Raw genomic sequence first — 72,089 nt, 5'->3', positions numbered from 1 at the left:
ATCTTGGTATCTCAACATTCTGTTGTGTAAAACCCATTGTTGTTGCTCTTGGAATTTCCATTTCCAGAGGTCTGTAACCCATCGGGGGATGCATATCCATTGTAACTCTTGGAATTTCAGAAACTGGGGGTATGTACCCTTCTGGAATAAAGCTATACGGCATGCCCCAAGGTCGGTTGGGTGGCATGGTATACTGAGGAATAGGAGTAGAAACAATCTCGGAAACCACAGTCCTTTGTGGTTCTTCTGGCGGAGGTCGACTTTGTGCAACCACCAGGGCTTCTACCATGCTGTTGAGTCTTTCAACAGATTCTTTGAGAGTAGTGACCTCTTCTTTGAGTTCTCCATTCTCTTGCTCTAAGTCGTCCATTCTTTTCTTGCGACTTAAACGAGTTTTGTATGAATGAGACAGCTTGAATGCCTTCCTTCACCTCCTTCTCCTCCTCTCTTTCTGGAATAAGGAAAGTGACGATTAGGACCGCGATAATTCTCGTGTCAGTGCTTCCGACTAAAGTGATGCATGATATGCAATTAAAGAAATGTTTTTCAAGGAAACACCATAATTACGTTATGAAACATCAAACTTTTTATTCATTAAGGGAAACACCGTTTTTTATAAACTTTGAAAAGGGAAATACAGAGAAACAGAGAGAAAGGACTCTAAAACTTTGACGAAGAGCCAACTTCACGTTCTAAAATTTTCTTCTGTTTCTTGAGCTGAGCATTTTCTGACGTTTGTGTCACTTATCGTTCGAGTACTTCAAGTAACCCATCCTTACTTCTTAGGATGTTCTGAATCTCAACATTTTCCGTGTTGACGATCCGATATTTGTTTCTCCAAGCATTCCTTTCTTGACACACCTTGGTTAATGCCGCTTGTAGTTTCTCAACATCGGTGGAGAAAGGGAAGATTGGTTCCCTTAGGGGAATAGGTTCTTGCCGCTAGTATGACATCCTTCGCTTGAATGCCCAGACGCGTACCCATTGAAGGTAAGGGTCCAAGGAGATGCAAAGATGGTTTCCTAACAATCTTCTCTCTTTTCTGTGAACAAGACTCCAGGCTTGAACAATTTCTTTCTTCAGCAGGTTACCATGATCGTCGATGTTCTTGAAGAATAGACCCTCCAATTGAATGCTACTTGGTATGTTTTTCATGGGATAGCCGTATTGACGACGGGCTAAAGCTGGATTATAACTGATTCCTCCCTTAGTTCCAATAAGGGGTACGTTGGGATAACTTCTGCAACTGTAGATGATCTTGGTTTCGTCGTTGTCGTGACTACACCAATCAATGTCCGAGTGTGGACCTCCGATTTTTTTAATTCCGGGCCATACCTCTGATCTGTAGAGATACGTGAACTGACTCTTTTTTGTCGCTTAATGCTTTCGCATTTTTGAAAATTCACAGAGTCGCCACCGACCTTTTATTTTATCCAATTAAGGAAAGGTTTATAAAAGAAACAGAAAAAAGACCTTTAAGAAATTCTGGGTAAGGGGGTAGGTTATACAAAGGGAAGGTGTTAGCACCCTTTGTATCCATGGTTATCCATGGGCTCTTAAGTTTGCTTAGCTCACTTGTTTTTCGATCACTTTTCAATTGCTCTGAAATTGCTCATATATGGTTTCAAATACCTTTGTAATTTGAATTTTGTAATGATCCGTGTGTGGATGTATACAAAATGCTTGTTTATCTTTCGAAAGATGTTTTGAAAAGAACGTTAACTTTGTAATAACCCGTGTTTGGATGTATACAAAGTATTGTCTTTTTTGAAAGTTTTGAAAAATCAACAGTGTATGAGAATTTTGTTTGTTTTGATTTGAGCAAGCAAACTAGGAGGTCTACCCTGGGTTGTAAGGTCTTTATCCTATTTCCTTTAAAAATCTATCCTTTCACCGGATATAAAAGCAAGGTTCGATTTTGTACTCAAAACAGTGGAATTTTGACTTTGATTTTGAAAGGAATGAGAAGGGATTACCTGAAGAGGTGCAAGTGTGATTGTGATTGGATTCAGATATTTATCTTTGAAGTTAGTGATCTAACGGTTCAATTTTATCTTTGACATACACGCAGTTTATATGTGCTGGAAATTAAAATGCGGAAATGTAAAGTGCGGAAAGTAAATCTACGCTATTACATCGATTGTGCAGGAAACGTAAACTAGCCTATTTACATGAATTTGACATCCTATACATTTATCTAGGAATTTAAATTGCAAAAAATAAAAGGCATGTTTTTTTTGGATTTTCTATGGTTTGATTTTAATTAATTAATGCATGATTAATTAAATTAAAATGAAGAAAAAGATGAAAATAGATTTAAACCTAGAAATTAAGTTTAAAATATGTACAAAAATATGTGTCAATTAATTTTAAAACAAAACTAATTTTTTTTGGAATTTTTGAAATTGATTTGAAGTTGATTTAAGTTAATTAAAACATGATTATGCAAATAATTATACAAATAATTAAAACTTAAAGATAAAATGATTCAAAATATGTACAAAATTAGTTTATAATATATAAACAATATTTAACACAAAGAACAATTTTTTTATGATTTTTTTTTGATTGGTTAGAATAATTAAAAGCAAATATATAAATATATACTAATTAATTATGCAAAATATTGAAATTATGAAGAAAAATAAAATATTTTTATTTCAGAAAATAATATATTATTTTAGAAGTCTAAAAATATTTTTTGTGTATTTTTTGGATTTTTAAAACTATTTTTAATTAATTTAACAAAGAAATTAAAATAAAAATAAGAAATAAAAGGATACTGATCAGATGTGGAAATTAAATGAGGGAGTATGATGCGCATGCGTGTTCTGAGGCGTTGGATGAGCTGTTAAGCAAGATCAGATGGTCCAGACTTTGAGGCCCATGGTACACGTTACACCTGCAAAACACTTGATTAGGGATAAATTTAAAAAAACACGCGCGCGCTTCTGAACCAATGGGAGGAAGACACGTCTTCGTCTTCAACCTTCAGACAAGGCCTTTGACAGCGCTGTTGTAAAAAAGCGCTATAGTAAGTGAACCCTAAATCTGCAAAATAACGAATAGGGGTAAACAAGCATAAAAATCAGGCGCGATGGCACCATTGGATTCGTCTTGTTCCACTGAATGTAACCATGTCCTTAATTTTGCTTAATTTTGGCCCTAATGAAAAACCCTAATTTTGAACTAAGCAAACCCTAAAATGGTATATGATACAAACAACCATTAAAGTCCAATTGAAGCTCCAGAAACGACCAGAGCTTCAAACCAAACACAATTATGCATCTACATCTTGTTAAATGTGCGTGAATTATGAGATATAAGTTGGTTTTAGTTTGAACAAACCGTGGCTTTATATAGCTCGATTCAGTGAAGTTTATGACTTGGAAATGATTGGAATTGTTTCAGTGTAGCTCAGAGATGATGTTTGAATGTTTATTTTATATTGAAATGGACTGAAACTTAAAATTCGAATTTCAAGTTTCTTTGAAAATTACAAGTGGTTACAAGTATGCTATATGCTTATGGATGCTTCTGAACTCGTCTCTCTCTTGTTACTGAACTAAGATAGCTTATTTATAAGCTATGTGTGCTTACAATTGAAGCTAATATGTGCCTTAGTTGCCTTTGTTGAAACTTTGGTTTTTTAATATTAAAAACCTTTGAAAAATTGACCAAGTCTTGCTCTCCTTCAATGCACCTGCCTTGCTCTTCAATTCTCTGCAGAAGATGAAGATTCCTTAGGGGTGAGTCATGCTTGGAAGTTAAGCTACCATTATCCATGCATTTTCCTTTTAATTTTAATCTTAAAGTAAGATAAAATCATGCAAAAATGGATAAAAAAAGGTATGGGCTTAGTCTTGGTCGTGGGAGGCCCATAATATCATGGAAATGATGTTTGAATGCTGAAAACTTGGCCCCATTTGGAAAAAATGCCATTTTGAACAATGTTGATTTCATGTATTTTCCCAAAATTTAGCCAACTTCAACAAGGTGTAAATCCTTCAATTTTTGTCATATGAAGGAGATCTTGCACTTTTTGGAAACCTCAAAGAGTCCTCTAACCAATGCCTTTGGTCTCATGTCAAAATAATTTTTGAAGCTCCTTGTGTGTCCTTTTGAAAAAAGTGTCTTTTTGTTGACTTTGAAAATGACCTGTAATGTCTTTGATCATATTTTTCAAATGGTGAATCCAATGACCATGGGATCAATGGCATTTGAAAGATAATTGAATTTCCTTCAAAACAAGCTTTGGTTTGAATTTTTTGGATGAAGGATGAGAGAGTTATGATCAGTCAAAGTTGAGTTGACTTTTCAGGCAAAAACCCTAATTTTGAATCTTAGGGTTTTGTTGATTTTTGATCTTTCCTTGATGAATTATGATCATCCAATGATCAAATGATGAATCCTTTGACAAAATATGGACTTTGACAAAAAATTTCGTTTTTGACTGTCTGTTGACTTTTTTGGTCAAACGGGTCGTCTGTTGACTGTTTGAGCTGCTGACGGTGCGTCTGAGTGAATTGAAGTTTGAAAATTTGTATGATGGTACTTTGAGATATATGGATGTGTATGAAATCCATTTGAGCTCTCAAAAACTTGTTGCTCCTGTAAAAACAAGAAAAAACCCTGATTAGGGACTGTTTGTGTAGGAGACAGTTAAGCGTACCTGATTTTTGTGCAGTGTTGAGTCTCTGCTAATCGCGTGATATTCAGAGGACTTCTAGAACAAAAATCTTGGAATTTTGAATTGTGAAAGATTGATTTGATTGATGGTACAAAACACTGAGAATTGTACTGCCAGCAGTTTGGCTGTCAACTGACTGTTCAGGTATTGATGTAGCAGTTAGAGTGAAAAATCAACAGTCAAAGTTAATTTTCTTTTTTGTTGTTTTTTGTTTTTGTTTTATGTGAAAAATGAAAGTTTATTTACATGACTTGTTAGAAAAATACAGACATAATAAATAACTAATATTTACGGTATGCGGGCAAAATTACCGATAATAACCCTGAAAATCATTTAATGCACAGAAATAGGAATATTTGACTGGCAGAAAACACACAAAATATTATCTTAGTAATTAAGCAATATTATGACAAATAGTACAACATTTAATACTGACAGTACAAATATCACATACTATATTGAACAGTACGACGAATAAACGGTACATTTAAGAAATAAGAAATACGGCAAATTTTAAAAATGACGATTAATGACCCATGCTATGAACAATAACATGTAGATGATTGGGAGTGCAACCATTGCAGGTCCACACTCTTCAGGACTATGCAGGCAGAAGAAAGTCATGATCACCGTAGCAATGGTGATGACTGTAAGAAACAGTGTCTCTATCCACTTTGCCATTCTTGTCAGGGAAGAAGAGAAAATAGATATGAGATAGGAATTTGAAAGATGAGTTGGAATTTGATGTGAGATTTTATGGAAGAAAATGAGAGGTATTTATAGAATGGAAAGAAGGAAAGAGACGTTGGGGAATGATGTGATTCCGTACAAAAGGAAAATTTGAGTGGAAGTAAGATTTGAAAGAAAGTGTATGATAGTGTTGGAAAAAAGAGAGATTTGATTTTTGAAAAAGAGATTTGAAAAGATTTTTGCAAATAATGGAATATAGTACAAAAATTAGTGGGAAACAAAAGATAATAATAATCTACTTGTTACCAGTACAGTCTGAGTTTCCTGATTCTGCGCCTGCAAAAAGATTTAACTCTGTACCAATTGTGTCAGTACCATTTATCTGTAAATAAATAAATAGCATGTGTGAAGTAATAAACAGTATTTGGTGTTTGCGTAAGAATAAATTCAACTGCAAGCCAAATTACTGTATAAGAAAAATTCTAAAAACTAAGTATTTCATATGTCAGGATATTTGTTGAAATAAAAATCCATGATTATATGAGACCCTTAATTTTCAGATTGGAGTTTTCTTGAAAAATATGTGGGCAAATTTTGGGGTATAACACCGAGTGAGTGAGGGACATGATTTTCTGTGACCAGCAAAGACCATCCCTCAGGTTCCAGAAAGTGCTAGACTTGGGCAGGTGCGAGACGAACCATTCGTATAACAATGGTACGTAGCATGTGATTAATCCTCCTTGATGCAGGTTTCTTGAATGCACAGAATGGTAAGCATCCGCAAGCAAGGTTGGAACTGGATTTCCAATTAAGAAGATCTTAATTGCGTTGATGTCAACGAAATTGTCAATGTTAGGAAACAAAAACAATCCGTAGATGAGCAATGCCCAGATGTCCTTAAAAGCACTCATATCTTGGATTCTGACAAAGTACCGAGCTTGATCCAATAGAAACTTGGAGGGAAATCCTTGAATTCCTCCTTTACTTACCATATGAGTTCTGACGTCGACTATGTTCAAGGGAGTAGTTGCAGCAATGATGACATCGTCAGGATTCTTTTCCAAACCGGAGTACGGATCTTGCAGGTACATGGGTACTCCAATCAGACGAGAATATTCCTCCAACTTAGGCATGAGTTGATAATCTGGAAAGGTGAAACAGTGATACGTTGGATCGTAAAACTGTACCAAAGTGGGAAGGATCCCATCCACAATGTTGGTATTGAGAAGAGGCAGAATTTTTCCATACTTCTCCTTGAAAGTCTGGGGGTTGACCACCAGTTTTCCGAGCTTTTCCAATTCCTCGACCTTAGGAATTTTGAAGGTGTATTTCCTAGCTCTCTTTCTTCCGTAATCCATGCTATAGATCCTTAAGTCCTTTCTCCGTTTCTCTCTTTATCTCTCTATGAAGTTCCAAACGTGGGGTAGAAGAGTGTAGTTGTCATGGAGTCACGTCTCTAACCTCACCCCAGGGTAAACTATGGATTTTGATTTTTGTACCTGTAGAACGGGTTTTAGGGGTTTCATAGTTTTTGCTCAACCTTAAAGATACGTTGACTGGTATCTTCCATAGAGTTTTCTCCTTTGTGTTAGGAGAGAGAATTGAATTGAAAGACAGATGAACTGACTATTTTTGGTATTTTGATTAGCTCGCTGAGATTCCTTATGAATCTCATGCCTACATATCCCTAATGGAAGTCAGAGCTTTTTGTAGTTCGAGGAACTAATCAGGGAAATGAATTGATTTTTTGGGTGCCTTGTTTGAAGCTCAAGGTTGAAGCTTGAATTAAATCTCTGTCTACAGGAAAGAGACATGAAGTCATCTTTACAGAGAGGTATTTCTACTATTCCACCACAAACATTTGAAGTGACAGAAAAGCTGGGTTCGTTTTATAAGAGAGGGACCTTACTTGTGTGTGTGCAAGTATGCCAGTCGCGGTCTCTTGAATAGAAAAAAGATTCTTAACCAGTTTAGGGAAAGGGAACAAGTCTGGGTGTGTGTGCCTCAGAGCATGCCTTTCAGAATCCTAAATGGGAGAATGTTTGAAATTGAAATGAAAATGTTTGTAATTTTGAAGTGGTGAAATAGGAGAAATATCTCTCTATAGAGATAAATCATGTCTATCTACTGTATGAAAGATTTGAATTTTGACTGGCTTGTATGAGGCCCAAGCTTGAGGCTTAAAAGAGTTTTTATTGACTCTGGGAGATGACTCCACTGGGAATTGACTTTGACTGAAGGAATTTGTGTTCTGTATGAAGTCCAGAATTGTGGCTGACTCTAGTTGGAGAGTGTTTTTTTTATTTGAAAGAAAGGTTTATTTTAGTGTTTTGTACAAAGCCCATAATTGTGGTTGACTCTATCTAGGGAGACATTGTTTTCTGCCTTGTATGAAGCCCAAGGTTGTGGCTGACTGCTGAGGAAACAGAGTTTGGAGACTATTGATGACTCTATTTTATGCCTTGTACAAAGCCCAAGGTTGTGGCTGACTTAGTGGGGAAAAGATCCATTGTGGAGACTCTATTATCTGCCTTGTACAAAGCCCAAGGTTGAGGCTAACTATGAGTGGGGGAAGATCTACCAGTTTGGGATCTTTTGACTCAAAGGAGAATATCTGCCTTGTACAAAATCCAAGGTTGAGGCTAACTCTACTGAGGGTTACTCTGTTGTTCATGGATTGAAGGATGACCCTACTGAGGAATTTTCTTTGATTAAGCAGGGATTGATGGATGAAAGACACAGGTTTGAAGGTTGACCTTACTGGGGTTTTTGTTTGAATGATTGAGACTGACCCAGGGTTGATTTTACCGGGGAGTTTTGAAGGTTTGAATGAAGGATGATTTGGAAGCTAACCCTTTCTAGGGAATTTTATAAAATGAATGATTGATTTTGGAGGCTAACCCTTTCCAGGGAATTTTGTGATTTGAAGGAGTGGTTTGGAAGCTAACCCTTTCCAGGGAATTTTGTGATTTGAAGGAATGGTTTGGAAGCTAACCCTTTCCAAGGAATTTTGGATTTTAAAGGATGATTTTGACTTCTTGTTTAAAGCCCAAGATTAAGGCTGACTCTGACTGAGGAAATTCCAGATGTGGAATCTAGACTCTACTAAGGAGAAGACTTACTGGAGATTGAAGATATGGGTGAAAGAGACTGTCCATGTCTCTCATTCCAAAAGGTGAACTCAATACTGAATTGAGACATTCTTGGCTTATTTGAAGTCTGGTTCTAAGAATAGAAGAATCTTACCAGGGTAGGCTAAAAGGTGACTAAAGACCTGTTCCTATGTTTATAAGAAACCTGATGGGTCCTTGTATACAAGCTCAAGAGAAAGCTGTGAATATGCTTTTAAAAATCCCATGGGTCCTTGTATTGTAAGCCCAAGAGGAGGCTAATCGAGGGTCATCGAGGGTCCTTGTTATAGCACAAGAGAAAGCTATGTTGGTTTTGAACTTATTTTGGCTCTAAGCAAATGGGTAAGAGGTTTCACCGGGAATAATTCCTCCTGGGTGGATGTGCCCTATTTTTGTTCTAAGGCTTTTTTCAAGATGTTTCACCGGGAATAATTCATCTTGAGGTTTGAACTAAAGAATTCTAATTGGGAAAGAGCCTTCATTGGGAAGACATTCTCAATCCTAGGCCATAGTCCTATAATATATATACAGTTTAGTTGTCCTAAGGTTTTTCTCAGACGGAGTTCTAAACAGTTTATATTTGATAGTAATTTAAATGAAAGCTGTAAAGCCTAACCTGGATGAATAGGAGGCCTTTGAAAGATGTATGTACAAAAGGAATTGGGTCTTAGACTCAGGGAGAGGCCCAGGTGAAATGGATTTGAAGTTGTTGTTGTTTTGAAAACAGATTGAAAGTTTGATTGAAAACAGTTGATTTGTTTTATGGAAATAGTTTTGAAATGTTTTTGTTTTGAAAACAGAAGAAGTGAAGATGGACACTAGGTCACATAGGTATATGAAGAGTTTCACCGGGAATAATGCCCTTCAATACCGAGAAGAAAGTTTTGAAAACATATGAGAAGTTTTCTGTTTAAAGATGATTTGAAAAATGAACTATGAAAAAGAAAAGGTGTTGGGTCTTACACTCTATTAGAGGCCCATGTGAAATTGTTTAGTGTTTATGAAAAACAGTTGAAGATGTTTTGCTGGATGATGCAAGGTTTTGTTGTTTGAAAACCTTGATCGTCTGTTTAATTTGGAGATTAAAACAGTTTTAAATTTAAACATAAATTCAACTTAATTAGGGTAAAGACAAAGTCTATACCTAATTACGACCTAAATGATTAGGGTTTTTATCACAAAATATTTACAAAGTGATTAGATTTGAAAGTCAAAAGAAAAACTATATGTTAAAGTATCACGACATACTTAAAAACATGTGATTTTAAACCTAATTAAAATATATTAAAATAATATATTTTTTTGTGATTTTTTGGATATTTTGAAAATAGACATAATAAGTGAGAAGTGTGTGAAAAAAAATAAGTGAAAATTATTTAATTTGATGTTTGAAATAATTGGTTAAAGTTGTAAAAAAAATGAAATAAACAAGTGGTAAAAATTTGGTTTTGGCCTCACCATGGTTCGAACCCACGCCATCATGACCAACACATAAAACCTGGCCAACTGAGCTACGCGCTCAGTTTGTTTAACATACGCAACGAATTGGTTATATTTTAAAAAGACCCAAGAAATTCAAATTCCGCGCCACCATCTTCATCTTCAACATTGAGCTCATAAATTTTTGAATCTCTAACTCTCTCGTTTCTCAACCAAATCCAAAGATGTAAACATGGATTTTGCTCGTTTTTGAACGAGGATCATGATCATGTTCTTTAATTTCATTTATTTTCAACGTAACTTAAAATTCACACGTATGAACACTAAGAACCCTAAAACTGAAATTTAACATGAAATGATGTATGCGTATGATAGGATGCAATTGATTGAGGGTTAATGATCCTCAAAGGTGCAGAAACCAACTGGTAACTTCATTTTTAGTTTATCATGCGTGAATTATGGAGTTTGAAGTTCATGAAGCTTACCTCAAAAATGAAGATCGGGCTCTGATCAAAGTGTGTTACAGAGCTACTGCAGCGATCCAAATAGCTTCAGTGATCCCCCAGGAAGGTGTTAAGATGCTTAGCTTGGGTTAGAACTCCCCAGAACTTCTTGCTCGACCTCAACTGATGTGGCTCCAAGTGAGAGGTGAAGATGATGATCCTCCATGTACAGAAGTGTTCCAGGTGTTTGAATCACTTCTAAATAACCCCTTTGATGTGTTTGAATACTTACTTTCAAAGGAAAAGCTCTGGTTTGAAGAATCCGAGTCTTCTTGCCAAAGAACCTTTGAAAAACCTAAGTATGGAGAGAAGGAGAAAGCAAGATTTTATGTTGCTTTGGTGTGTCTGATACTGAGGTATGCTCTTCTATTTATAGGCAAAATATTTAGAGCAATTGGAGAGAGTGAGCTTGCTTAGTGAGGTTAACTTGGTTTCTTAGTGTGGAAGAAATTTCAAAAATATCACCCATGCAATGATGACAATTTCGAGCTAGCTCCCTATCCATTGATCTCTTGTGATCTTGGGGAACATTTCTGATGCAGAGGAGAGTTCCAATTGGTTGGGAGAAGATTCCTTTGATGAATCACCACTTGGCCATAAATTCACAAATGTAATCATTACATAATCACATGTTTTGGTTTTTTGGAATATTCTTCAAATATTTATCCAATGATGCAATTTGATCCTATCCTATCCCTTATGGTATTTGTGGAGTTTAGAGGTATCAATTGGTTAAGGAATTTGCATAAAACTTGCAAAATCAAAGTAGGTGATGCCTTGGACTTTCACTTTATGCACCTTACTTTAATCAATCACAATTCCTAGCACATGATGAATTTGGAGAAGGTTGAGTACAATTTGGAAAGCCCTTGGTATGTACTTTGATTCATTAGTTTGGTCCTTGTCCAAAATCTTTAAGGAAATTAGTGAAAAAGACCCATAAAGTTTGAAGAAAACTATGGTTTCTTCACTAACTTCATGGATGCAGCAACTTTGAAGCTCCATATCTCTTTAATGGTTGATTTTTGGCCAAACAATAATATGTGACAAAGTTGTTCATTGGACCAAAATCTACAACTTTGATGCTGGAAGTTTTTTTTCAGTTTGTACTTGAAATTTTGAGATATTCCCTTCCAAAGTTTTGAAAAAAAGACCTTTAAACAATTAGAAAAATTTCGAAGTATGAAAAGTCAATCTTTGACTTTTTTATTCTTGAATAATTTTCTTGATTTTTCTTTGTCAAATGACTTCAATAACCATATATTTATGATTTCAATCTTCAAAAGTCCATGGTTGACTAAAAACCCAAAAAGTCAAAGGTGGCTTGTATAGTTGACTTTTTTTAAATGAATTGTAATTCCTGGAGATTTCAGATGAATCAAGCTATCCTCCTCAAATTAATGATATGAATGGAACATATTGAGGTAATAGAAGTTCTTGAGCCATGTTTTGAGTTGTGGAACCATGTCCTGATTAAAAGTCAACTGTCCAGGTGAATTAGGTCAAAAACCCTAATTGTAGGCCAGATGAAATTGATGACTGTGGCCTCTGGATTGAAGTACAATTCCCATTGGATATTGACATAGGGATCATTTTAATATGATTAAACATTTTGAGTGATGCCCTGGAGCTTTTTAGGGTTTCCCAGATGTGGGCCCTGATTTTAGTCCTTGATGGGCTCAAAACCCTAGTTTGGTGACCTGAGCAAACCTGAGTCTTGATGACTGGTTACTGATCATCATAGGTGGGTGAATTAATCATTTTGAGTCCTATGATTGTATTAGAGGTCATTTTCTTATTGATTGATCCTTTGACTGAGCTTCTTTGTTCTTGAACACCCTCGACTGAGTACTAGGTAAACAAGTAACTGCTCTGGGTATTTGTCTTGAGTTGACGAAGTGTCTGGAGATGCGACATCTCAGGGGGGTCAAAATTAGAGTATGACACTACCGAAAAACAGTATTTATCACATGCCCAAAACTAGGCCATCAGTATCAACAAAGTGGTAACCGATTACACTAGATTCAGTTTCCAAAAACACCCAAACTTTAGTCCCTCTCACAAAACTACTCATCTCTTCGAGTTCTGACTCTCACTCGCGATTCTTAACCATTAAACAACATCTACCATATTCTACAATCACTTATATTATCCCAACAACAAAATTTACACCAATTCATCACTTTATCACCATTCGAAACATCGACGTCGTACACAATGGTAACTCAGCACTGAAAACTTCACGATCATGCAGTGCTGAAAACATTGCAACTATTTGAGCTTCACCTTCTAAGATTTATCCTACTTACTTAACAGATATCGTCCGACATAAGAATCCACATCGACTCATCAAAGCAATTCCTAATCTCAATTGGCTTAACTCCAAACAGTTCACCCCAAGGATAACGTTAGGTCCATCCAACATCTTGCTCTAACGACAATTCGCAATTATCCCCGAAGAAACATCAGGACTCAAACACAATTGGCACATCATTAGCCATAACATCGCCCTCCTCTCCTAGAGATGCGAACAACAAAAGTACCTGATTATTCCCTCTCAAGGATACTTCGACCTGGCCATCAGACATAAATCTTGAATCCATACTTTCTCCGAAATCATAAATCCACGCAGTCTCACCAACATTTGCACTTCTGCAATTCACGGTACGCCGAACCAACCGTTCAGACTTGAACCACCTCAGAGAAGCATGAGCTTCTCCCCCACTTGTTTCAATCACACTCATGCAAACTAATGATTAGAGCAACACGAAAGCACCGACAGTGTTTCCCACACTTGTCGCGTACTAAGAAACTGTAACACCCCATATTTTCCATTATTTAATTTAATTAGAATTTAAATTATTTATTTGGATTATTTGGTATTTTAATTGGATTAAATTGGAGAAATTGAGAAATAATGTTATTGGGCCAGTGTTGTGTTTAGTAAAGGGGAGGTGTTGATTGTTGGGCCTTTACTAAAAGTTTGGTTCTATTTTTCATAAAATAAGAAAAGAAGGAAAATTGGGAAATAGAAAGCAAAAGAGAAAAGGAGGAGAAGAGTAAGAACGTGAAAGAGCTGAAGAAGAGAGGAAGAGGAAGAATCAAGAACTTTTGTTAAGGTAAGGGGGGACTCCTCCGATTATCATCTATTATTGGTTTATGAATGATAAGATTGAATTTGTATGTTGTTTGTTTCAATTGGGATGTAGGTTAGGTTTAGGGATTTGGATGGTAGAGTTAAATGACATGAAATTGATGAATTGGAATGATTATGGATCATGTTGATGTTAAAGAACCCCTAAATGTATTAGAAGTGTGTTAATATATGTGAATTGATTCTGTTTTGGTGATTATAATCGAACTAGTGTGATTTGGATTGAGTTGGAGGAAGTGAGATGTTGTCAGTATCTTGTTTTGCTGTTGCAGAGGCTGTGTAATCGGTTACGATAGCTGATTACACTATGTGTTATTTTCATAATATTGAGTTTTTGAGCTGGTAACCAGTTACGGTAACCGATTACCAGTGTGTTTCAATAATAGCGAATAAAGTTATGTCAAGCGTAACCGGTTACGCTATTTTCTATAACCAGTTATGCTGAAGGATTTTTATAAAATAATTGATTTTTTGTGGGTGTAATCGGTTACGCCATTTTGGTAACCGGTTACACTGTAGCTTTTTGAAAAAAAATGTTTCTTTCTAAAACTCATAAATTTCAAACCGTGTACCCGTTTTATGCGCCATTTTGAGCATTGTGAAGCTAATGAAATATTTTATGTGATTAAATGGTGTGGCGGGCGTTGGCTCGATTTTATTTTAAATCTTTTTTTTATGGATATGAGATATACATTGATGTATGATATGATAATTGTAATAGATGTATAGATGTTGTGATGATATAATGGTGATTTTTAATGGTATATTTGTGTAAAAATATATGATGTGATTATTTAATGGTGCTGAACATAAACATACTAAATTCAGTGGTGTGGTGTTGAGATGATTTTGTTCATTGTGATCGGTGATGATGGTAAGTATGTCATATGTTATGCATGCATTCATAATCATTTTGGTGGCTGAATCCTGGTGACATTTGGATCAGTGGATGGTATAATTCTCATTGTGTGGAATTAGTGCTAGCAGAGCTGTATAATTTCCAGTGTTATTTCAAGATGATGTGGTCGATTGTATTTGGTGTTGTTGATGAATATTTTTCTGAAAATCTAAATATATTGCAGTTGGGTGAATAATGTGCTTATGATGTTTTATTGTTTATAAACTCATAACATTAGTTAATTGTGAACATGTCTCACCCTTACTGTTGACATTTTTCAGATTGAGGAGTAGCGACTATTGAGCTTGGTGAGGATAGCATATAGGATAGTCTGTTAGTTGCGTCAGTGTCATGCCCTGATTTGTAGCACTAGGAACGCTAGTTAGAGCTGATTATTATACTCTTATTTCCGTTGGTTTTTCGATTACATTTTGATTGATTTATGCATCGGTGAAGATTATGCTGTTACATTTTAAATTAATTCCGCTGTGTTGAACATGATTTATTAAAATTGGTATTTCAATCTTCGTGAAGCATGACAATTGATTTGATGATTGGTTTATTTTGAATTGTGACATCCTTAATTCATGTTTACTTTGAACGTTATAATAATTGTCGCGGGGATTTAGAAGGGTGTTGTAACACCCCATATTTTCCTTAATTAATTTAAAATGGAATTAAATTATTTATTGGAATTAATTGGCGTTTGATGGGATTTAATTGAAGAATTATGGAAAAATGTATTATTGGGCTTGGTGTTATGATTAGTAAGAGAAGGGTGCTAAGTGATAGGTCCATACTAAGTGAATTTTATTCTTTCATAAAATAGAGAAGTGGAGATAAGAAGAAAAATAGAAGCAAAAGAGGAGAAAGGAGAATACGTGAAAGAGCAGCAGAAGAGGAAGAAGGCCAACCAAGAATTCTTAACTAAGGTAAGGGGGGACTCTCTGATTAACATCTCTTATCGTATTTCAGGTGATAATACTGATTAGGCATATTATTTAGATCAATTGGATTGTATGTTTAGGTTTTGGGGTTTTGGGAGATTTAGGTTGTTTTTGTTAAATCAATGAAATTGATGAATTAATGATTGGTTTTAGTGTTAGATGAACTCTAAAATGTGTTATAATTGTAGTATGTTATGTTAATTGATGATATTTTGGTGTGGGAACTGTTGTGGTGCGATTAGATTGAGATTGGGAGAGGAAAGATGTCAAAAATCGCAGAAAAATTCGGTATAAACGCAGCGTGCGTCGACCTATGGAACTCATGCGTCGACCTATAGGTTTCCAAAAGGCCAACATGAGTCGACTCATGGATCGACTTGAGAAAACCCGGGGGGGACAGAAAATTCTATGCGTCGACCTGTAAAATTTGTGAGTCGACTCACAGCTTACAAATTTTTACAAATTTTTCCGAAGGCCATAACTTTCAAACCGTATGTCCGTTTTTAGTGCCGTTTCGAGCATGATGAACCTTAACAGATAACCTATGTGCTTAAATGATGAAATGAGGTGTAACTTCAATTATTTTGGAACATGATTTTATTGCTTGATGAATGATGTATTGTACATATATGTGATGAGATGTGTTAATACATGTTATGTTTAAAGTAATAATCATGTGATGATCTGTGAGTTGTATGATGATGATAATTAAATGATATTCGAATGATGCTAATATATATATTTAAACATGCTTGATGATGATGATGGTAAGAGATGAGACGATGATGTTCATCGGATCGACGATGTTATAAGTATGTTGTATATGTTTGCATTCATTTATAATCGTATGTATGAGGGCTGAATCCGAATGATGTTGTGGATTCAGCGAAGGGCATAATTCCCATTGTATGGAATTTGTGCTGGCTGGGTCGTATCTTGAAGATGTTGGATCGGTCGGTGGGTTATTCCCATTGATGATGTTTGGTACCACATGCATAGTGTCAGTTCATTCATATGCATGATTTCATAACATGATTGAATATGTTTCAGTGTTATGAATTGATGATGTGTTAGTTGTATATTTTTGGAATTGTCTGAATATAATACAATTGGGTGATTAATATAACTATGATGCGTTATTATTTATGATGCAATAATATTTGTTAATTGCGATGAGACTCACCCTTACATGTTGTCATTTTCAGATTGAGGATAACGATTTTTACGACTTGGTGAGGATTAACTCATGAGTCAGTGCGTTTAGTTTAGCGTCAGGTATCATGCTCGGATATTGTAACACTGGGGAACGCGTTGTTTTGAGTTTATGTTCATGACTCTATTTGTTTTATTTTGATGTTTTGAGGGATATAGTTTCAAAGATGTTGAACTATTCCGTATAACTGATTTTTCCGATGTGTTAACATGAGTAATTATGAATTGTGTTGAATTTCCTCAGTGAATGCATGACATAAACGTATGATGTTTGTTTTTAAGTTTGAATTGTGGCACCCTTGTTTTCATGTACTCTGAATAATTTATTTAATTTCCGCGGGGATTAGAAGGGTGTTATAGGTGTTACAATAGTGGTATCAGAGCATAGTCGATCGTTGTTGTCGTAGCCGGCCAAAAATCGTATTTGAGCGTTCGCACGCTCGGAATACAGACAGAGTCGGCACCAAATTTTTTTTATTCCAAAAGGAAAGGGAAAATATCGATAAAACCCACGAAAGACAGATAATACGGTCATCGCAACCATGAACGGGTTCGGGAGTCGGTTATGCAATGGGAAGGTATTAGACAAAGATTGTTGAGCATGAAGTTTTGAGAAGGAGGGTTGAGGAAGAACCTCGGGATACGGGCCATATGCTTCCACTGGAGCAACCACTGGATGATACTGCCTTTGGGCTATGGTAGGATTATGAGAAACTATAGAAGTATGCACTTCTGGTGCAATGATTGATGGAGAGATTTTATCTCTTCTCAATAAGGCTTCCAGAATTCCCATAATCTGAGTCATTTGCTTCTTCAACTAGCTAATTTCCACTCTCAGTAACTCTTGGTCTTGTTGAAGTTCTTCCACGGTCTTCGGATACATGCTTCTAGTTCAACGTGTCGAGGAATCAGCTTGACGGTGAACAGAAAACTCTGAAGATGAAGATGGACGATATAAGTCAACAACTTGAATGTATGAATATGGATGCATGAAATTTTTGTTTATTTTTTATGCAAAAATGAATGCCATGTCATGTCATGTATGGTTTACATGTAATAGATTTCAAATCATATGGAACAGAAAGATTCTGATTTCTTGATACAAAGTGGCACACAATAGGATAGTTATAAGGTTCTCAGAGTTACGAACTACTTTTCAAAACTTAATCATCTAGCAAATAACTTACCATCCAACCTCGTTTTCAAATGAAGCCTATTTTGAGTGTGGTTTTCGCACTTACCCACAGTAATAGTTACGTTACGCAAGTTGAGCGTGAAACCACCATTTCCTAAAAGTCATGATTTAGGGTTTTTCTAAAGGTCCCTGGAGTTAACGATCCAAATTGAAAACATTATCGCTCAAGTAAATAACTTACTCAATCGAAGACGTCTTCTCAAAGGACCTACTCTAGGCGGGGTATTGGAACCTCCCACTTGACTCTATGTCAAGCAAGTTTAATACTAAACCACCATCTTATCTTATGTGTTTCTCAAGCTCGGATGTAGAGCATTGTCCATAAAGTGCAAATAATAGAAAGATTCTAACCATGATGATGAGAAATCAAGCAATAATATAATAAAGGCAATAAAGAAGCAAGTAAATAAAGCTAACAATAATACAAGGAAAACTAAACTAGGATTGAATCTCTTAGGTAGTCCCCAGCAGAGTCGCGGCGGCCAAAAATCGTATTCGAGCATTCGCACGCTCAGAATACAAATAGAGTCGCCACCAAATTTTATTTATTCTAAAAGGAAAGGGGAAGTATCGATAAAACCCACGAAAGACAGTTAAGACGGTCGTCGCAACCATGAATGGGTTCGGAAGTCGGTTATGCAAGAGGAAGGTATTAGCATCCCTCACATCCATCGTACTCGATAGGAACCATTTAGTTAGTCTTGTGATCAATGTTAGTGTGATATTTACTTGCGTTCTTTATTAAGTTAGGAGAAATAAAGGAACAAATTATGGGTTTTTTTATTATTGTGCTCGCCAAGACATTTGTATCTTGTGCCTACGTATTCCCTCGTGCAATGGGAAAGTTAGAGTAATCGTAGTTCGAGGGAAGAACCATGAATGTTTATCGGTTGGTTTTAGCGAGAGGTACTCGATCGCATTCAAACAATACTATGCGCACATGGATAAGAGATTGTTTGCATCACTACAAGAATGGATAACTAAATCAAGACTAAAACAAGATTTTGGCCATCATCACATTCGAGTGGAAAACATTTGATCTTCACATGTGGAAGTATATTTGAATTTGAAATTGACTAAGTGTCTTGTTTATAAAAAAATTTAAAATGAAAAGGCAAGATGGAAAAAAAGTTTGAATGAATTTGAAGTTGTTTTTGTAAGAGAACAAAAGCATTCAAACAAAGGCTTAACGACCATCGCCTAAATGCTTTAAAGAGCAACTTGCACAAGTACGTGCAAACCCCTCTTGGGTGATGAAAGAGATTCGCACTTGGGCGATGAAAAGAAAGATTTGGTGAATCGAAATTGTTTCGTAAAAGGGCGAGATGAATTGAGTTTAAGAGATCTTTAATTGGATTCAAGCATTTAAACAAAAGCCTAACGGCCATCATTCCAAATACTTGAAAGAGAATTTGCTAAATCGAGTTTTACGGAGTCTTTAACGGAGTATACGCACTCAAACAATGGCTTAACGACCTAAATGCTTAAAAATCGACTTGTACAAGTACGTACAAACCCTTCTTCATTATCCATTATAGACAAAAATTGATTCAGTTATTAAAAGCGTTTTGTAGAGAAAGGTGATACGAATCGAGTTTTAAGGATCTTTAATGAAATCCAAGCATTCAAACAAAGGTTTAACGACCATCTCCTAAATGTTTTAGAATAACTTGTACAAGTACGCACAAATCCTTCTAATTCTTCCATTACGGACAAACTCGATGCAAAAAAGTACTTTTGAAAGTGTTCTAAAAAATAAACAATTTTTTGTGATTTTTATAAAGAAATTAAACTTTTAACTTAAAAAAAGAGAAATAAACATTTATCATTTTTTTATAAAAAAAGAAAAGAGATATTAATTTATAGAATAAAAAAAGGTAAAAAAGAAACATATTGGGCCAGTGGGTGGTGTAAAATCGGATAGGAGTTTGTTGGCCCAAGGACATTGACACACAAAAAAGGGTAAATAATAAAAATAATAAACAATGGGCTGGACTGGGTCGAAACCGGACCCGAAACCCCCATTTTCGCAAATAGAAAACGGGTTAGAAAACCCTAAAAGGAAGGAAGCTAATCGCCTCGTTGTTCTTCTTCGTTCATCGCAAAAGAGAAAAAGCCATGGAAAACATTCACCTCCTCTTCTGCGTTTCACATTAAATAAAAAAAATACAGAAAAGAAAATCTCTTTGCCCTCATTCCTCGCGATCTCAAATCAAGTCATGGACACCTGCGGTTCTCTCACGATTCATGCCATCACCAACAAAATAATCAACACAAACAAGCACAATACCCTTAACCCAATAAATCCTAAAATAAATCCCCAATCCACTAAATCAGAGACAGTTACATAGGTTACATAATATGCAAAAACATGAAAAATAAGCGTAAATCAAAACGGAAAGACGAAAGGATTAGTGAACTCAGGTATGTTTTACGGTTTTTCTTATGTTCCACTCCCTTTGCTTCTGTGCGTTCCTTTCTTCTATTTGTGAGTTGTGTTGCTGAGTCTGATGTATGTTGTGTTGAGATTTGTTATAAGGTGTGAGGTATGTTTTGGTGAGTATGGTTTTGAGAAGGTTTTAGGTTGTGTGAATGAAGGTTTAGTTTGTGTTGTGTAGCGAAGTGATGATGAATTTTTAGGGGCGAGTCAGGGTTACGTGGTTGAAGGTGATTGAATGAGTATGGAGGTTGCAGTGTCACGGTTTTGAGTGTGTTTTAGGGAGTATTGATGGTGAGGTCGGTGAGTTTGGAGAGGTTGAGTGATTCTGTGAGTTTGTTGCTGTGAGGCTTAAGGGTGCATTCTGGGCAAAGGTTTAATAGAGTTTTGTTAGAGTTTCTTTGAATTTTTGTGGCTGCCCAATTTCTCTGATTTGTTATTGTTTTCTCCCTCTCCCTTTTTTTGTTGTGAATGAATTTCTTTTATAGATGGAATTGTGGGTTTTGGGGGGAAGTTTGGGATGGATCTTGAACAAATATGATGTGCTGATGTTTACTTTCTTGCTGCAGGATTTGTTATGGCCAATTCAGTGCAAACATTGGCTTGTTCATGCAAGTATGAGATAGCAGTGTATCAGAAGCATACTTTGGACCATTGTGGACTATTTTTTTCGTTTTTATGCAGATTAGACACAACAAGGTTGGTGGTGACATAAAAATGTGAACTAGTGGTCCCAACCAAATTCTCTTCCATCTTTTTCTCTATCTTGACACAAAAGACAAAAAAAAAATACTACTAATAATCCTAAGGGAAATGATAACTAGATCCTTCGGGGCAATGGTTAAGACTTTAAAAATAGTAAATTTATCTCGGTAATCTGCATATTTAATGCATCGAATAGTTCTCGAAATTGGAATGCTTAACCATTATCCTGAGGGCACTGGTTAGCAAGACCTTAATCCTAATAATAATAATAAAAGAAAAAAATTATTAATATTAAAAGGAATTGACTAAAAAAATAAATAATAATACTAATACTATTTTTTTGATATTTTTGAATTATAATGCAAGTAAATGAAAAAAGACATGGACTGGGTATTTTTTTTTTTAGAATTTTCATGAAAATAAGAAAAGAAAGATGAATGTACATGGAATACGAATGTGACACACTCAAATAAATAAAATGCGTAGGGCAAAAATTGGGGTATGACAGTTGTGACCAGAGTCTTATTGTTATTATTCCCTTGTATACGACTAGTGTGAGTTATCATTGTCGATACTTTTGTTCTAATGGAAATTGTTTTGTGAAATAGCAAAACAATGGTTGGAAGAGGTGGAAGAAACGATGAGGCGATTGTTGAGGCCTTGGGAATGGTTGTTGGTGTGCTGGGAGGGAATCCCAATGGGAATGGAAATGGTGCTAACAGACAGCAGGGAGATTTTCCGAGGAACAATCCTCCATTGTTCGAAGGCAAGCACGATCCTGAAGGTGCTCAGAAGTGGCTGAAGGAAATCGAAAGAATTTTTTGAGTGATAGATTGTGCTGAGAATTTGAAGGTGAGGTATGGTACTCACATGTTATCTAAGGAAGCTGATGACTGGTGGATTGCTACTAGAGCTGAATTGGATGCTGATGGTGTAGCAATCACCTGGGTTGTGTTCAAGAGAGAATTTCTAAGGAGGTACTTTCCTGAAGATGTTCGGGGAAGAAATGAGATTGAGTTCCTGGAGCTGAAGCAGGGTAGTATGATTGTTCCTGAGTATGCTTCCAAGTTTGTGGAACTGACTAAGTACTATACTCATTACAACAATGATGAGGCTAGTGAATTCTCGAAGTGTATCAAATTTGAGAAAGGCCTTCGTGATGAAATCAAGCAAGGTATCAGATATTAGAGGATTTGTCGATTTGTTGATTTGGTGGATTGTAATAGGATCTTTTAGGAGGATAACATCAAGGTGAAGTCAGCTCACTTACGCGAGTTGGTTGACAAAAGAGATAAGAAGCCTATGGATCGAGGTAAGCCATATGGAAAAGATAATCCGAAGGCGGGTGATTGGAAAAGGCCTAGTGGGGGAGACTTTAGTGCTCCTGTTAGGTTCTTTAACTGCGGTGAAGCTGGACATCGTAGGAACAAGTGCAAGAGCGAAGAGAAGAAGTGCTTCAAGTGTGGTAAGTGTTGCACCCCAAAATTTGCCCACATATTTATTCCTAATTGACTCTCATATAACATTCATGTGCATACTTCATCTAGGCCATTCATCCAATACATCCATTCATATCATGGTTACTATTCAGAAATTGATATAAAAAAGGGCTTTGTGGAAAATATTTCTTGGTTTAGAAGACAAGATCTGAAGTCTGATTGTGTGGCATCATCCACATTGAAATTCTCCTGAGATTAGGGCTCCATTACCTTCAATTCAAAGCTTTGAGTGAAGAATACAAGTTCCAAGTTCATATGGTCTTCCCAAATCAGGGTTTTTGACCAAAGTCAACACAGTTGACTTTCTGGTCAACATTTTAATCAAAAGCTGATTTTATGACGTGAAGTGACATGGGTTCTATGTTGAGCTTTTCAATTGATTCCATTGGTTGGTGATTGATTGAAATTGAATTGGCAGTTAATTGATCAGAAAATTCATCTAGGGCTGGAAAAAGTCAAAATGTTGTCTTTTGAAGATTTCAGTCAAAATCAGGTCGATTCTCATTATTGATTTTGGGGAGAAATTGGACCAAAGAAAGTCGATGGAAATTTTATAATAAGTTTCAACCAAAAATTTCCATTTTTGGAAGTTAGTTGAAAAAGAATGTCTAAATGAGGAAAGTGCATGAAACCTTGAAAATTTTGGAGAATTTAAGATTGGTTGTGAACCTGACTTCAAGCTTATTTTACACATGGATCAAGGCATTATTTTAGAATGATTGCAAGATAAAATCTTTTAAAATCATGGCACTCTACAAGTTCGTAGTTGGAAATTTCTCAAATAAAGGTTTGTATCAAAAGTTATGGAAGTGAGAAGTTTGAAGTTTCAATGTCGATTGAAACTAAAAGTCTGGCAGATTTTCTTGAAACGCTTCAAATATATCAAACACCTCTCATTTATCCAAAATCATCCCACCATTACAAATTCCTACCCAACAGAGAAACCACCATTCCCTTTTTTTAAGTTAAGAAAGCTACTTAAAAACTCTATTCTGTTAGCCTTGAAGCAGTGTCTCGTCAGTTGGCTCTAAGCTCCCAGCCTTGCCGTATGTTGACCTCCCTTGATCACGTCTTGCAACTCTTCGCTTCAAGTCCGAAACCAAGGCACCATATGCATCCAGGATGTCCTAACCATCACATTTGTATCATTCAAATCAGAAACCTACAAAGCAAACATTCATATCAGTCCAACATACACCTTCCAAATCTACATCTAAGCATTCATTCAAAAATCATGTTACAAGTTCAAATTGGCAATAGAAAAAACAATCAAGGCCTAACATTCACCAACAGATCCTACTGTTACTAACAGTCCAATTTCCTAACATCTAACAAGAAAACTAAAATCCTATAGCAAACCAAAGAGAAAATTGACCTGCGTCAACTTCAATCCAATTCCAGTTCAACTCATTATGACAATGTGAATACGGCGATTCGGCATCGCATTCCTACAAATAGTATAACCTGCATTAAACACAAAGAAACAATTTGCAATTAAAACGCAGAAAATCAAATAAAGAGGAGAAAATTGAAACTCAGCTTGAATTCAATTGCCATTTCATTAGTGATTTCTCATCAACTGACCTCAGTATAACTACACCTTAAACTTCTAACACAATTTCAAACCATCAAACCAACCATCCTAACAAACTTTCCAACAGCATAACTAACAACTAACCTTCAAACAGAATCATAACTGTCCAAACTACCATTGCAACTAACCTAACCATTTTATAACAACCTATCCAACTGTCAATAACCAACTCTAACCTCTAACAAATCCTAACTGAATTGATACAGAAACAAAAATGAGAAATAACCAACCTGCGAATTTGTTCTATAAATCAGAACTTGGCTTCATTTCTTCAGGTTCCTCTCTTCACTTCATCACCATCTTCATTTCATCACCATCTTCACTTCATCACCATCTTCTCTTCACTCCTATAAAAGAAAACCTCCACCATTTCTCACTCTCCTCTCTATTCATTCTTCAACATCACATTCATCTTGCTCCCTTCTTCAACCTTCTCTTCCACTTCATCTCTTCTTCATTCTCAACTCTCCTCCTTCAATCCATAACCTTCATCCTCCAATCATCACATAAACAACAACAGAAAACCACATAAATCAAGAAGAAGGAGAAGAAGAAACGTGAATCGGATAAGGGAAATAAAGTATTGAAGTTAACACTTACTTCAATTTCTCATCACCGAATCATCATCAACAACCTGCAGTTCGTTCTCCATCGTCAAAAATCTTCAACGCACATCAACCATCATCACTGCGAAACTGCAAATTCAAGCCTACTCTTCGCTTCTTCAATCTGTAACAAGTTCATTCAACTTGCATCATCACTGCTAGAATTCAGAATATCGCAGATAACGGAAGAATCGAAGAGAATCAAAAACGAAAAAAAGAAGAAGCACGCGAAGGAGGATTTGAATCGAAGAAGACAGGTTGAAGAACACGAAGACATACCTATGCGAAGGCTTTTGGTTTTCTCGAAATCCCAATGTTGAAGGTATCCTTGAGTCGGAACTCCGAGGCATCGTGTCCTGAGACTTCTCCCTCATCATGTAATTTGAAGAATGAGGGATTCTAGGGTTCTTCCGCTGGTTAGATTGAAACCGATATGGATCGAGGGAGAGTCGCGAGTGAAAAACAAAATCGGAGAGACTGAGAGCGAAGGAGAGAGATCGAAGGAGTCTCACTCTTGGTTCACAGCGGGGATTAATCGGAGATGTACGAAGGGAGAAATCGAGAGAGATGAGCGAACAGAGGGAGATGAGGGACGAAGTCGTTACGTTCTCACGGCGGTGATTCGAGATCGAGATTGAGATCGGAGAAGAGGAGATTTTCGCTGCGTCTGAGTTTGAAAGGGGAAGGAAGCTGATACGTCTCAATTGGTAACCCTAATCCCCTTTTGCTATCTTTTTTATTAATTAAGGAGATTAATTGAAATTAGCTGATTTTAATTGAGATTAGTTGGGGTTAATGCAAATATTTGGATTTAGTTGATAAAATCTGAGTTTTGGATCAAATGTCATTATGCACCACTGAATTCAATCTGACCCCCCCCTGAGCCCATATTTTTCTTGTTAGAGTTTAGGATTTTTGACATAGTTTTGGTTCTAAAATTCTTTTAGATAATAAAAAACATGTAAAATCATAATTTTCTCATTAGATTTTTAAGTAATAACAATAGTTAAAATCATAATTTTTGTTTGATTTTTAGGTATTAAAAATGACATAGAAAACAATAAAATTGATAGTTTTAGGATTAATAGATTTTTTTTAACATAGTTAAGCTTGAATTAGATTTCCCTTATTAATAAAAAACTCATAAAAATAGTAGTATTTTTTAGACTAATTTTGTACTAATTTTTTGAATGGCTTCTTGTATTTCTTTTGTACCATTTCCATATTATTTTCGTATAAATGTTGTGTGATTTTGTTGCTTGTTTTTAGCCATATTTTTGGCTCATGTTGTTAATACCATTTGTATGCTCCTCTTAGAATATATCCCATTAGTATGTTAACATTAGATGTAGATTTAGACTTGTAAATGACAATTAGATTAGAGGATATGTTAGTTCCCCTTTCTCATTTCTTTTTCTTTTCAATCTTTAAAAAACTTAATAAATACTGATAAGGATCATACCGTTATTTTTTTTCTTTTCGTAGTAGGAAAGAAATGATTGGGGCGTAGGCCCCGATGTATGTTCTCTCCTACTTAGCGGAAGAGAAATGATTGAGGCGTAGGCCTCGGTGTATTTCTTAACCGCTATTTAGAGAAACGATTGTGGCGTAGGCCTCGATGTGCATTCTCTAAATATTCAAAAAAAACTCTGTATTTCTTAACCGCTATTTAGAGAAACAATTGTGGCGTAGGCCTCGATGTGCATTCTCTAAATATTCAAAAAAACTCTGTATTTCTTAACTGCTATTTAGAGAAACGATTGTGGCGTAGGCCTCGATGTGCATTCTCTAAATATTCAAAAAGACACTTTTTTTGGTATGATCCAAGTCACAAATAAATCCCCTTAAAAAACACCCAACCAAAAAAACATTCAAAATGCTTAATAAAGGCTCAGACTTAAAACAAAGTAAGGAAGTGATGCGAAGCCTTGTAGAGGGTTTTGTCATCATGGAATTACACATAAAAGACACAAAACCCAAATTCATTTTCTTTTGCCTTGTTAGGCACCTAAGAACAAGTTAAGTCCTTTCCAAAAGTAGGCGTATAAGTCTCCAAAGGTCGAGCATCGTGGATTGTGACCTTAACCTCTATTCAACTAAAAAACACAAAACAAATGGAAATTATTGAGCTGAACTACGGCGCTCTGATTCCTGAAAAAGGATACGTAGGCATTGGGTTGCGGGGCCTAAGCGAGCACGCTTGTAGATAATTCCTTCTTTTTCCCGTATTTCTTTTGCATTCATTCGCATTTAGGTTTAGACATAGATACACCCTTTAGATAGAAACAAACATAGGTGGATACCATCGAGTACGACGGACGTGAGGGGTGCTATCACCTTCCCCTTGCGTAACCGACTCCCGTGCCTAGATTCTCTGGTCGAAAGACCTTGTTCTTATTCTGAGATAGGTTATCTGGTATTCTTTCCCTCGATGGGATAAATATATTAGTGGCGACTCTGATTCCATTTTTCGCGGTAGCGACAGTAAGACGGTTATTTTTCTTGAAGCTGTTGGTGTTGAGGATTTGACGATAACTGCTAGACAGGTGGACGAGGCGGTTAAGGGCGGGGTTGCTATGTTCATGTTATTTGCATCAATGAAAGTGAAAGGAGAGGTGGTGAGTAGTGAATTACCGGTAGTATGTGAATTTTCGGAAGTTTTTCCTGAAGATGTGAGAGAGTTGCCACAAAGAGGGAAGTGGAATTTACTATTGATTTGATTCCTGGAACTAGTCCTGTGTCAATGGCACCGTATCGTATGTCGGCATCTAAGTTGGCTGAATTGAAGAGTCAATTAGAAGAGTTGCTTGAGAAGGAATTTGTTCGTCCTAGTGTTTCACCGTGGGTTGCTTTGGTGTTGTTGGTAAAGAAGAAAGAGGGTTCTATGAGATCGTGTGTGGATTATAGACAGCTGAACAAGGTTACTATCAAGAATCGGAATCCGTTGCCGAGGATTGATGATTTGATGGATCAACTGGTTGGAGCATGTGTATTCAACAAGATTGATCAAAGGTATGGGTATCATCAAATTCGTGTAAAAACAGACGATATTCAGAAGACTGTATTCAGAACAAGGTATGGTCATTATGAGTATACAGTGATGCCATTTGGAGGGACTAATGCACCTGGTGTTTTCATGGAGTATATGAATAGGATCTTTCATCCTTATCTTGATAAGTTTGTGGTGATATTTATCGACGATATTCTGATATATTCCAAGAGCGAAGAAGAGCATGCGGAACATCTCAGAGTTGTATTGGAATTGTTAAAAGAGAAAAAAATTTATGCGAAATTGTCGAAGTGCGAATTCAAGTTAAGTGAAACAAGTTTTCTGGGTCATGTAATTTCCAAGAATGATATTGTTGTTGATTTTATGAAGGTGGAAGCGGTATCTCAGTGGGAAGCTCCGAAGTCTGTTTCTGAGAATCATAGTTTTCTTGGTCTTGCGGGTTATAGAAGGATTTTCAAAGTTAGCATTTCCGTTAGCTAAGTTGACTAGAAAGGGTCAAGCATTCATTTGGGATTCGAAATGTCAAGAAGGATTCCAAGAGTTGAAGAGAAGGTTGACTAGTGCTCCTATTCTGATTTTTCCGAATCCAGTTGAATCCTTTGTAATATATTGTCATGCTTCATTGATGGGATTAGGTGGTGTATTGATGCAGAATTAACAGGTAGTGGCCTATGCGTCGAGAAAACTTAAGATTCATGAAAGGAATTTTCCGAGTCAAGATTTGGAGTTGGCAGTAGTGGTTTTTGTGTTGAAATTATGGAGACATTATTTGTATGGTTCGAGGTTTGAAGTGTTCATTGATCACAAGAGAGAGTCTGAAGTATCTCTTTGATCTGAAAGAGCTTAACATGAGATACAGGAGATGGTTAGAATTCCTTAAAAATTATGATTTTGGGTTGAATTACCATTCGGGTAAGGCAAACGTTGTTGCTGATGCAATGAGTAGGAAGTCCTTACATATGTTTATATTGATGGTGCGAGAGTTGGATTTAATTGAACAATTCAGAGATTTGATTTTAGTATGTGAAGGTACTCCTAATAGTGTTAAATTGGGTATGCTGAAGCTAACAAGTGGTATTCTTGGTGAGATTAGAGCGGGTCAGAGAACTGATGTTGAGTTGGTTGATAGGTTGACGAGAATGGTATAATGAGGTTTGGTGATCGGGTTTGTGTTCCTGATATTACTGAGCTTAAGAAGAGTATTCTTGAAGAATGACACCGTAGTGGATTGAGTATTCATCATGGTGCTACCAAGATGTATCATGACTTCAAAAAGCTGTTTTGGTGGCCTGGAATGAATAAGGAAATTGCTGAGTTTGTTTATTCTTGTTTGACTTGCCAGAAGTCGAAGATTGAACATCAGAAGTCGTATGGAGTTATGCAACTGTTTTTTATTTCAAATGTAAGTGGGACAACATATCTATGGATTTTGTTTCTGGTTTGCCGAGGACAGTTAAGAATTGTGAAGTATTTGGGTGATTATAGACAGATTGAAAAAGTCTACTCATTTTATACCGATGAGAATGGATTATCCGACGGAGAAGTTAGCTCAGTTGTATATTGAAAAGAAAGCGAGTCTACATGGTATTCCTTTGAGTATTGTGTCTGATAGAGATCCAAGACTTACATATAGATTCTGGGAAGGTTTGGAGAAGGCTTTGAGTACTAAGTTAAGATTGAGTTCTGCTTATCAATCACAGACTGATGGTCAGACAAAGAGGACGATTCAGTCGTTGGAAGTTTTGTTGCGTGCTTGTGTGTTAGAGAAAGGTGGTGCTTGGGATAGTTACTTACCTTTGATTGAGTTTACCTACAACAATAGTTATCATTCAAACATTGGTATGTGTAATACGGTGAACTGACTTTATCGAAATGTCGCGGTTAAGCAAGAGTCGCCACCGACTTTAATTTTATCCAAATATCAGAAAGGCTAAAAGAACAGGAACAAACCTTTTTAAAGAAAACAGGGTTCGGGGGGTAATTTATGCAAAGGGAAGGTGTAAGGCACCCTTTGCATCCATGGTTTTCCATGGGCTCTTAATTGCTTTGCTCTTTAGTTTTGAAGCCAAAAGTTCAGAAATGTAGAAGAAGAGAAACAAGGACTTTAGCTCGTAAATGAGCGTAGCCTTATTGAAGTTTTTAAGATGAAGTGTAATAAAAATATTTTTAAACCAGAGCAAAGCAATTAGGGGCAAATTACCTGGTTAGATGAAAAATGTTCTTTAGCCTTTCAGGGTGAAAGGGTCTATCCATGCCATAAGAGGGCAGGAAGCCTTTCGTTTGGATGTTAACGGGTCATCGAGTTACAAGACTGTCCCTAGCCATAGAGGAGGCAAGTAGTCTAAGGGAAGGATCAGAATAGCCTTTCGTTTAGGCAACCAGAGGATACCTCAACCCTTCGTAGGCAACTTCCGAGGGACGAGATCATATTTAGTGTATCGAAGGCAGCATCATTAGGGACTTATGATCTTTGCATTAGTCGAGGCAACATGGCTGAGGTATCCTCGTATTCGAGGGACATGGCTATTCTGCAAAAAACACAAGGCAACAGGCAATAGGCAACAGTCAACAAGAGAGGTTACCAAAAACGTGCGCGTGGGTTCAACAATCATGTGATTAATTCAGCGATTTTATCTTATAGTTAGTGATGCTAATTCAGTTCAAGGCTTGCACTCCCTAAGATTACTAACCACACAATTAATATGGGGAAGGGGAAAAAGAAACCAGCAGGGGAAAGGGAAAAAGAAACCAGTGGATCTGACTCAAGTAATAATTAAAGCAGAATAAATAAACAAGGTTAAGATTTAGGGTTACCGACTATTGAGCTTTGGCGGTTGGCTAACCCTAAAAAATTGGGAAGAGAGAAAACAAAAATAAAGGGGTGAGTGCATTATCAATTCGTTGACAGATAAAGCTAACTCTAATTTAATAAAAAATGGCAAAAGAAAATTAAAAATGAAATATATAATGAATACTTAAAATAAATATGAAGTAGGACTTAGCTTTTTGATTTGATCTGATATGGTTCGTAGTCGGAGGTAGCCTCGAGGTTAACCCTGAAAGGTCGGCAAAGCAAAGGCAGACAGAAAAAGAAGTGAGTGTAGGCGGAGTTCATTACATTTGAAGGCAAACCCTAAATTTAAATAACATAACAAATATTTAAATAAGGATTAAATCGGAACTTAGCTTCATAATAGGCGAGGCGCATAGTCGGAGGAAACCCTGTTGCTAACCCTGAAAAATGCACAAAGAAATATTTTTTCAGTGTAGGGAATGATCGTAGCAAACCCTGATTAGAGCACAAGTTAGCCATGGTTAATAGAATAAAAAAACGAATTAATTGTTGGTTTTCAACCCAATTAATTAAATCGGCGGAAATAAAAGTTCGATTAAACAGCCTAACCCTAATTATGTAATTTAATCAACCAAGTAAAAATACTTGTAATTAATTAAGCAATTTAAACAATTTAAATTAAATTAATCATTTGAATCAAATAAGAATAAATATTCTTTATTTTTTATGTTTTAGTGAAAAAAAGAAAGTTAATAACAATTTTTATTTAAAAGGAGTTTTGAAAATAAAAGGTATAAGCAATATATAAATAAATAAACAAAATAAGTTATAAAATAAAAAAAATTGGAAAGAGGAACGTAGCTGATCCTGTGTGGCATGATCTTGAAGGACCATGGTGGACTGGCACTTTTGAAGCCTCTTGATCTGGAGATTCAGCCATCCTATGGCGAGGGGCTGAGGACTCATCGTACACAAGTGTAGGGATGGAGCACCGGATGTTGTAGCAAGTCAATATAAACAAAATGATAAAAATGCCTGCGGAGGCCAGGGATCGAATTGATGCCCTTGTACATAAGGACTCACGCGCATTGCTTCCACCACTAGGCTATTGATAGTTCGCTGTTGGTTAAACGCATGAATAACATAATATAAAAAATAAGGACCATCATATTTTGAACCGAGCCAATAGCCAAATGCCACATAATCATCTTCTTCATCTTTTGAACCCAGATGAATTAGCTATGAATTAGCCATGGTCTTGCTACGGTTCAGAGTGTGGCCAAACACCTGCATATATCATACTCACGAAAACGCAGAATAAATTCAAGATAAGAACATGGTTGTACTCGGAATGGTCGTATGAACACGTTGGGGCCATCAATTGGAGTCAATTTTGCCTCTATCGAAAAGCCCTAACCTTAGAGCTTCGAAACCTAGACATGGTGAAATCGTTAAACCGCAAGAGAAATCAAATTGAATCATCCAGAAAGTTTGATAACAACATTCTAAACACGATTATGCAACCAAATATCATTCATGGTGCATAAATAACGTGGATCGATTCAAGTTATAAATTAGCAAACCGTGAACGTATGGGGAGTGATTCTGAATGCCTTGAATGCGGATAATGATTGGAATAGCCTCAGGAATCCTTCAGGAACGTGCTAGGATCTTTAGAATGCCTTGAATCAACCTCAAAACCCCAAACCGATTTCAATACTTTCTTAGTATTTCTAAGCCTTGAGCGTGTTCTATGGTCTGCCAATCCTTCTGAATTTCGTCCCCCTGCCTCAGAATATGTTTGTGTACTATAGAGAGTGTTTTTAGGTTAACAATTTTGGATGGGATCTCCTTGAATCAATGATTTGCAATCTTTGGAAATTTGATTGAGAATTTTATTAAAACTTGCTAAAATTGGTCTAACTCCAATCTCCTCTTATCAAACTCTTTTTTCACGAAATTATATCAAATACCAGACATTAATGTGATTGAAAAAGATTGGAAAATAGACCAAAACAAATATTTTATATTTCCCTTTCAAATATTTGATTAAATTGATCTTTTTAATGAATAAAAATTCATATAAAATCAAATAATCTTCAATAATTCGTGGAATTGGATATGGGCCCCATTGGCAACTTGTGGAACAAGATTGGATCAAAGAATATTGGGCTCCTTCGCAACAAAAATCATTTTGAACCCTTTTTCTTCACATTTTCCCTCTCAAATTTGTTCAACTTTGACAAGGCATATCTCCCTCAATTTTTGAGGTATGGAAGAGTTCTAGGACTTTTTAGAAACCTTGAAGAGTCCTATAACCAGTGTTTTTGGTCTCATGTCAAAATGATTTTCCATGCTCCTTGTGTGTTCTTTTGAAAAAAATGACTTCTGGTTGACTTTTGAAAACGACCTATGATGTCTTGGTCCATATCTCTCAAATGAAGCATTTTTAGACTTGGTTTGTGAGACACAAAATTGTAGAGAATCAAATTTCCTTCAAAATGAGCTATGGATGGGAAATTTCTGATGTTCCATGTGGGAGTTATGACTGGTCAAAGTTTAGTTGACTTTCTCCTATAAAAACCCTAATTTAGAAACTTCTTGAATTGTTGATTTTTGATCTTTCCTTGATGAACCATGATAAATTCTTGATCCAATGGTGAATGATACTTCAATATGAGGATGTTAACAAAAAATCAGGAGTTTTAACTGTACTTTGACCACAATTGACTTCTAGGTCAACCTAGTCGACTGTTTACTTTCTGAGCAATTGAATGATCAATCTTTTGAATTGAGACCTGAAACTTGTCATGGAGATAATGTGGGGTATCATAAACCATATTGGATGTCTTGAAGCCTTTGGTTCATTGATTTTCCTTCAGAGCAACAAAACCCTAAATCTTTGAGCCTTGTTCAGGAGAGGGTGTCTTTGAGCTTTGTACCTTGATTTGAATTTGAATAGGAGAAAAAGTATGGGAAAATTTTGGGGTATAACAGTATGGCTCTATTTAAGGGTTTGTATGGTAGGAGGTGTAGGACACCATTATGCCGATATGAATCTGGTGAGAGTGCGGTGATTGGACCATAAATTGTTCTACAAACTACAAAAAAGATTAAAATGATTCAGGAGAAGATGAAAGCTTCTCAGAGTCGCCAGAAGAGTTACCATGATAATATGAGGAGAACACTTGAGTTTCAAAAGGGAGATCATGTGTTCTTGAGAGTGACTCCTATGACTAGTGTTGGTCGAGCGCTGAAGTCAAAGAAGTTGATGTCATGTTTCATTGGTATGTTTCAGATTACAGAAAGAGTATGGGAAGTAGCTTACCGCATTGCTTTACCACCGATGCTTGCGAATTTGCACGATGTGTTTCATATGTCTCAATTGGGGAAATACATTGCGGATCCTTATCATGTGATCCAAGTGGATGATGTACAGGTAAAAGACAACTTGACTGTTGAAACATTGCCTGTGAGGATTGGAGATCAAAAGTTGAAGCAATTGCGTGGTAAAGAGATAACATTGGTCAGAGTAGTTTGGGGAGGACCAGCAGATGGTAATGTTACCTGGGAGTTGGAGAGTCAGATGAAGGACTTTTATCCTGAACTCTTCACTTGAGGTACGTTTTCGAGGACGAAAACTCTTTTAGTGGGGGAGAGTTGTAACACCCCATATTTTCCATTATTTAATTTAATTAGAATTTAAATTAATTATTTGGATTATTTGGTATTTTAATTGGATTAAATTAGAGAAATTGAGAAATAATGTTATTAGGCCAGTGTTGTGTTTAGTAAAGGGGAGGTGTTGATTGTTAGGCCTTTACTAAAAGTTTGGTTCTATTTTGCATAAAATAAGAAAAGAGGAAAATTATGAAAAAGATGAAGGAGAGAGGAAGAAGAAGAATCAAGAACTTTTGCTAAGGTAAGGGGGCACTCTTCCGATTATCATATATTATTGGTTTATGAATGATAAGATCGAATTTGTATGTTGTTTGTTTCAATTGGGATGGATGTTAGGTTTAAGGATTAGGATGGTAGAGTTAAATTATATGAAATTGATGAATTGGAATCATTATGGATCATGTTGATGTTAAAGAACCCTTAAATGTATTAGAAGTGTGTTAATATATGTGAATTGATTCCGTTTTGGTGATTATAATCGAACTAGTGTGATTTGGATTGAGTTGGATGATGTGATATGTTGTCAGTATGTTGTTTTGTTGTTGCAGAGGGTGTGTAATTGGTTACGGTAACCGATTACACTGTGTGTTGTTTTCAAAATATTGAGTTTTCGAGCTGGTAGTCGGTTACGGTAACTGATTACCGGTGTGTTTCAATAATAGCGAATAGCCTTACGTCAAGTGTAACCAGTTACGTTATTTCCTGTAACGAGTTACACTGAATGATTTTTAGAAAATAATTGATTTTTCGTGGTCGTAATCGGTTACGCCATTTTGGTAACCGGTTTCACTGTAGTTTTTTGAAAAAATAAAAAATAAATATTTTCTAAAACACATAACTTTCAAACCGTGTACCCGTTTTAAGCGCCGTTTTGAGTGTTATGAAGCTAGTGAAATATTTTATGTTATTAAATGGTGTGAAGGGTGTTGGCTCGATTTTATTTTAAATCTCGTTTTTTTTTATGGTGATTAGATATACATTGATGTATGATATGATAATTGTAATAGATGTGGAGATGTTGTGATGATATAATGGTGATTTTTAATGGTATATTTGTGTATATATGTATGATGTGATTATTGAATGGTGTTGAACATGTACATACTAAATTTGGTGATGTGGTGTTGAGATGATTTTGTTCATAGTGATCGGTGATGATGGTAAGTATGTCATATGTTATGCATGCATTCATAATCATTTTGGTGGCTGAATCCTGGTGACGTTTGGATCAGTTGATGGTATAATTCTCATTGTTTGGAATTAGTGCTGGCAGGGCCGTGTCTCGCTAATGTTTAGATCGGTCAGATGGGTTAATCCCATGATGAGTTGGTACCACATGCACAGTTCCAGTGCATTGCATATGTGTTGTTATAACATGATTGGAAGATTTCCAGTGTTATTTCATGATGATGTGGTCGATTGTATTTGGTGTTGTTGATGAACATTTTTCTGAAAATCTAAATATATTGTAGTTGGGTGAATAATGTGCTTATGATGTTTTATTGTTTATTAACTCATAACATTTGTTAATTGTGAACATGTCTGTAATACGGTGAACTGACTTTTTATCGATCGAAATGTCGCGGTTAAGCATGAGTCGCCACCGACTTTTATTTTATCCAAACTAAATCGGAAAGGCTAAAAGAAACAGAAAAAAACCTTTTAAAGAAATCTGAGTTCGGGGGGTAATTTATGCAAAGGGAAGGTGTAAGGCACCCTTTGCATCCATGGTTTTCCATGGGCTCTTAATTGCTTTGCTTGCTCGTTTGTTTTTTAGAAAAAAAAGTAGATGAAAGAAAAAAGTGGACTTTAGCTCGTAAATGAGCGTAGCCAGTTTTCGAAGAATTGTGAGAAAGAATATTAAAGATGAGCATTGCAAGGCAATTAGGGGCAATTACCTTAAACTCAGATGATAGGTCTCTTTTTAGCCTTTCAGAATGAAAGGGTCAATCCTTGCCATAAGAGGGCAGGGAGCCTTTCGTTTGGAGGTTGAAGGGTCGTCGAAGCATCCTTTGCCATAAGACTGTCCCATGCCATAGAAGGGCAGGTAGTCTAAGGCAAGGATCAGAATAAGCCATTTTTCGTTAGGCAACCAGAAGATACCTCAGCCTTTTTCCGTAGGCAACTTCCGAGGGTCGAGGTCATATTGTGTATCGAAGGCAGCATCATTTAGGGTCGTATGACCTTTAACTATCGAGGCAGCATGGCTGAGGTATCCTCAAATTCGAGGGACATAGCTTATTCTGCAAAAACACAAAGGCAACAGGCAACAGGCAACAAGGCAACAGAGAGGTTACCCAAAAGCGTGCGTGTGTGCAACAATCACGTGATTATATTCAGATATTTATCTTATAATTAGTGATCTATGTTAATTCAAAGCTTGCACTCCCTAAGATTACTAACCACGCAGTAAAAATAATATAACAGTTTAAGTGCCTTCAAGGCCAATCAATACAACCAATAAACAGTTACATAATAATAGGGGAAGGGGACAATGAAACCAGCGGATCCCTTGATAGGGTTTGACATAAGTAATAATGAACAAAGAAAATATTTAGGGTTTTAGGATTACCGACATTCGTAGCTTTGGCGACTTGACGAACCTTTAGCTTTGAGTGATGAAGGTTGATGGGGCAGAGATCTGCCTTGAAGCACGAAACATTGACCCTGACCATCGGAGAATTGACAAAGAAAAAAGAAAGCAGTGGTGAGTGTATTGACTATTCAAGGCAAAAATAATACCAATAATATTTAAACAAAAGTAAATAATAAAAATAAAAGAAAAGAAAAGTTTTAGGAACTTAGCTTTTTTGATGGGCATGGTGCGCAGTCGGAAGAAATCATGTTGCTAGCCCTAAAAAAACATAGAAACAAGAAATATTGTTCAGTGTAGGAATGATCTTCGTAAACCCTGATTAGGGTACGAATTAACCAAGGTTAATAGAATAAATAACTTTAATCTGATTAATTATTGGTTTTCAACCTAATTAATAAATCGGCAAAAATAGTTTTTTCGATTAAATCTTAATCGTCTGAATTAATAGGTAATCTGATCACCTAATACAAATATTAATCTAATTAAATATTTAAACAATTAAATTAATTTAATCACATAAGATTTATTATTTATAATTAAATCAAATTAATCATTTCATTATAAAATAGATGTTAAAAATAAAATGATTGTAAAAAAAAAGAAATTACTATGAGTTTATATATAAGAAAGAGGAAAAAATAAAAGGAATTATTATTAAATTAAATAAACAAAATAAAAATGAGTAAATAAAGGTAATAAAACAAAAAGAAGAAAAGAAATCTTAGCTGGAAATCTAGTGTGTATGCAGCCTAGGAATGCATGGTGGACCAGTGTCTTGTTAGGCGTTGGATCGGAATTGAGATAGATCTGATGGCTGTTGCTTGAGGGCTCATCATGGTCACGCGCGAGAAGGGTGTACCGGATCAACTAGCAAACCATAATATGATTTTGGTTAAAAATAAGGGTTGGCCTCAGTGGGGTTCGAACCCTGGTTTTATCCCTCACCAATAGCGCCCTTTGCCAATTGCTCCATCTGTTCATGCTGTTAAGGAAATCAATCAATGGTTATAATATAAGTAAACAGCCAAATTAAAAAAAAACCAGAATTGGCGCGCCTTGGCTTCATCTTCTTCGTGGATATTATGAAGAATAGGCAACGCTTTCGGCCACGGTTTTCACGCGTGGCCATAGCTCTTCATCCCTAAATCCTGCAAATAAACGTGAATCGAAGCACACAAGTAATCCAATTCAATTCAAAAAAAGCATCACGAGTCTAAAGAACCCGTTAATTGGATCTAAAATCGATTCTGACTCAGAACCCCTCTTTTGGAATACACGAACCCTAGCAATGGCAGATTCTTCAAACAGCAACCAAAATGCAATTAAAAGTGCAGAAAGCTCATAAACATCGATATAAATGCAAAGGTATAACCAAAATTGGTTTATGATTCGTGTATGAAGGTATTCAAAATAGAGAAAAGTTGGGCAAACCGTTAGCGTATGTGCCGCGATTCTTGATGTTCAGATTGACGATGGTGATTGCAATAGCTTCAGAGTATTCCCAGGAATCGATTAAGGTCTCTTATTTGCCTTAAATCGCATCATGGCCTTGCGTCCGAATTTGTTTTTCTCTTTAGTTTCTTGAACTTCGCCTCAGCTCTTGGTGGCGTCAATCCTTATGAAAATTCCCCCCAGGCTTCAGCATTAGTGTGTATATATATAGAGCATCAGTTTTAGGTCAAGAATTAAAGTTCAAATCTCATGAAGATTTGATTTGGAACCAATCTTCAAACTTGCTATTCTTGACTTGGATTTTGATTGGAAAATAAACTCTACACGGTTTGCAGTCCTTTTGGACACCAAAAGTCACCTAAATTCAAGCCCATACGCTTTAAATAATTTATCTCATAATTTACTTAATTTATCTTTGAATAAATAAAAAATAAATTAATAAATAAGAAGAAAAATTATTATGAAGCATGAATGAATTTAGAGGGCCCATATGAGGTCATATACATATTTGGACATTAACCAGGCCCAATAGCTCAAATTTTTAAGTTTGCTTAATTTGGTCCTTATGAATTTTCTCAAGATCAGTCAACTTGTGCCACTCGTAATTCGCCCGATTTTGTTGTATGGGAGTAGTGTGGGATATCATAGACCATATGAAATGTATTGGATCTTTTGATCCACTGATTTTTTCAGAACAACAACACCCTAGTTTCTTGAGCCTTTGTTTAGGAGGGATGTCTTGGAGCTTTGCATCTTGATTTGAATTGAAATGGGAAAAATTGTATGGGCAAATTTTGGGGTATGACAGCTTCCCCTGTTCAATTATCTTAGACCTGAAGATGTAGAGTGGTTTGTATGCCAGTCGGTATCTGAAGGTAGAAGGTGATTGAACACTAGAATACCAAGAAATTTGCCCTATTTGCAGTAGGGACCTTTTGTCGGAGATGGGCTTGTAGATGCCATCTGGTAGTTGTTGGAGTATGGATTGTTGCGAAATTTCTACTTTTGTTGTCTTCCCTCTTTTGAATGTTGAGGAACCGTCAAAGGTATCGACTCAAATCTGTGTTGGGTTATTTAAGGAACCGTCAAAGGTATCGACTTAAATTCGAAGCATATTGTTGAGGCACCGTCAAAGGTATCGACTCAGATATGCGGATAGATTGTATAAGGAACCGTCAAAGGTGTCGACTTATATCTGAAGTATGTTGTTAAGGAACCGTCAAAGGTGTCGACTTAACTCTTGATGTGGGTTGTTAAGGAACCGTCAAAGGTATCGACTTAACTCTGAAGCATATCATTGAGGCACCGTCAAAGGTATCGACTCAGATATGTAGATAGATTGTATAAGGAACCGTCAAAGGTATCGACTTATATCTGAAGTGTGTTGTTAAGGAACCGTCAAAGGTGTCGACTTAACTCTTGATATATTAAGGAACCGTCAAAGGTGTCGACTTAATACTTGAAAATAGAGGTAGTAGTATCCTGAAAAGTAGAGGTTAGTTTTCTTATGTCATGATGCATGTGTTTATGTAACGAGTATCTCAAAATAAATGAGAAACTTTGCATGTTATGAGTTTGTTATGCAGTGATGTATGCGATGTATGAATATGTCTGTGTCATGTGGTATGCGAATATGATTTATGTTGTCTTAGTCGAGAAAATAAATCTCCAGATCTTTGTGTTTTTGATGTTTGATTTCGTCTTGAAGATGCTCAGCTGGGGATTTATAATTTCTGCTTGGGGATGATCAGTAACTTGATATTCCCTGATTGGGGATAAAGGGAAACCATGTTGGGGAGCCATGTCTTTGTCGGGACGAGAGCATTTGAAGGTATCTTCTTAGTGATTACTCTGTGGGGATATGACCTTGTGAACCCGGCTCTATGGGGAGACATGGGTGTCTTGAAAGTTGCCCCTAGTATTATAGTACCTACCATTCCTGGATTTTAATTAAGACATGCCAGTGATGCCACTGAATGTTGATCAAGATGTCAAACTGGACTTGCATAGATTTGCCCCAGTTAGTAGGGACTTTGGAGAGATTCGCCTCGCGAGGACTTTATGAGATGTGCACTACGGACGACATGCCCCTAGTAATCATAGGCCAAAGACATTATCCCATGTTGGTTGGGAAGTATTTTCAGATCTATTTGGATGCATGGCCCTGGTTGCTTTTGGCATCCTTGAAAGATTCTCGGAATCTTGACTTGATTGCCCCAGATTGATTGAGCAAAACGTGTCATGCCCCTTGTATACGCAGGAGACATTGCTTCTAGAGTGATCTTGTCTGTCGGGATAACTGTTAGTCATTAGTTATAACCTGTGCAAGTTCTTTCTGATGCTAACATTTGAAATTATGTAGCAGAATATGTTTAATAATGAATTCATGAGATGCAGTGCATATGTCTGTCTTGAGTTTTTTGAAAAACATTACACAGGAGGTGTAAAAGTGCGATATTTGTAAAAACATGATATTTGTAACAGCGTGACGTTTGTAGAAAATGAAATATCAACTCAGCATTTTTGGTAAACCTTAAGGAGTCAGGATACCTTTTTGGCGGCAGTATGCTTTCGAACTAACCATGCTTCAGTTAGGACTTTCGAGGGTTGTAACGTGGCTTGGTTCACGGTTTAAGAAGCAAAGGATAAAGGCTCAAAAATTTATTTATACCCATCCCCTTCTTCGTGATGATCTTCGATCCTAAGCTCAGTTAATTCAACTTATGCATTCAGTTTCCAGAAGACTTTTGAATTTGCATCTTTGATAATGATGATGGTTCACAAGCAGAGAGGACTTTTTGAGACGGCAGTCATTTCTTCCTTTTGGTAGTCACAACGCTGCGTTGTTCAGGAATTTATTGACTTCTTTTTTCATCTTTTTATATCCCTAACCTTTGCCTGAACTGTTTATTTCTGAGATTACAGTCAGCGGGATGCCTTGATTTTTGCCTAAGTCGTCTATTGATTTTTGACTTAGCAGGCTTTTATATGTTTTTTTTTTCATTTTTCCATTCATTTTTTTTTGAAAGATATTGACTGTCTTGCTTAATGATTGATGAACCATCATTGGCTTTTGATTGATATCTCCAACACTTCTTTGATGTGTGCGGATGAACGCTTGTGATTGAAACCTTTGTTGAAAGGTGTAATGAATGATTCTTTAAAACAGAATGCGCAGCCAAATTAACTGAGAACCACCCTGCCCCAGGTTATGATCAAGGGTTTTTAATTAGTACAAGAAAGAAACTTCTACTTCTTAGGCTCGAAAGGGGTTGACGAGGGATTATCATCCTTATATCTCCACTATTTAGGAATTGAAACAATGCCTGTACATCGTCAGCATAGTCCGTTCAAAAGCATACTGTATGAGGTTGCGGTATCGTTTTCGTCATCCTCCCTCAAAAGGCATACAACTTTAGCAGGAGTTGAGTGACATAACAACATATGCAGAATAAAGATATAGTTTAAAATGAGTGATAACGAAATAATTTATTCAAGACAAACATATACAATGCACTGATGATGATTATTAAGACAGATAATGTCTATCATAATTCGAATGTTTAAACAAACATAAAAGAAACATGTAAATGAAAGTAGATATAATGACCCAAAAGTTTGTCCGTTTAGACGTCAGTAAGTCTTGCCATGAGTAGGCATAGGAGTGGTGATCACCACAGGAGTTTTCAGGAGGTTTGAATTTGATTTCTCCGTCATTGATCAGATCTTGAATCCTATTCTTCAATGTCCAGCAATTGTTTTCGTAATGTCCAGGAATTGTTTGTGTAATGTCCAAGACTGTTGGAATGGTACGCGCACCTCGCATTGAGTTTATAGTCAGGAGTGGAGGTGTTAGCATTCTTAGGAGGGTCCCTCAGAGTAATCAATTCGATCTTCAATGAATGTTGTAATGCTTGAGCCAATGACATATTGATCTTGGTGAATTGACGCTTAGGTACGTCTGGCTTTCTTCGTTGTTGTGGGACTTGGTGTAGAGATTCAGAGTATCCGGGGTTCGAGCTTCCGGAATGTGTATCTGATTGAGAAGACCAGAACGGGTCATGCTTTAGACCATATCTGTAGAGGAGTGTCAGAACGAGTCATACATTAGACCATATCTGAGGAGGAATATCAGAACGAGCCATACATTAGACTATATCTGTTGAGGAATAGCAGAACGAGTCGTACGTTAGACCATATCTGTTGGAATGTCAGAACGAGTCATACATTGGACTATATCTGTTGAAATGTCAGAACGAGTCATACATTGGACTATATCTGTTGAAGGATATCAGAACGAGTTATTCATTAAACCATATCTGAAGGGGAATGTCAGAACGAGTCATACATTAGACCATATCTGACTGAAGATACCGGAACGGGTCATACATTGGACCATATCTGATATAGAATGCTTGCTTGTTAGAGTCGATGAGTTATTTGACGAAGTTTTGGAATGTAAAAGGACTGGTCAGAATGAATCTCCAGCTTGACTATATCTGAGAGGAATGATTGTCGAGGCGGAACCTGAAAACAAGGTTAGGAATATGCGATGTCATGAATGCAAATGCAATACTTTCAAGGATCTTTAGGAATTTAGTTAGCAACTTTAGAAAATGGTTTGGTCGCATCTTTGTTCGAAGAATTCTGACTTTTGTCTTTGAATGTCTTTCTTTGAGAATCAAGCTCACCATATCCAGTGGGTAATAGCCTCTGATTCGGGGATACTTTAGAATTTGAAGGTACATGGCTAGAGGAAAATAAATCCTCTTGCCCCTTGATAGGTACTGAGTCTCTGAATTGGAAGGTATGTGCCCAGAGGAAAGTAAATCCTCTTGCCCCTTGATAGGAATTTAGTCCTTGATAAGAGTACCTGAAATTGTGCGTCCTAAATCCCTAAGATCCTTGAAAGGGTTAGTTAAATCATGTTATGCTTATGATGTCATGATGTCATGTGAATGCAGTGCATCAGGCAAAGCGTAAGATAGTAGGGACAAACAAGTCCTTTTAACAAAACCTGAAAGGGAACAAAGGTTAGTAGTATAAACAAGTCACACAAGTCACGCAAGTCACACAAGTCACACAATTTTGGCTTAAGGCTTGCATGGAGTCTGATCAGGTGTCCTTCCCAAGGGTATTTCTATGGATAAGGAGATTTCAGCAACGGGTTCTACCGAGTTACCCAGAATTGTCAGCCCTCCTAAAGCACCCTCGAACATGATACATACATACCATGCAATGATACTTTGAGAAAGAACCTATCTGAGTTGTAGTATCGGGTAGCGACCATGCTCTCAACATACATCAAGAGTAGTCCCCCCACTACGTTCCTAAAAGTCAAGATGGGTTAAAGGTAACTAAAGGTCCTTAAGCTCCGACTCACCCATGGACATCCGCACGAACCTCCCTCATACAAGAGAAGCATGCAAACACCCATAGAGGCCTAACTTAAGCGTGAACTCTCATATTGACCCATCCTCCACATACATGAAGGAGGTCGCCATGACTATGCCACTTCCTATCTTAGATGTACTTGAATCCGGGTGTAGGATTCGTCCTTCAGTTAATTCCCAAAACAGCCCTGAAAAATAAAGCAAGCAAAGCAAACAATAGAAAACAATTAAGTGAATCCTAAACTTTTAAGGTAACCCCTCTTTTAATCGAAAGCATCCCCAGCAGAGTCGCCAGTTCTGTAATACGGTGAACTGACTTTTTATCGATCGAAATGTCGCGGTTAAGCATGAGTCGCCACCGACTTTTATTTTATCCAAACTAAATCGGAAAGGCTAAAAGAAACAGAAAAAAACCTTTTAAAGAAATCTGAGTTCGGGGGGTAATTTATGCAAAGGGAAGGTGTAAGGCACCCTTTGCATCCATGGTTTTCCATGGGCTCTTAATTGCTTTGCTTGCTCGTTTGTTTTTTAGAAAAAAAAGTAGATGAAAGAAAAAAGTGGACTTTAGCTCGTAAATGAGCGTAGCCAGTTTTCGAAGAATTGTGAGAAAGAATATTAAAGATGAGCATTGCAAGGCAATTAGGGGCAATTACCTTAAACTCAGATGATAGGTCTCTTTTTAGCCTTTCAGAATGAAAGGGTCAATCCTTGCCATAAGAGGGCAGGGAGCCTTTCGTTTGGAGGTTGAAGGGTCGTCGAAGCATCCTTTGCCATAAGACTGTCCCATGCCATAGAAGGGCAGGTAGTCTAAGGCAAGGATCAGAATAAGCCATTTTTCGTTAGGCAACCAGAAGATACCTCAGCCTTTTTCCGTAGGCAACTTCCGAGGGTCGAGGTCATATTGTGTATCGAAGGCAGCATCATTTAGGGTCGTATGACCTTTAACTATCGAGGCAGCATGGCTGAGGTATCCTCAAATTCGAGGGACATAGCTTATTCTGCAAAAACACAAAGGCAACAGGCAACAGGCAACAAGGCAACAGAGAGGTTACCCAAAAGCGTGCGTGTGTGCAACAATCACGTGATTATATTCAGATATTTATCTTATAATTAGTGATCTATGTTAATTCAAAGCTTGCACTCCCTAAGATTACTAACCACGCAGTAAAAATAATATAACAGTTTAAGTGCCTTCAAGGCCAATCAATACAACCAATAAACAGTTACATAATAATAGGGGAAGGGGACAATGAAACCAGCGGATCCCTTGATAGGGTTTGACATAAGTAATAATGAACAAAGAAAATATTTAGGGTTTTAGGATTACCGACATTCGTAGCTTTGGCGACTTGACGAACCTTTAGCTTTGAGTGATGAAGGTTGATGGGGCAGAGATCTGCCTTGAAGCACGAAACATTGACCCTGACCATCGGAGAATTGACAAAGAAAAAAGAAAGCAGTGGTGAGTGTATTGACTATTCAAGGCAAAAATAATACCAATAATATTTAAACAAAAGTAAATAATAAAAATAAAAGAAAAGAAAAGTTTTAGGAACTTAGCTTTTTTGATGGGCATGGTGCGCAGTCGGAAGAAATCATGTTGCTAGCCCTAAAAAAACATAGAAACAAGAAATATTGTTCAGTGTAGGAATGATCTTCGTAAACCCTGATTAGGGTACGAATTAACCAAGGTTAATAGAATAAATAACTTTAATCTGATTAATTATTGGTTTTCAACCTAATTAATAAATCGGCAAAAATAGTTTTTTCGATTAAATCTTAATCGTCTGAATTAATAGGTAATCTGATCACCTAATACAAATATTAATCTAATTAAATATTTAAACAATTAAATTAATTTAATCACATAAGATTTATTATTTATAATTAAATCAAATTAATCATTTCATTATAAAATAGATGTTAAAAATAAAATGATTGTAAAAAAAAAGAAATTACTATGAGTTTATATATAAGAAAGAGGAAAAAATAAAAGGAATTATTATTAAATTAAATAAACAAAATAAAAATGAGTAAATAAAGGTAATAAAACAAAAAGAAGAAAAGAAATCTTAGCTGGAAATCTAGTGTGTATGCAGCCTAGGAATGCATGGTGGACCAGTGTCTTGTTAGGCGTTGGATCGGAATTGAGATAGATCTGATGGCTGTTGCTTGAGGGCTCATCATGGTCACGCGCGAGAAGGGTGTACCGGATCAACTAGCAAACCATAATATGATTTTGGTTAAAAATAAGGGTTGGCCTCAGTGGGGTTCGAACCCTGGTTTTATCCCTCACCAATAGCGCCCTTTGCCAATTGCTCCATCTGTTCATGCTGTTAAGGAAATCAATCAATGGTTATAATATAAGTAAACAGCCAAATTAAAAAAAAACCAGAATTGGCGCGCCTTGGCTTCATCTTCTTCGTGGATATTATGAAGAATAGGCAACGCTTTCGGCCACGGTTTTCACGCGTGGCCATAGCTCTTCATCCCTAAATCCTGCAAATAAACGTGAATCGAAGCACACAAGTAATCCAATTCAATTCAAAAAAAGCATCACGAGTCTAAAGAACCCGTTAATTGGATCTAAAATCGATTCTGACTCAGAACCCCTCTTTTGGAATACACGAACCCTAGCAATGGCAGATTCTTCAAACAGCAACCAAAATGCAATTAAAAGTGCAGAAAGCTCATAAACATCGATATAAATGCAAAGGTATAACCAAAATTGGTTTATGATTCGTGTATGAAGGTATTCAAAATAGAGAAAAGTTGGGCAAACCGTTAGCGTATGTGCCGCGATTCTTGATGTTCAGATTGACGATGGTGATTGCAATAGCTTCAGAGTATTCCCAGGAATCGATTAAGGTCTCTTATTTGCCTTAAATCGCATCATGGCCTTGCGTCCGAATTTGTTTTTCTCTTTAGTTTCTTGAACTTCGCCTCAGCTCTTGGTGGCGTCAATCCTTATGAAAATTCCCCCCAGGCTTCAGCATTAGTGTGTATATATATAGAGCATCAGTTTTAGGTCAAGAATTAAAGTTCAAATCTCATGAAGATTTGATTTGGAACCAATCTTCAAACTTGCTATTCTTGACTTGGATTTTGATTGGAAAATAAACTCTACACGGTTTGCAGTCCTTTTGGACACCAAAAGTCACCTAAATTCAAGCCCATACGCTTTAAATAATTTATCTCATAATTTACTTAATTTATCTTTGAATAAATAAAAAATAAATTAATAAATAAGAAGAAAAATTATTATGAAGCATGAATGAATTTAGAGGGCCCATATGAGGTCATATACATATTTGGACATTAACCAGGCCCAATAGCTCAAATTTTTAAGTTTGCTTAATTTGGTCCTTATGAATTTTCTCAAGATCAGTCAACTTGTGCCACTCGTAATTCGCCCGATTTTGTTGTATGGGAGTAGTGTGGGATATCATAGACCATATGAAATGTATTGGATCTTTTGATCCACTGATTTTTTCAGAACAACAACACCCTAGTTTCTTGAGCCTTTGTTTAGGAGGGATGTCTTGGAGCTTTGCATCTTGATTTGAATTGAAATGGGAAAAATTGTATGGGCAAATTTTGGGGTATGACAGCTTCCCCTGTTCAATTATCTTAGACCTGAAGATGTAGAGTGGTTTGTATGCCAGTCGGTATCTGAAGGTAGAAGGTGATTGAACACTAGAATACCAAGAAATTTGCCCTATTTGCAGTAGGGACCTTTTGTCGGAGATGGGCTTGTAGATGCCATCTGGTAGTTGTTGGAGTATGGATTGTTGCGAAATTTCTACTTTTGTTGTCTTCCCTCTTTTGAATGTTGAGGAACCGTCAAAGGTATCGACTCAAATCTGTGTTGGGTTATTTAAGGAACCGTCAAAGGTATCGACTTAAATTCGAAGCATATTGTTGAGGCACCGTCAAAGGTATCGACTCAGATATGCGGATAGATTGTATAAGGAACCGTCAAAGGTGTCGACTTATATCTGAAGTATGTTGTTAAGGAACCGTCAAAGGTGTCGACTTAACTCTTGATGTGGGTTGTTAAGGAACCGTCAAAGGTATCGACTTAACTCTGAAGCATATCATTGAGGCACCGTCAAAGGTATCGACTCAGATATGTAGATAGATTGTATAAGGAACCGTCAAAGGTATCGACTTATATCTGAAGTGTGTTGTTAAGGAACCGTCAAAGGTGTCGACTTAACTCTTGATATATTAAGGAACCGTCAAAGGTGTCGACTTAATACTTGAAAATAGAGGTAGTAGTATCCTGAAAAGTAGAGGTTAGTTTTCTTATGTCATGATGCATGTGTTTATGTAACGAGTATCTCAAAATAAATGAGAAACTTTGCATGTTATGAGTTTGTTATGCAGTGATGTATGCGATGTATGAATATGTCTGTGTCATGTGGTATGCGAATATGATTTATGTTGTCTTAGTCGAGAAAATAAATCTCCAGATCTTTGTGTTTTTGATGTTTGATTTCGTCTTGAAGATGCTCAGCTGGGGATTTATAATTTCTGCTTGGGGATGATCAGTAACTTGATATTCCCTGATTGGGGATAAAGGGAAACCATGTTGGGGAGCCATGTCTTTGTCGGGACGAGAGCATTTGAAGGTATCTTCTTAGTGATTACTCTGTGGGGATATGACCTTGTGAACCCGGCTCTATGGGGAGACATGGGTGTCTTGAAAGTTGCCCCTAGTATTATAGTACCTACCATTCCTGGATTTTAATTAAGACATGCCAGTGATGCCACTGAATGTTGATCAAGATGTCAAACTGGACTTGCATAGATTTGCCCCAGTTAGTAGGGACTTTGGAGAGATTCGCCTCGCGAGGACTTTATGAGATGTGCACTACGGACGACATGCCCCTAGTAATCATAGGCCAAAGACATTATCCCATGTTGGTTGGGAAGTATTTTCAGATCTATTTGGATGCATGGCCCTGGTTGCTTTTGGCATCCTTGAAAGATTCTCGGAATCTTGACTTGATTGCCCCAGATTGATTGAGCAAAACGTGTCATGCCCCTTGTATACGCAGGAGACATTGCTTCTAGAGTGATCTTGTCTGTCGGGATAACTGTTAGTCATTAGTTATAACCTGTGCAAGTTCTTTCTGATGCTAACATTTGAAATTATGTAGCAGAATATGTTTAATAATGAATTCATGAGATGCAGTGCATATGTCTGTCTTGAGTTTTTTGAAAAACATTACACAGGAGGTGTAAAAGTGCGATATTTGTAAAAACATGATATTTGTAACAGCGTGACGTTTGTAGAAAATGAAATATCAACTCAGCATTTTTGGTAAACCTTAAGGAGTCAGGATACCTTTTTGGCGGCAGTATGCTTTCGAACTAACCATGCTTCAGTTAGGACTTTCGAGGGTTGTAACGTGGCTTGGTTCACGGTTTAAGAAGCAAAGGATAAAGGCTCAAAAATTTATTTATACCCATCCCCTTCTTCGTGATGATCTTCGATCCTAAGCTCAGTTAATTCAACTTATGCATTCAGTTTCCAGAAGACTTTTGAATTTGCATCTTTGATAATGATGATGGTTCACAAGCAGAGAGGACTTTTTGAGACGGCAGTCATTTCTTCCTTTTGGTAGTCACAACGCTGCGTTGTTCAGGAATTTATTGACTTCTTTTTTCATCTTTTTATATCCCTAACCTTTGCCTGAACTGTTTATTTCTGAGATTACAGTCAGCGGGATGCCTTGATTTTTGCCTAAGTCGTCTATTGATTTTTGACTTAGCAGGCTTTTATATGTTTTTTTTTTCATTTTTCCATTCATTTTTTTTTGAAAGATATTGACTGTCTTGCTTAATGATTGATGAACCATCATTGGCTTTTGATTGATATCTCCAACACTTCTTTGATGTGTGCGGATGAACGCTTGTGATTGAAACCTTTGTTGAAAGGTGTAATGAATGATTCTTTAAAACAGAATGCGCAGCCAAATTAACTGAGAACCACCCTGCCCCAGGTTATGATCAAGGGTTTTTAATTAGTACAAGAAAGAAACTTCTACTTCTTAGGCTCGAAAGGGGTTGACGAGGGATTATCATCCTTATATCTCCACTATTTAGGAATTGAAACAATGCCTGTACATCGTCAGCATAGTCCGTTCAAAAGCATACTGTATGAGGTTGCGGTATCGTTTTCGTCATCCTCCCTCAAAAGGCATACAACTTTAGCAGGAGTTGAGTGACATAACAACATATGCAGAATAAAGATATAGTTTAAAATGAGTGATAACGAAATAATTTATTCAAGACAAACATATACAATGCACTGATGATGATTATTAAGACAGATAATGTCTATCATAATTCGAATGTTTAAACAAACATAAAAGAAACATGTAAATGAAAGTAGATATAATGACCCAAAAGTTTGTCCGTTTAGACGTCAGTAAGTCTTGCCATGAGTAGGCATAGGAGTGGTGATCACCACAGGAGTTTTCAGGAGGTTTGAATTTGATTTCTCCGTCATTGATCAGATCTTGAATCCTATTCTTCAATGTCCAGCAATTGTTTTCGTAATGTCCAGGAATTGTTTGTGTAATGTCCAAGACTGTTGGAATGGTACGCGCACCTCGCATTGAGTTTATAGTCAGGAGTGGAGGTGTTAGCATTCTTAGGAGGGTCCCTCAGAGTAATCAATTCGATCTTCAATGAATGTTGTAATGCTTGAGCCAATGACATATTGATCTTGGTGAATTGACGCTTAGGTACGTCTGGCTTTCTTCGTTGTTGTGGGACTTGGTGTAGAGATTCAGAGTATCCGGGGTTCGAGCTTCCGGAATGTGTATCTGATTGAGAAGACCAGAACGGGTCATGCTTTAGACCATATCTGTAGAGGAGTGTCAGAACGAGTCATACATTAGACCATATCTGAGGAGGAATATCAGAACGAGCCATACATTAGACTATATCTGTTGAGGAATAGCAGAACGAGTCGTACGTTAGACCATATCTGTTGGAATGTCAGAACGAGTCATACATTGGACTATATCTGTTGAAATGTCAGAACGAGTCATACATTGGACTATATCTGTTGAAGGATATCAGAACGAGTTATTCATTAAACCATATCTGAAGGGGAATGTCAGAACGAGTCATACATTAGACCATATCTGACTGAAGATACCGGAACGGGTCATACATTGGACCATATCTGATATAGAATGCTTGCTTGTTAGAGTCGATGAGTTATTTGACGAAGTTTTGGAATGTAAAAGGACTGGTCAGAATGAATCTCCAGCTTGACTATATCTGAGAGGAATGATTGTCGAGGCGGAACCTGAAAACAAGGTTAGGAATATGCGATGTCATGAATGCAAATGCAATACTTTCAAGGATCTTTAGGAATTTAGTTAGCAACTTTAGAAAATGGTTTGGTCGCATCTTTGTTCGAAGAATTCTGACTTTTGTCTTTGAATGTCTTTCTTTGAGAATCAAGCTCACCATATCCAGTGGGTAATAGCCTCTGATTCGGGGATACTTTAGAATTTGAAGGTACATGGCTAGAGGAAAATAAATCCTCTTGCCCCTTGATAGGTACTGAGTCTCTGAATTGGAAGGTATGTGCCCAGAGGAAAGTAAATCCTCTTGCCCCTTGATAGGAATTTAGTCCTTGATAAGAGTACCTGAAATTGTGCGTCCTAAATCCCTAAGATCCTTGAAAGGGTTAGTTAAATCATGTTATGCTTATGATGTCATGATGTCATGTGAATGCAGTGCATCAGGCAAAGCGTAAGATAGTAGGGACAAACAAGTCCTTTTAACAAAACCTGAAAGGGAACAAAGGTTAGTAGTATAAACAAGTCACACAAGTCACGCAAGTCACACAAGTCACACAATTTTGGCTTAAGGCTTGCATGGAGTCTGATCAGGTGTCCTTCCCAAGGGTATTTCTATGGATAAGGAGATTTCAGCAACGGGTTCTACCGAGTTACCCAGAATTGTCAGCCCTCCTAAAGCACCCTCGAACATGATACATACATACCATGCAATGATACTTTGAGAAAGAACCTATCTGAGTTGTAGTATCGGGTAGCGACCATGCTCTCAACATACATCAAGAGTAGTCCCCCCACTACGTTCCTAAAAGTCAAGATGGGTTAAAGGTAACTAAAGGTCCTTAAGCTCCGACTCACCCATGGACATCCGCACGAACCTCCCTCATACAAGAGAAGCATGCAAACACCCATAGAGGCCTAACTTAAGCGTGAACTCTCATATTGACCCATCCTCCACATACATGAAGGAGGTCGCCATGACTATGCCACTTCCTATCTTAGATGTACTTGAATCCGGGTGTAGGATTCGTCCTTCAGTTAATTCCCAAAACAGCCCTGAAAAATAAAGCAAGCAAAGCAAACAATAGAAAACAATTAAGTGAATCCTAAACTTTTAAGGTAACCCCTCTTTTAATCGAAAGCATCCCCAGCAGAGTCGCCAGTTCTGTAATACGGTGAACTGACTTTTTATCGATCGAAATGTCGCGGTTAAGCATGAGTCGCCACCGACTTTTATTTTATCCAAACTAAATCGGAAAGGCTAAAAGAAACAGAAAAAAACCTTTTAAAGAAATCTGAGTTCGGGGGGTAATTTATGCAAAGGGAAGGTGTAAGGCACCCTTTGCATCCATGGTTTTCCATGGGCTCTTAATTGCTTTGCTTGCTCGTTTGTTTTTTAGAAAAAAAAGTAGATGAAAGAAAAAAGTGGACTTTAGCTCGTAAATGAGCGTAGCCAGTTTTCGAAGAATTGTGAGAAAGAATATTAAAGATGAGCATTGCAAGGCAATTAGGGGCAATTACCTTAAACTCAGATGATAGGTCTCTTTTTAGCCTTTCAGAATGAAAGGGTCAATCCTTGCCATAAGAGGGCAGGGAGCCTTTCGTTTGGAGGTTGAAGGGTCGTCGAAGCATCCTTTGCCATAAGACTGTCCCATGCCATAGAAGGGCAGGTAGTCTAAGGCAAGGATCAGAATAAGCCATTTTTCGTTAGGCAACCAGAAGATACCTCAGCCTTTTTCCGTAGGCAACTTCCGAGGGTCGAGGTCATATTGTGTATCGAAGGCAGCATCATTTAGGGTCGTATGACCTTTAACTATCGAGGCAGCATGGCTGAGGTATCCTCAAATTCGAGGGACATAGCTTATTCTGCAAAAACACAAAGGCAACAGGCAACAGGCAACAAGGCAACAGAGAGGTTACCCAAAAGCGTGCGTGTGTGCAACAATCACGTGATTATATTCAGATATTTATCTTATAATTAGTGATCTATGTTAATTCAAAGCTTGCACTCCCTAAGATTACTAACCACGCAGTAAAAATAATATAACAGTTTAAGTGCCTTCAAGGCCAATCAATACAACCAATAAACAGTTACATAATAATAGGGGAAGGGGACAATGAAACCAGCGGATCCCTTGATAGGGTTTGACATAAGTAATAATGAACAAAGAAAATATTTAGGGTTTTAGGATTACCGACATTCGTAGCTTTGGCGACTTGACGAACCTTTAGCTTTGAGTGATGAAGGTTGATGGGGCAGAGATCTGCCTTGAAGCACGAAACATTGACCCTGACCATCGGAGAATTGACAAAGAAAAAAGAAAGCAGTGGTGAGTGTATTGACTATTCAAGGCAAAAATAATACCAATAATATTTAAACAAAAGTAAATAATAAAAATAAAAGAAAAGAAAAGTTTTAGGAACTTAGCTTTTTTGATGGGCATGGTGCGCAGTCGGAAGAAATCATGTTGCTAGCCCTAAAAAAACATAGAAACAAGAAATATTGTTCAGTGTAGGAATGATCTTCGTAAACCCTGATTAGGGTACGAATTAACCAAGGTTAATAGAATAAATAACTTTAATCTGATTAATTATTGGTTTTCAACCTAATTAATAAATCGGCAAAAATAGTTTTTTCGATTAAATCTTAATCGTCTGAATTAATAGGTAATCTGATCACCTAATACAAATATTAATCTAATTAAATATTTAAACAATTAAATTAATTTAATCACATAAGATTTATTATTTATAATTAAATCAAATTAATCATTTCATTATAAAATAGATGTTAAAAATAAAATGATTGTAAAAAAAAAGAAATTACTATGAGTTTATATATAAGAAAGAGGAAAAAATAAAAGGAATTATTATTAAATTAAATAAACAAAATAAAAATGAGTAAATAAAGGTAATAAAACAAAAAGAAGAAAAGAAATCTTAGCTGGAAATCTAGTGTGTATGCAGCCTAGGAATGCATGGTGGACCAGTGTCTTGTTAGGCGTTGGATCGGAATTGAGATAGATCTGATGGCTGTTGCTTGAGGGCTCATCATGGTCACGCGCGAGAAGGGTGTACCGGATCAACTAGCAAACCATAATATGATTTTGGTTAAAAATAAGGGTTGGCCTCAGTGGGGTTCGAACCCTGGTTTTATCCCTCACCAATAGCGCCCTTTGCCAATTGCTCCATCTGTTCATGCTGTTAAGGAAATCAATCAATGGTTATAATATAAGTAAACAGCCAAATTAAAAAAAAACCAGAATTGGCGCGCCTTGGCTTCATCTTCTTCGTGGATATTATGAAGAATAGGCAACGCTTTCGGCCACGGTTTTCACGCGTGGCCATAGCTCTTCATCCCTAAATCCTGCAAATAAACGTGAATCGAAGCACACAAGTAATCCAATTCAATTCAAAAAAAGCATCACGAGTCTAAAGAACCCGTTAATTGGATCTAAAATCGATTCTGACTCAGAACCCCTCTTTTGGAATACACGAACCCTAGCAATGGCAGATTCTTCAAACAGCAACCAAAATGCAATTAAAAGTGCAGAAAGCTCATAAACATCGATATAAATGCAAAGGTATAACCAAAATTGGTTTATGATTCGTGTATGAAGGTATTCAAAATAGAGAAAAGTTGGGCAAACCGTTAGCGTATGTGCCGCGATTCTTGATGTTCAGATTGACGATGGTGATTGCAATAGCTTCAGAGTATTCCCAGGAATCGATTAAGGTCTCTTATTTGCCTTAAATCGCATCATGGCCTTGCGTCCGAATTTGTTTTTCTCTTTAGTTTCTTGAACTTCGCCTCAGCTCTTGGTGGCGTCAATCCTTATGAAAATTCCCCCCAGGCTTCAGCATTAGTGTGTATATATATAGAGCATCAGTTTTAGGTCAAGAATTAAAGTTCAAATCTCATGAAGATTTGATTTGGAACCAATCTTCAAACTTGCTATTCTTGACTTGGATTTTGATTGGAAAATAAACTCTACACGGTTTGCAGTCCTTTTGGACACCAAAAGTCACCTAAATTCAAGCCCATACGCTTTAAATAATTTATCTCATAATTTACTTAATTTATCTTTGAATAAATAAAAAATAAATTAATAAATAAGAAGAAAAATTATTATGAAGCATGAATGAATTTAGAGGGCCCATATGAGGTCATATACATATTTGGACATTAACCAGGCCCAATAGCTCAAATTTTTAAGTTTGCTTAATTTGGTCCTTATGAGTTTTCTCAAGATCAGTCAACTTGTGCCACTCGTAATTCGCCCGATTTTGTTGTATGGGAGTAGTGTGGGATATCATAGACCATATGAAATGTATTGGATCTTTTGATCCACTGATTTTTTCAGAACAACAACACCCTAGTTTCTCGAGCCTTTGTTTAGGAGGGATGTCTTGGAGCTTTGCATCTTGATTTGAATTGAAATGGGAAAAATTGTATGGGCAAATTTTGGGGTATGACAATGTCTCACCCTTACTGTTGACATTTTTCAGATTGAGGAGTAACGGCTATTGAGCTTGGTGAGGATAGCTTATAGGCTAGTCTGTTAGTTTTGTCGGTGTCATGCTCTGATTTCTAATACTGGGGGACACTAGTTAGAGGTAATTATTATACTCTTATTTCTGTTGGTGTTTGGATTATGTTTTTATTGGTTTATGCATCGATGAAGATTATGCTATTCCGTTTTAAATTAATTCCGCTGTGTTGAACATGATTTATTAAAATTGGTAGTTCGTTCATCGTGAAGCATGAAAATCGATTTGATGAGTGGTTTATTTCAAATTGTGGCATCCTTAATTCATGTTTACTCTGAACATTATAACAATTGCCGCGGGGTTAAGGAGGGTGTTACAGAAACAACACATCAACAATATTCAACGGTCACACTACACTAAAGACTCGACAACTTAGCCGGACGGACCGACCTGCTCTGATACAAAAATGTAACACCCTATTCTCCATCGCTATTTTAATTAATCAAATAATTCAGAGTAATTAAAATTTTAACACAACACATCAAGAATAGGATGCTACTTCGTTATCAACATTAAAAACACATATGCTCAAGTTATAAAACATAGATACATAACACATTCGGGTGAATTAACAACATCATCATCATATTTCTCAAACATCAACTTCTTTATTGCAATAGAAAGAAAACATAGGTACTCGATCTCCACATTTTCAACTTATCAAAATCCAACATTTAATCAAATAAAAGGGAGTTATAACTACTCCCACCAACTTTCAAATAAACCACAATGCAACAAAATAAAACAAGCATTCATCCCTCCCCGGTATTACGTATCAGAGCATGACACCGACTCGACACGAACGACGTCTAACCTCGCCTATTGCGGATCACCTGCATGTTACCCACGTAGAGGCAACATTCAAATAGAAGGGGTGAGATATCAACAACAATATAATAAAGGGAATAATTATAAGCATTTGATTACATAAACATCCCCTACATCATCATCATTCATCATAGACACGTATTGATTATATAATCAAACATCATCGCTTCATCATCAAACAAATCAAAATGCAATGCAATGTTACTGACACGACATCATGCATGTGGTACCAAAATCTTCGCAAATGCCATCTGTGGGCAATGGCTAACTCTACAATGCCAAATGAAGGCAACGACTAAATTTGTAATGTCGACCCTTCACAACAACAATCATCTTCATTTATTATGCAATGCATGAGACACACACATACCACTTCATCGTTATGCAACTACCGAACAACGATATTTATCACATGCCCAAAACCAGGCCATCAGCATCAACATCGTCGTAAAACAACATACATAAGGCAATCGCGCTGCTTTCACATCATCTTCGCAATCAAATATGACACTTCACATTATAATACATTCAACATACATACATATTGGGTTTTATTTTAATAAAGTACCTAACTACTGTATTCAAAACGTTCATTAAAATGTAGAAAATGTTTTTAGCTTTAAAACAGTACGAACGGCGCGACAAACAGAGTTACGGTTCAAAAGATATGACCAAAACAATTTCCCAATACAAATGTTCCGAAGCTGACACGGTCACCCGTGTCAATTGACACGGCCGTGTCACTCCCAGCTCATTTTTTTTTGTTATTTCTTCACGTTTTAGGCACCCAGGACCCGAATCTGACACGGCCGTGTCAGAGCCCAGAAAACCCCATTCTTAACACGATTTTGTGCGATTTTCTGGTTTTTATACCATACTACATATCCCAAACCCCTGATTTTAACGTCTAACAACTCCAATACATATCCTATCATATAGTACTTGATTTAAGGGAAATACAGACATTACAAATCATCTAAACATTCCAAATTTCATTATTCTCAACTAACATCATATCCATCCATTCATATCAAATCAACACAACAAAATCATCAATTCATAATCATCCATCCTAATAATCATCTACCCCAAAACCTAACATGCAATCATCATTCTACTCATAGTTATATCAATTATTAGATAGTTGGAACCCCACCCTTACCTTAGGTTTCCAAAGCTTGATTGCCTCAACAATGGTGGAAGAACCCTTGACCTAGCCTTTCCTTGCCTCTTCTCTCTTTCTCCAAACTTTAACGATTGATTAGAATAATTCCAATTCCTTCCCTTCCTTCTTTTATCAATAGACCTCACTAGTCTTTTCCCTTTATGCCCTTATTAGTCCACACACTCTTACTATAAGAACCTCACTCCAATTAACTTATTATTTAATTATAAAATTATAATTATCATCATAACTATAATTATTTATCATAATAATAATACTAATTTATTCTCAATGCACCCTTGCTACTACAAAATTAGTCATACACCTCTAACCTTCACTAATTAAATATTCTAAGGTAATTACCTCTCGTCAAAGTACAATAACACATTTCAACATCCCTCGAAACCCACCAAAAGCGTCGCATCATATAATTATTTAAATTAAAATAATTTAAATAAAATCGGGGCGTTACAACTCTCCCCCGCTTAGAATATTTTCGTCCTCGAAAATTCGCATGATACTTACTACTCTAGATACGACTCTCGCATCTTTCTTTCTAACTCCTACTTCATGTTTTGTCATCATTGCAAAATGTCACAAACCAACATCCCACCTAGTCAACCACTATATTCCCATACGTTTTATTGCTACCAGGTTATGAACGCATCAGTTCACCTTACTCCCAGTCCCATCACTTTAAGATACATGATCTGTCACTTCATTACACCGCAACACCGTCATAAGCACTTCAACATAATCATAATATCGACAATGTTAACACATACTCCAGTACCACAATGCTACGTCTTAGGAATTCAAACATGCAATTCAATACATTATATCTATATGTTAGGAACACGAATAATATACAAACCCTTCACCTATCATTTCCATTCTGGAATTCCAATCGGTTGTATCATCCCATCGGCTTCTGTTGTTTAACACTCAATTCCCAACAAGTCACCTCGCACAACAAACTTGTGCCATATCACCCTTTAGCCGCGTCACTCTAATTATCTATAACACCCCAAATCTACCCAACGTTTATATTAAAATCAGAGTGCCAAAATTTCGACTTAACTTGAAGCATTACATTCAACTTTCAAGCCAACAACGGAACAACTTAATTTTTAAACCGATACATAGCACCAAAATAAAGTAAATAACTTCAACAAGTATTTAGTCTCAATGATTCAACTTTAATTAAGTAACTGCAGCGGAAAAACAAATCAAATTAAAACTGTGAGTAATCATAGCATCTTTCAACAACTTTAATCAACAACAAAATTCTCAATATAACAACCAAATTCAACTTTAACTAAAATAATAACATAAATCAAAACAAGCGTTAAATCCCCCCGAGTGCTACGTATCAGAGCGACGACACCAATAAGCTACTAAGTCTTTACTCCTCGCTACCTGCACGTTACCAATATAAAGGCAACGGCGAACAAATAAAGGGCGAGATATCGAAAAGTATAAGCAAAAGTATGATAATTGATATATTAGACATAAAATCGTACAATATTCACCATATTCAGAAACAACCACAATACAACAATCAACCAAGCAACATAGCAATAACAACGACGTCAAAATGCAACTCAACATGAAACTTGACTATGCAAATGCATGTGGATCCATCAGAGTACAACTCCCAACTTAATCATATGTCAGGTTATCGAGACATTTCAACAACTTTAATAGGGTGCCATCAAGGCCAACTTAATTAGGTGCTAGTTCAGGCCAACTTAAACAATGTGAATGTTATGCGACAACATGAACAACATCTAATCAACAATATCACAACGAAATCAGAACAACAACAAAAGAAACACCAACTCAAACAGCAACTTAAATCGCAACTCAAACAACAACTTAAACCGCAACTCAAACAACTTTCCACTTTGGCTATTTCACCCTACAACCAAAACTTATCCAAATTCGGGACAAAACCAACTTACTTAAACAGTACCTGCAACTCACACAATCGATATAATATTCAACAAAACAACCAACTTACTTTATCTAATTATATATACGAACCTCCCCCGAAGAATTTCGTTCGATTCCGGGCAACTAATTATACCGTTATTTTCATTTACGCGACTGTTTTTAAACTATTTTTATTTTCCTGCAACATCCATTTACTCAACTATACATTCCTATTAATCTCTCCTACTGATATAAGTCATCCCTACATTATTAGCTTCCTGTCAAATTTTATAACTTCGACTACTAACAATGGATTTCCTATTACATATATTCTGCCAATTCTTGTTTTCTGCTCTTAGACAATCCACTGCTAATTTATCACTACTTATTCATCTCTATACATATATATATATATATACATATATATATATATATATATATATATATATATATATATATATATATTCACTACTGTGAGTTAGTATACTATTACTTGTTACTATTCTTTCACCAAACAGGATGTGCATTCTAATAATTCTATAGCTTACTGTTACATTACTCAGACCATTGGATTTTTTGATTATGCTAGTTTAAGTCCCCTAACATTAATTTATGTCATGTCTATGAACAAATTCACCTAATTATACTTTTATTATACTAAGAACACATGTAATATCACCCTACGACCGAGACAACCAAGGACACGTCTCATTAAAACAAGGAAAACAAAAAGGTGAGGCCCTCAGGGAAAGGAGGCGCCCGCCTCCACCTCTTTCTCACCCTTGAGGCGCCCGCCTCCACTTGCTACTCCCCATGGAGATGTCCATCTCCTTATGTGGGGGGGGGGGGGGGGGGGAATCACCAAAATTTTGAGACCCCCGTCTCCACTGTATTTTTGTTCATCAATACACCTTCATTCCTGTTCTTGCCATTTTGTAAACCCGGAACACATACAAGTTATAATTTCCAACATAATTCATCACCAACACACATATTACAGACTTGGATCAATACAACACATGCCAAGAACATCAACCACAGAACAACTTAGTTCAAAAATCCAGATCAACCGTTACACCAACAAAACCACGTAATCACAATTTCAATACATGAACACAAAATTAGCAGTAAAATCATACAACCCTAAATCCCGCATAACGACTATCATACAATCGAGTATATTAGTCGAACCCCACCCTTTACCTTTGGATTGAACGGAACTCAAAAATTCGATTGGCAAACTGTAACTTCTAACACTGCAACCTTCAATTTCCAGACTGCTAGCACCAAAACTCTTAGTTCTATTTTCCTCTTTCTCTGCTACGTGACTGTTTGTTTCTTTTGTTTGGTTTGATAACTACTACTACTACTACTACTCTAACAAAACCTAATAGAATACATGGGCTTTTAAATCTCATGTTTGGGTTTTACTAACAAATACCCCTCAATTGCTAATTCACACCTATAGTTAAATCCAACAAATTTATTTAATAACTCCTAATATAAATAATAACTCTAAGATTATTTATCACAGGGTGCCATCAAGGCCAACTTAATCAGGTGCCAGTTCAGGCCAACTTAAACAATGTGAATGTTATGCGACAACATGAACGACATCTAATCAACAATTTCATAATGAAGTTAGAATAACAACAAAATAAAGAGCAACTCAAACACAAACTTAAACCGCAACTCAAACAACTTTCCACTTTGGCTATTTGAGCCTACAACCAAAATTTGTCCAAATTCGGGACAAAACCAACTTACTTCAACAATACCTGAAACTCACACAATCGATATAATATTCAACAAAACAACAACCAACGTTATCTAGTTATATATACGAACCTCCCCGACGAATTCCGTTTGATTCCGGGCAACTAATTATCCCGTTATTTTCATCTACGCGACTGTTTTTATACTATTTTTATTTTCCTGTGTAACGCCCCGTCCATAGCATTCATTGCGTGAGCCATTTGATCTATGGAGAGATCATTCCTCCTAGGGGATGTAGGCGCTCTTCAGGGAGACATCTTATTCCTACAAAACCCAATACTTAGATTAGGATCCTTCTCCGATTCCCAAGAAATATCTCATTGAATAAACTCATTATCGCAAACTTAATTTTCTATTCGTTAAGACTGACTCGTCAACTAGTGTAATCTAAAAGACTCTAGACCAATGACTTCCTAGTTCACTTTCCCTTTGAAGATCTAAAGTCATGCTCTGATACCACAATGTAACACCCCGTTTTATTGTAAAACAAGAGCAAGTATATATAATTTTAAAACAACGGTGTATTCTAAATTAAATGGGAAGCCGACTCTAACATATTCGAAGGAACTACAACATATAATTTTAAAAGCAAGACAACCGTTTTTAAAACTGAATAGTACTATATGAATCAGTAGTGCTCCTCAAGGAAGCAAAGTGTATATACCTGAATATTACAAATCCCCAAAATAAAGCACCTAGTTCATGACAACTAAACATAAGTGTGTCATGGACTTAGGGCATACTGCAGCCTAAACATAATAACAGCTGCTCACTAGAAGTGTAATAATATCAAGTACAATCATCCAAAAGGGTACCAAAAATAACTACGGCTAAACACCATCTACGTCAGAGTAGTCAAATCATGGTGAGCCTATACAATCACGCTGGAACTAAAGGGGACAAACATAAGGGTGCTCGCCACAAACCAGGCAAAAGCTCTCGGAAGGGGCCCGAACCCAGGATGTCGCCTCGTACACCTCTGTACTAGTATCATCACCTGACTCAGTGGTGACCAAATTAATCCACATGGTCGGGGTGACCGAGGGAGCTGGAATCTCATAGCAATTGTCCTCTCCTAAAGAAACTCCAAAAGGAGATACCATGTGAATTAGCTCTGGACCCCCTGAAGGTCCTAGTCATGCAACACCTGCTTCTCTTTGTATCGCCTCCTCCAATGTCTCCACCGGTACCGAAGGTCCAACCACCTCAAATCCTCACTGAGTGGGGGTTCCCAAACCACCGAATGGTGCAGTAATCCCTACCGAACTCGTCTGCATCCTAGACTGGGGGTCTATTGGGGTATACCATGGTGCACCCAAAATATGAATGGGAACAGGAAAAGGAGGTATCTGCCAAACTTTACTCTGATGTATTTGAAGAGCGTCAAGATAAGTAGTAATAACGACCTGCCCATGATAGTATGTTGTGCCTGCAGCTGAGTCTAAACTCCAAGCACTAAGCCGATCCCTATCAGTAAAATCCCACGCCGTCCATGTTACCATCTCTAGTGGTGGCATCGGGTACTGTGCCACGGTTTGGTTGGGCGTTAACCCGCAACATATAGGTAGTAGAGGGTCACAATCTAAAAATAGCATATACGAAAGAATACATAAATGCAAGTAATACATGATATACAACAATCACAATATTTATTTCAACAAATAAAGTGATGCACAAATATCCTAATGCAGACTCTACATGGGTATGATCCCCCTAACCGGGTTCCTCACATGCATGAATTCCGGAATTTAACCTCTTCGCAGAGAGTCGTGGCCTCTTTCCACTAAAGGTGCAGTATTCTCCACTGACGCTGACTCAATAAAATCCCGCAGGATTAGGTGGGCTCAATCCACTAGAGTCCTCGCCCGGTGCAGTCCACTCGACATACACGTAACTATGATATGCTTGAGTATACACTTTCTCTACATATATTAATGCAACAACTAATATAATCTTCACATATGTAATCATAACCACAAGTCAATTCATATATTCAACGAATCATATGAAAGTATGTTCACAAGTTTAGCATCACAGCATAAACACATATTCATAATTGGGCACACAACATTAAACATTTTCAGTCGAGCACACAATTGTCACAAAACCCCCAATTGGACACATCATCATTCATACCAACACATATGCATTCAATCACATATAATATCGTTAGAAATTGCCCGTACCTTAGCAAGCTTCAAACACATTCAACTTACGCTACATGAGAACGATTTTTCTCTCTCGACGAGGTCTCCTATCCAGTTTACACCTTCAATCTTTTAAAATATACAATTTAATTAAGTTAATACAAACCTAACTACATCCATAATTAGGACTTTATTTGGCCAATTACCTAAATTTAGATTTTTTATTACCGTTTTACTAATCATTTTATATTTAATATATATATATATATATATATATATATATATATATATAATTTCAAAAGGAAGATGATTTTTCTCTTATAAGAATAATAAAAACCATTTCAAAGATGTTTCTAACATACTAGTTTATATTCATTTATTATTTTGATCTTAAAAAATCTTTAGACACCATAACTTTCTTTTTAAAAACGTAACCCAAAAGACTTTTTGATGACTAGATCAATTTAAATTAGAGTAGATTTCTTTCAAATAGAAATTATAACTTTTCTCTAAAAATAACAACACAATATCAATACAAAGGCTGATTAATTAACTAGTATTGACATCTAAAATTTTGATTGATAATTTCAAATTTTATAAATAGCTTTAACACATAAGTAATATGTTAATTTCATGACTATAATAGTTAATAAATTCTCTCTGGTAAAAATAATTTAGTAAATACCACGTTTAATAAATCAATCATAATCTGGTTTCATAAGAATAAAAAATATTTATATAGTTACACATCATCAATATATTACAAAAGGATAATTGAGAATTTACGCCATCATAATATTAATGTTTAAATTATTTAATCCGAACGAAGGCTTAATTCAAATAATAAAATTAAATATTATGCTAGAAAGAGAATAGTAATTTAAAATTAGAAATACTGCACCACAATTATCATCTTAAATACATGTTAATTATCATTTTATTATCATCTTAAGAGTATATTTGATGGTAGATAATGGAACTTCAGCATATCACCACAATTGTTAGTCCTTACAGTTTAAAATGAATATAAGTAACATCCAAAATATTTCTTCTCACATAGTAATAAGTTATTAATTTCCAGTCCAAAGATCTTGAAGAGTAATAAAGGTTTTTCACTTTGAAAAGAAAAAGATATGTCATATTACCTTAGTTATAAAGTTCCCAACTTCTAATTTGAAGATCAAACTCCAAATAGATGAAAATGGTGGAATAAAAAGAACTTTGGTCTTAAGTTAGATTCACAAAATTAGTTAGTAAAGTCCAAAAGAAGTAAGTGTACATTTATATCATAAACTAAGATACTGAAGGCATGTGACGTGAAAAAAAAAAGTTCCTGTTTAAGGGTGTGTTTGGTTCGAGGTAGAGCGAGGGGAGGGGAGGGGAGGGGAGGGAGTATTTAAAATGAAATGTGTTTGGTTTAATTTTTAGGAGGGGAGGGGAGCAAAATCCCTCCAAATGACACTTTTTGCGTTCCCCCAAATCGGGGGGATTCAGAGGGGGGAAGGGGATCTGAGTTTTAATATTAATTAAATTAATATATTTACTAAAATATCCTCAATTTTATTTTATTATTATAAAAATATTATGTTCTTTTCATGTTACTACTTTTCTTTTTGTGATTTTTTATCTATTGCTTCCAAGCCTTCCATCAATTTATTATAATTATTCTTCACTTTCAAATTATTTTTTATTTAATAAAAAATATATCTACTATAATTTTTTGTGTTTTATTATAATTTATTTTATGTATTCAAAAGTTGTTATCAACGCATAGTTTATTTTGTGTCGAGAGTTATAATACGAATCAAGTGTACTCAATTTGTTTTAATATTATGCTATAAGTTATGACTTTTTAGTCACTCAGTTATACAAATATTATTTCCAAGAAAATATTTATGAAATTTTTACAATTGAATATCATATCACTTATATAAAATTACAAGGATAAAATTGTAAATTATTATTAAAATCCCTCCCCTCCCCTCGTGAACCAAACATATTTTTAAACGAAATCCCTTCCATCCCCTCCCCTCCCCTCCCCTCGTTTGAACCAAACATATATATAATTACAAAAAATCCCTCCCCTCCCCTCCCCTTCTCTTCCCTCCATTAAAACTCCTCCCCTCCCCTCCCCTCCCCTCCCCCTCATTTGAACCAAACAGACCCTAAAGGATTTCTAACTACACATTCTTTCATAAATAGCAACTCAATGTATACTTCAAGAAAGTTTTTAATTTGATTTTCATGAGATAACTGTGTAGCTGAAATTTAAAATTTCCATGAAAGAGTGAAATATCAAAATAAATTATTATACTTGTATCATTATTAAATACACAAATTTATAGTATCGATTGAAAACCAAAAATGAAATTTAGTTTCCTTTTTTTTTTTATTGATTACCAAATAAACCTTATTTAAAAGTTGAGACTACAGATCCATTATTAACTAACAAAAAATCAAACAAAGTTTTAGTTATTAATAGAATTATTAATATATTTTAAACATGATACAGTCCATTGTCTAAGAACACTAGCTTTTAACTATAAGCATTATAGCGATCATGTAGTTATTAGTGGTCAATATTAATCATAAAATTTATAATTCTTTTATAATGTCATGGGATATAAAAGCAAGTAATTGGTAGGAGGTACTTCTCTACCAAGGATGAAAGAAATCATACTAGGATATGAGCTTTCAAAAAGGGTTGGAATTAAGGAGAGGAAGAAGAGACAATATGAAAGAAAGATGGGATAGGTGTATGCCGAGAGAGAGAAAAATTTTGTGCTCTGTGCATTTGATTTAGATCACATCATGTATTAATAACTAAGAGTATGAATTTTAAAACCATTGGATTGAATAGTGTTGGGGATAAGGTTGTTACCTAACCATTTGATCCTTCTCCCACATGTAAAAGTCATTATGACATTGAGTAAAATATCATGATTTTTTTTGTTAGTGATGCTTAGTAATTTTAGTAACACTACGTAACCAAAAAATAGTTATACTATGTAATATTTTATTTTATTTTCTCCGAGATATACACATAGAAAAAATATCCGGAACGAATAAAAGTCGAACGTGCATTTTATCGAAAAATAAAAATGAATATGTTAAAATAATCTACGCGGTACGAAGTTTAATAAAACAGACTGAAAATGATCAAAATCTTAAATAAAAATACCCGGTTAAACAAGCTTTGACAGGTAAAAGTATAACCGTAAACTGCATTAAAAAATAAAACGAGCTTACCTACTCGCTCTATGCGTAATATGGATTAATAAAATAATCTGGTATGATCAAAAATCGAAATATTTCGCTCGCTAATTTTTGTATAATGTTGATTTGTTTTGACCGGTACGCCTGAAAACTCCTACTTAATTTTTGATAAAAGCGACGAATCTTTTCCATAGATAAATAAAACTATTAGAGCATTATAGAAAATATTACTAAATTTTCGATAGTGCTCCGGTATGGTTTCGACAACTTGATGTTTATTTATAGATCATTTATTAAAATTAACGATCGAAACTCTCTAACTCCCTTATTAATTCTACACCCTGATACTTATAGTTACATAAAACTATGGGTCTTACATCCTGCAACATCCATTTATTGAACTATACATTTCTATTAATTTCTCCTACTGATATAAGCCATCCCTACATTATTAGCTTCCTGTCAAATTTTACAACTTCTGCTACCATCAATGGATTTCTTGTTACATATATTCTATCAATTCTTGTTTTCTGCTCTTAGACAATCCGCCGCTAATTTATCACTACTTATTCATCAATATATATATATATATATATATATATATATATATATATATATATATATATATATATATAGGCTACTATTACTTGTTACTATTCTTTCATCAAACAAGATGTGCATTCTAATAATTCTATAGCTTACTGGAACATTACTCAGACCATTGGATTTTTTGATTATGCTAGTTTAAGTCCCCTAACATTAATTTATGTCATGTCTATGAACAAACTCACCTAATTATACTTTTATTATACTAAGAACACATGTAATATCACCCTACGACCGAAACAACCAAGGACACGTCTCATTAAAACAAGGAAAACAAAAAGGTTAGGCCCTCGGGGAAAGGAGGCGCCCGCCTCCACCTCTTCATTACCCTTGAGGCGCCCGCCTCCACTTGCTACACCCCATGGAGACATCCGTCTCCTTATGTGGGGGGAGGTAATCACCAAATTTTTGAAACCCCCGTCTCCACTATATTTTTGTTCATCTATACACCTTCATTCCTATTCTCGCCATTCTGTAAACCCAGAACACATACGAGTTATAATTTCCAACACAATTAATCTCTAACACACATATTACAGACTTGGATCAATACAACACATGCCAACAACATGAACCACATAACAACTTACTTCAAAAATCCAGATCAACCAATACACTAAAAAAACCACAGAATCACAATTTCAATACATGAACACAAAATTAGCAGTAAAATCATACAACCCAAAATCCCACATAACGACTATCATACAATCGAGTATATTAGTCGAACTCCATCCCTTACCTTTGGATTGAACGGAGATCGAAAATTCCATCGGCAAACTACAACTTCTAACACTGCAACCTTCAATTTCCAGATTGCTAGCACCAAAACCCTTAGTTATTTTCCCCTTTCTCTGCTACGTGACTGTTTGTTTCAGTTGTTTGGTTTGATAACTACTACTAGTACTACTCTAACATAACCTAATAGAGTAAACGGGCTTCTAAAACTCATGTTTCGGTTTTACTAACTAATACCCTCAATTGCTAATACACGCCTATAGTTAAATCCAACCAATTTATTTAATAACTCCTAATATAAATAATAACTCTAAGATTATTTATCTTCCGACTTTATCCGATTATACAATTTAGTCGCTCCCCCCCCCACACACACACACACACACACATATATATATATATATATATATATATATATATATATATATATATATATATATATATATATATATATATATATAACATATTAATCCAATTCCTTATCTCATAATATCACTATTAAATCCAACTTCGATTAAATTTCCATATTAAATCCTTGAATAATTTATTTAAATTATTAAATAAATTTTTGGGTGTTACATTATCTGCCTTAAAGTCGTTGTCTTCGTTTTGATTTCTATCGACTATCAGATATACATGTTTCACATCTAGCTTCTGACTCTCTTTAAAATCCACCAGACAATTATCATTCACTTTTGATATCGTTGGCCATCCATCTTGCGGAATCAGCTCGCACATAACCTCAAGTCTCGGAACTGTTCAATAAGTTCCAACTCTTTCATAGCCACTCTTCCTTTTGGTCCACACGAAATGGTGAACAAGTACCCCTCGATAGAACGTCAATCAATTTACACACTATCAAGCTAGCAGGACAAGTCTATCCCATCCAGATATCGTCTATTATCAACAAGCAATTAAGGGTGATTAGTTCATCAACTTGTCAATAGGTAGCCGACAACCATGATGGAGCATAAACCATTGTTAATAAACTATAATAGCATTCCTTTATAACTTGGACTCAAAGTTACTTGAGCATAAGTCCAACAATCCCTCTAGGCTTACAAACACTTCCCTCAATTTCCTTCTCTTTCAATCTCATCAATGAGACATAACACTCAAAAATCCATTTTATAGTCTCCTTAGCGTGGTTAATTAAAGTTGATTTATTTTGAAGAAACTAAACAGGCTGAATACGAGTTTATCCGATTAAAAGTGTTACGTATATGTATGGAATGCGTTATGTCGTTGTTATTAAGTTGCATATGTGATATCCCATGGGTTGGTTTGAATTTTTATACTAATTTTTATTATAATTACCATGTAGAAATGGGGTATTACAACAACTCATTGCTTTTTTTGATCTCCATCAAGATGTATGTGATAAAAGTTGAGTATCATCTCGTAGGATTTTAATTCTTCATCTTCTTATTCAGATTATCTTCTGCATATCAACGTAGGCATTAGCATCAACTAATTAACCCAATAGCATTTCTATTTGGCGTGAGCTTTAACTTCTCTTTTGATAGATACTTCTTAATCAATGGCTTCTAAATTTATATTCTTTTTTTGTATACATTGATTCTTCAATCTCCATCTGTGTTGGTTGAATTTCATTCAAGCCAAGCAACAACTAACAACTGCAATGACAACATCCATTATGACAGTGTGAAAGTTAGCATCATGATACTTGCAACAATAACTTATTCAGTTGTCGTCAACCTTGTTGAATGAACTGATCTTATTTTTATAGCTTCTCGAAAGAGACATTGGAGGGCAGGAAGGTCCTTTTGATTTCCAACGGCTTAATCATAGTGGAAGACAAGATAGTACACATCGTCTGTCCTTTCTTGATAGTGGAATGAAACATTCGTCTGTACCTTGTACCTCGTACTACATAACATTATCTTCTATTCTTCTTGAATTTCAGAGGCTCACAACATGAGTTGTAAGAAGGGAAAATAAACTTTGGATCTTCAGAGTCTTCAGAATCTTCAGCACTTGGTCTTCAGAACCATTTGTTTTCATAAACTTGAGTCTTCAGAACCATGTCTTCAGAGTCTTCAGCACATGGTCTTCAAAATGGTTTCTTCAGACTTCGTAATTTAAGATTTATAACACTATTATCAGATATGTGAGCACTTCCTTTCAATGTATGAGAACACTTCTGATCTTCTAAGACTTGACCCTTGATGTATTCATAATCTTGACTTTTGTCTTAGAAGCAACAGCTTTTCTGATTAAAAAATCTTAACTTCTGATCTTGACATGAAAACTCGCTTACTGATTTCTGATCCTGGGCAAAAGCTCTGACGGTATTCTTTCTTCTGATTACTTGCGACTTCTTGAAGCAACAACTTATATGAGAAGCACACAATGACTTCACTTCTGATGAATATTTAATATTCTTCCAGAACTTCTGATGTTTCTTCAGAGTCAGATACGAAAGTTGTTTTCGAGGCGCCTTGCTTGTTTTTGATGATTCTTTACGGATAACAATCCAGAATCTCTTAAAACATAGTATCTGCACACTCAAGAAACTGTTAGAAACTAAATTGTTACATGCAAAATATATGAATTGTAATCGTCATAACTCAGAGACATAATGCATAAAAAAATCTTGTTCTAACAACCTCCACACCCTAAATTGCTTCCACTCTACCTCATTCAACCTCCCAACCGATACCCCTTAACTCAACCTCACAACACTGCAAAATCTGCGGACAACTTCAACACATCCTTCAAAACCGTGATACTTAACCACAACCGTAACCATACATTTTCCTAAAAACCATAATCACCCTCACGACAAATCATACACTCACGGAACACAACTCACAGCAAAACTATCTCTACAACACTATACTCACCTCTCCTCAACCAACTTAACACAAACAAAACGCATACGACACACGACACACAACAACAGAAGACACAATCAAAAGAGAATAAGAATTTGAGTCAAATACTTGTATCCTCGTATTTTTCTTCGATTTCTTTTAAGGTTGATTTATTGATAATTTCCGCAAAAACCTTGTACCATGTAATCTGAAATGTTAATGAGAAATTGGGATTAGGGTTTATGATGGTATTTAGGGTTCTATTTTCTGCGTTGAGATTCATGTATCTCTGATGTTTGTTTTTTATGATAGCTTTGATTTTTATATAGAATCTTGATTAGGGTTTCAAAAGGGGGATGGAGATTCACGGCCTCGTGTTTGTTGTTTGATGAAATTGACTGGAGATTTTGGCTTATTTCTTGAAATCGATGAAGGCTGATTGGATTTGCTGGTTATGTTTCGTGTAAGATTATGCATAAAATGACCAGTTTTAGGTTGAGACAAGAGAGATCATTAAAGAGAGTTTAGAGAGGCGAGTTGCGTTTTGACCTTTCTCTTGTTACCGTCTAGTTTTTGAGTGCTTTGAGTAAGGGTTTGGGCTTAATGGGCTTGACCCGGTCCTATTTAGATTTGCACCACCAACATGCCCAACAGACCCCCTGCGCCTAGCTTCAAATGAGTGGGCTCATCATACCAAGCCCAATATTTTTATCCATCACTTGATTCTTTAAACCTTCCTTTAAGTTAAGTTTTTTTAATGGGTTAATAGCCATTTACCCCCTGCCATATAGGCGAGATTTGATTTTCCCCCCTTTAAAAAAAATTTTGTGATTCCCCCCTTGAGAAACCCAGATTCCAAATTGCATTCCCCCTCATGCTGACTTGGCCATGAAATCTACATATTTGGCCTGCCAAGTGGTTTTTTTAATTTTTTTTTAATTCACGTCATTTTTTTAAAGTTTTTTTTTATATATTACATATTTTTTACCTTTTTTAGTTTTTTACGTTTTTTTTTATATATTACATTTTTTTTTACCTTTTTTATTTTTTTAAGTTTTTTAAAATTATTTCTATTAATATTTTTTAGAAATTATTTTTTTTAATTATCAAAATAATACTTTTGAGCCTAAACCCATTTAGGTTTCATTAGTTACCCTCTTACTCTCACATTAATTTCAATTCATAAACTTATATGTTTGATTGGTATATAAACACTACTTTTATTTCCATTGCCACCAATGTGGGACTATAGCGGTAAAGCCAAAGGACGTGTGAACAAAAACACAGTAGGTGATGTTGCAACAAAAATCCAGAGGTAATAAACAAAGAAACAAGG

The 72,089-nt window shown here is 36.1% G+C and overlaps 2 long non-coding RNA genes across 2 annotated transcripts; one reads left to right on the top strand and one right to left on the bottom strand.

Annotated features, from left to right (window-relative positions):
* Positions 1-23,379: 23,379 nt before the first annotated feature.
* LOC131594882 (uncharacterized) lies at positions 23,380-25,118 on the bottom strand. Its single transcript, XR_009281585.1, has 5 exons — positions 24,980-25,118; positions 24,696-24,824; positions 24,326-24,588; positions 23,877-23,965; positions 23,380-23,663 (listed from the first exon to the last, which is right to left on the bottom strand). It is a non-coding gene; the product is annotated as an uncharacterized LOC131594882 (long non-coding RNA).
* Positions 25,119-25,199: 81 nt separating this feature from the next.
* LOC131594883 (uncharacterized) lies at positions 25,200-55,664 on the top strand. The gene is made up of 2 exons (XR_009281586.1): positions 25,200-25,407; positions 55,464-55,664. It is a non-coding gene; the product is annotated as an uncharacterized LOC131594883 (long non-coding RNA).
* Positions 55,665-72,089: the final 16,425 nt, after the last annotated feature.

This window comes from Vicia villosa, linkage group LG4, assembly GCF_029867415.1.
Source record: "Vicia villosa cultivar HV-30 ecotype Madison, WI linkage group LG4, Vvil1.0, whole genome shotgun sequence".
In the NCBI taxonomy this organism is placed as follows: Eukaryota; Viridiplantae; Streptophyta; class Magnoliopsida; order Fabales; family Fabaceae; genus Vicia; species Vicia villosa.
This window is presented reverse-complemented; position numbering and strand designations above follow the sequence as displayed.